The sequence below is a fragment of the Pelophylax lessonae genome (genome assembly GCF_965119305.1).
Source record: "Pelophylax lessonae genome assembly, chromosome: 6".
Taxonomy (NCBI): domain Eukaryota; kingdom Metazoa; phylum Chordata; class Amphibia; order Anura; family Ranidae; genus Pelophylax; species Pelophylax lessonae.
Genome location: NC_138773.1, coordinates 89,026,214 through 89,098,302, shown reverse-complemented (window position 1 = coordinate 89,098,302; position 72,089 = coordinate 89,026,214). Strand labels below are relative to the sequence as shown.

The following is a 72,089-nucleotide window of genomic DNA, read 5'->3' as shown; positions in this document are numbered from 1 at the left end:
CCTCAACTCCTCCTTGTCAGCTCTTCTGGACCTCTGGGTTCAGCTCCACACTTCTGGCTCACCAGGCCGACTGCCTGAGACCATACACCAACCACTGCAGAAGAGGAGGCAGCGCCACCCTCCTTCCAGGACTTTGGTCACCAGCCAAAGACCTTGCAGCACATGTGCTCCTCGCTTTTATACTACACCCCACAATGCACCGAGACTGCAGTCTGTGCAAATCCCTGGGGCTGTATCAAAGCCTGTGTATTTATTGGCCAGGTCTCCTCCACTGTACAATGTGCCTCCCCATTGGACCAGTGGGGACACTCCCTCAGACCACATGAATCACATACTGAGCACATTTAGCAGACCTAACTCACAGATCCTGCCCCCTGTTAAGCATAGAGAAATATAGAATTTACCTGCTGCTCCTCTGATAGGCAGACAGAGGCAAAATCTATACTCACTCTCTAGCACTTACCTAGGAGGGTGCTACAGATGTAATTAGTAAAAAATATGACATTCTGCAGCACAACAGTGCTTAATGGCCATAGTCTGGGCACTGGAGTCCAAAATTCATAATGCTTTCATCTACAATATATACATCAAGAAAATCCTGCATTTAGTTTAAAAAGCCTGAACACTAGACTTCACCAAATGAAACCAACATAAAAATGGAAATACCCCCTTATTAATTACATTTCATAGCAAACTACTCAAATTCATAAATGTGTATGTCTAAAGTAGTTAATATAAATAACACCTAGTGAAAGATAATTGTATTAATTTATTTTTTACTAGGTGGTATTTATATTAACTACTTTAGATGTACACATTTCCCACTTTCATCTACAATGTCTGTACTTGGCCCCCATTACCCCTGAATTCTGTGCTGGAAGAACGAAGCCATCAACTAGTGCAATGGGCCAATTCTGAGGTACGATAGATGTGATCAAGTACTGCAGAAAAACAGAAAGCTACATACTGGCTACAGATTATGCTTACCACATTATTCAGCTGCCAGATTAGTAAATGTATTTCAGGCTAAAAATCTATCAACAATCACTTTCCAGAAAGCCATGGCAGGGCAGTGGCCATACTGCACAGCTGTTACATTGTAATAATGATCTGATGCAACCTTTCACCCTAAAAAAAAAAAATCTTCCCACATTGGTGGCTAGAGGGAAGAATGTCCCCCTTACAGTGGTGCTCAGAATGCCAGCCTTGCAGAAAGGTAAATAGATCATTGGGTTCATGTAGCTTGCTCTGGCAAGTGGTGTGGTCCCCGAAACTTTGCAGGCACCATCAAATGGGAAGTCAATCAGCCACAGCTCAAGGAACCCCTGGAGGAACCTTAGGCTCAATGGAACCCTGGCTGAGAATGGCTGACCTGTGGGCTGAGAAGTTACATTACCTCTACAAGAATACTTGGTATGAATGGTTGCAGTTCTCTGTGATGGAATGTCCTAATAACCCTATATTTCACTGTTAAGATATATCCTGCTCACCACTATTTTCAAGACATGATAATCATTTTACTTTGCTTTTTTTTCCACCTACTGTGAAACCATGAGGGCAAATGCAATGTCCCTCACAATCAATTCTTGTTAAAATCCTTCAATTTCGTATTTTATGTGAGTTGCAATATTTCTGCCACGATCAGCCAAAGTTAGATTTACATTGGCACGATTTCTTAAAACCATATTTCTTAGAACAAGGATCATCAAAATAAGAACAAAGTTGACCAACCTTTGGCCTACTGCTGCTAATAAACTGAAGCCTTCATTTACCAAGACCATCGGGGAGATGGAAAAGGCTAGATATCAGAGGCCAAAAACTCAGTATTATTACCTCAGGCTAACACATTCATGTAGAATGTTGAGGATGCTGAGATGTCAAGATAGAATGCTTATTACACTGCAATGTGATTTATTGAACCAATAGATCAACATTGAAAGAGAGCATACTTGTATGACTTCATCTAGCCACTTCATATATTGGATCATGCTGGGGCTGCGCAGACTGACAAGCACATCTATCTTTTAAGCAACGCACTATTATCATTTTAAATATTCAGCATCTATAAAACTGATATTTCACGTATATCTGGAATTTGGTATATGTCTTCTGTGGACTTCTGCTGGCTGAGTCTCCTATAAGATTCTGTGACTTTGCCTTCACCTCCGTCTTCTTTCCATAGGTGGGAGATTCCATTGAGTGCTGAACTGTCTTTAGTGTAAAATGGATGAATAATACACCAAGAAGCAAAAGGGAGGCTTGACAATTCAGGTGCAATGCAAGCCCCAAGAACCCAAAGTACAATTTACCCAACTGGCATTTAACCAAAAGCAAACTACAGGCATACCCCGTTTTAAGTACACTCACTTTACATACACTCGCGAGTACGGACACAGCCTGGTCAGCTTGGCATGGCACTACTCCCGGTTTTTAACTTTGGTGTCTATGGGAAATCTTGGTCAGTTTGACATGGCACTGCTCCCAAACCATAAGTGACAGGGATACCAAATGTAGGGAGCACCGAGAGGGGACCCAGGACTACAACATATCCTATTTGTGGCCAGCCAGCTTGCCAAGGTAATCTACCATATCATAGTCCAGGATCCCCTTAACATGCTCCCCAAGCTTGGTGTCCTTGTCAGCAGTGCCATGTCAAGCAGACCAAGATTTCCTATGGATCTAGTGTATTTACATGCATTGAGAAATGAAAAAATGTATTGCTTCACTTTAAGTACATTTTCGTTTTACATACATGCCCTGGTCCCATTGTGTACTTAAAAGTGGGGTATGCCTGTATTACATTTGCCTCTACTGGCTGTTCATCTACTTACCCACTGAAAACTATTTTAAATTGGCGGCAGGGCGGATGTAGTATTCTGTTTACTACCTCACATAATGCCTATGATCATACTGTCATTAGACAGTAAATTATAGGTAAAATACATGGAACCAGTCAGAATGGCTCTGTGTCTTGTGATCCCAGTGATAGCCAACAGTACTACTGTTTACATCTGATATTCCCCCCTCCCTCCACTCCTCTCACAATGAAGGATTTGGGATTTAATGAATAGGAGGATTCTAGAGTGGTAGGCAGCAGCAGGTTGGAGTTGGGGGGGGTTTACTAAACTTTATTGTGAGATTTATTTTAACCCTTTCACCCCATGCCTCCTCTATTGTACATCTGCACTATCCTGACTCTGTAGTGACCTGAATATTAGTGCCTTCAACCCCTTATAGTGCACATTAACCCCGTTATTGCCATCTTTTCACTGTAGGTGACCTGTACATTAAACCCTTCATTTCCATCTCCCTCTGTATATGACCTGTATGTGCTGTATCAAGTGCCTCATTATCAAGCTCTATGTTTTACCAACCTCAATACAAGAATGCTTCCTCATTTCCAAAAAAATGTGGCCAAAAATAAGATCACCTTAAAGCAGTTCTACACTGAAAATAAAAAATAAAAGTCAACAGCTACAAAAACGCCCTTCGACTGTCTTTGTGTGAAGCATTGGCATGTTTACTTTGGGAAGCTCGCTGTGACTGTTTACGGCTTCACAGTCGGCTTCCCCCTGCTCTTTGTGAATGGTCCCACAGCATGCTGGGACCTGTGATGTGTCCCAGAAAGCTGTGGGGAGGGGGGAGGATGGCAGGGCGAACTTCCGCTCATATTGCCACAGCGATCTGATCGGAAGTGGGAGCGGGTACCTGTCAAAACCAGGTAGCCCCCCCCCCCCAAAAAAAGAGGTGCCAAATATGGTAGAGGGGGGTTGGAGGAGGCAGACAATCAGGAACTTCCCTTTTGGGTGAAGTCCCACTGTAAGGTGTCTACTTTCTTGAGAAGGATCATTTTGGAGGTGTTTGTATACCAGCCAATATTTTCAGCAATTGCAGCCAATGAGAGCTGAAAATAAGTGACGATGAAAATAAGTAAGACTGAAAATAGCAAATCTTTATGGTTAATAAAACATGCATTGTAGCTTAGTGAAATGAGCAAATAGTCTGGAATACTAATCATTTTCCAGGTTGCTTGTCCAGTATACAGCTTTTCTTTCAAAATTTTTATGAAAAAGATGCTACCTGCAGCAGAATTGGTTTGTAAAAAAAGAACTAGAGAAAGCTTGAGGAATATGGGGCTGTTGTGAATAGATTTCTTGTTCTATATCCCAAAGAATGACACCTGATTAGTTTCTATTAAATTGTCCCACTTTTATCTGATCCATTTTTTAAAATCAGTTCCACTGTCTAACAGGTAAGACACTGCCTTTAGAAACCACTTATTAATATCTATGCACGAAAGCATGACACATCTAATATGTACAAATGTAAAACCATGTCAGAAGTGTAGGCCAGAAGTAGACTAAATTCACTAAGCTATAAAATGTTTGCTATTTGCCATAAAGATTTGTATTTTTAGCCATGTGATTACTATTCTAGGCACTATCTGCGAAAAATTAAACTCCACTTTTTAACTTGTACCTACAGGTAAGCCTATAATAATGCTTACTTGTAGGTACAATGAATAACTCCTAAACTGGCACTGTGTAGGAGATATTCACACAACATGCAGCCTGTGACGTCACCGACGCATGAGCTCTGAAAGAATGGCATTGCGGCCCTGGCCACTCATACAGCCGGAGCCTGCGAACCTGGAAGGAAGACCGGATGAAGAGGGCAGCCCTGGGGAGCCATGACAGCGCTGTGCTGGAGGGCTGTGTGTACAGGTAAGTCTGTCATAATGTGCTAGTATGCCGTGCATACTAGTACATTACGACTTAAACCTGAGGGAGGCCCATTGTTTTTTATTTTTTTGGCAGTTTACTACCGCTTTAAGAGGAAACTATAATGCCTTGTGGTCAATATTATTTTACAAGTTTTTACAGCATCCTGACTGAAGAGGGTAGTACACATTGCTGCAAACTCGATCATTTGCTTTTCTGCTCAGCAAAAATCATAAAGCATGTCTTCTTTGACGCTAACAAAAAAAAAAAAAAAAAAGTGTGCTGTCCCTTTAAGTGAAGACCAATTTACAAACCAGTGCATATAATTAAAGCATTACACATCAGTGCACATGATTAAAAAAATATATGTAAAAATTCAGTGATAACTTTATAAATTCATATATTCATATAGATCACAAATTCATATATATAAAAAAAAAAAAAAGCACCCACGAATCACATATTCAAAAGTCCACATCTAGTAAATTCATAATTCAACATAAAATGTCCATGTGCCTGCAGAGAAAGTGCAGAGAAAGCTCCTCAGAAAGTAGGGCCTCTTACCAGACAGGGGTGATCTCAAATTATAGAGATCATATGCGCTTTATCTCTCCAAGATGGCCGAATCTCTCACCATCAAGCATCTAGGTAGCTCAGTGACTCCATCAGCAAGATACAACAGTGGTGTCTCCACAACAGGAATATACGCCTTGATCTTCACACACAAGTCTCCAGTAACCATATGCGGTACAATAGGCAAAAAACGGAGAAGCCATATATCGAAATATTGCAAAAATATATATATTTTTTTAATAAAAGTTAAATTGTGATTACATGTAACAGGGAAAAACATGTGGTATACAGTAGAGATCGAGTGATTATCGGCAAAGCCGATATATCGAGGGCCGATTTGCACTTTCCCTGATATATCGGAATCAGCCACCAAGGTGACCGATATTGGCGATATTTCGGGAAAGTGCTTTTACCGGAGTGATGCCTGCAGCTAGAGCCATCACCCCGGTACCGGCGTCCACAGCCGATGGTCGGCTGTCTTGTAATGACAGCTGATGCAGCTGAGAAACCGCTCGGCTATCATTACAAGAAGCGGGAGGTGACACCCCCCCCCTTCCCGCCGCCTTCCGCAGCTCGCCCGGGTCTCTCGTCCCACCGGGAGACCCGGGCAACCATCCTGGACAGCCACCGAAGAGAAGACCCAATCAAAGCCACATTCGGCTCTGATCAGGTCTCCATGTAAAAACCCAGAAGTGATATCACTTCCAGGTACTCGGCACCAAATTCAAAAAAATTACAGCATTCAAAACAGCCAAACTTGGCGTTTTGAATGCTTTTAAGTGCAGGAGGGGTTTGGGGTCTTTTAGACCCCCAGATCCCTCCACAAGAATACCTGTAAAAAAAAGGAAAAAAAATATTTTAATGTATGAAAATATCGGGCAATACCGATATGCGATGACCAAAATATCGGTATCGGCAATAAAAAACTATATCAGTCGATCCCTAGTATACAGAAGCACGGACATGGGACCATCTGGTGCGCTCGTGCGTGATGATGTCATATTCTAGCTCCACCCGATGCATTTCTCCATACCAGGCGCCCTCTGGGATTGGAGGCCTTTTGTCTTCTTTGATAGGCAGAACGGACAGCAAGCGCGACCCATTCAAGTGAAAGAGACCTTGCCACTACCGTGAGCCAAATGCTTGGCTCGCAGTTGCAGCACGGCATTTCAATAGCAAATCCCTATTTGGCATTTAGGAAGCGGTAGTATTGCCTCCTGAATATCTGACAGCTACTGCTCTATCACGTTCTAAAAAGTAATCCACCCCAGTTTGCTATTTAGAGGGGCGATAGAAAGTGCCACATGTGAAATTGAAATCCTTCATTTTTTTTAAATGTGTTTAATAAATCTTTATTTTACAAATAAATATCAGTTTCAGGGTTCTTTCGTGACACTGCCTGAAAAGCATGTGGGGCTTTCAAAAAAAAGAAAGCCCAGCAGTGCCTGTATGCTCTCTGTAATTCTGTGTTAATTCATTAGTTAAAACATTGCTTGAGGGATAAAAAGGTTGTCCATATATCACAGCTTGGGCAAGAAGACAAGATGTCACCTCCTGCCCACTGACTGGACAGTGCAGGAGAAGTGCAATGTAAAGGTCATCATTGAACTCACTCTGATCTCACCTTCTGTCAGCACATTGCGCACTGCATCAGAGCCTGATTGGTTCCTAGAGCTGCCCCTTCCTCTCCCAGATTGAATGCTGCTATACAGGTGATTAGAATAGACTGATATAAAGATAAGTATAAGTACACTTGTTGCATTTCAAAAATACATTTAATAAATATTAATGCATTATTGCATTCATTGGTATTTTTACTAATTGAATTTCAAAAGTTCAGCCTAAAATTCAATTTAAATTCCATTCTCCCATAATCACAAGACCTGGTAACATTTTTTTTTTTTTTTTGGTTCTCTATCTACAGCAATAACAGAACTGTTCATTTTTAAGACCACTATCCAAAAATGAATTTTTGTGCAAAGCACTGATGCAGAAAGTTTAAATTCCAAGGAGACTATCTTGCTTGCTCCTGGTATGAAACCATTATTAAATATAACCTGTGTTTACTTTAAAACTACTAAACCCATAGATACAGAAAGAAGAGATTTAGAGGTGTATTAATGTACTGAAATATAAAATCCAGGGCCATCTATAATGTTCAAAAGATTTCCCAGTGTATTTACCAGCCAGCCTGCAAACAACCGAATTGGCCCTGTCTAACAGTTTACGTTGAAAATAGAGGGTTTTATTTGCACGCATTTGCAAATATATGCATAACATATATGTATGCTCTGTGCCTTACGCATATATTTGCAAATGTATGCAAACAAAACTCTCTATTTTTAAAGTAAACTGTTAGACAGGGCAAATTCAGTTGTTTTGAAGCCTGGCTGGTAAGTGTGCTGGGAAATATTCTGTTTGTGATGTGCGTTGCCCTTCTATTTACACCTTGCTGCAAAGGCTAGTTATAGCTTGGGGTCATTTGTTTTTTGTACATCTATAATGTTCATACTGACAAAGTGCTTTATCATGACAATCTCAACCATCTACTAGCTCAGCCTCCGCTCCTCATTATTGGTCAATGACGTTACCCATCATAACTGGGGAAGTAAAGCCAGTATTTGCACAATTGAGGCTCGCAGGTTTGGGGTTTCCTGGGGCAATTAGCATTTGCAGAAGATTGGCAATGGCAGCCCCCATGTCTATCGCCTTTACTGACTTTGGTGTAAAGGACGAAAATTCACGGCCAACTATCGATGCGTGTGTACGAGGCTTAACAAGCCGAAAATCGGCCGATCGGTGGTTGGCCGAAAATTCACGGCCAACTATCGATGCGTGTGTACGAGGCCAACGTCCGATCGGCCGATTTACGGCTTGTTAGTATGATGCTTCCGACAACCGACTCCGACTTTTCGGCCGAACAAAATCTGGTGTGCAGGCTATAAAGTTTTTGTCCGCCGTCAAAACACGGCCGATTTTCGTGCAGTCAGTACAGATTTCGACAGGGAAAAATCTGATGAGCAAGACTGGGCATGCTCAGAGAAGAAAAAACATACGGAAAGTAAACCAGAACATGACATCACTTCTGAAGTTGATTTTTGTTGGCCGAGAAAATTTGTGTGCAGTCTAGAGCACATTTCAACCAACACAACAACACTGGACAAAAGACGGCCGATCGGTCGGCCGATAATCGTTGCGTGTGTACGAGGAATTACTCTCGCATAGCATTACATAGTAATGTATTCAGGATACTGTAATGGGGATGTTTTTGGCAATAATGGTGATCTAACCTTTTAATAAACATTAACCGGTATTTATAAACCTAAATTAAAAATGGAAGATATATACACACTTTATTACAAAAAGTATCAGGACACCTGCACATGAACTTTAATGGCATCCCTGTCTAAAGCCTCGTACACACGCGTCGAAAATCGGCAGGGAATTTTCGTTCGACGACCGATCTGCCAATTTTCGGCTTGTTAGTATGATGCTTCCGACAACCGACTCCAACTTTTCAGCCGAAAAAAATCTGGTGTGCAGGCTATAAAATTTTTGTCCGCCGTCAAAACACGGCCGATTTTCGTGCAGTCAGTACAGATTTCGACAGGGAAAAATCTTATGAGCAAGACTAGGCATGCTCAGAGAAGAAAGAACACAAAGATAGCAAACCAACACATGACATCACTTCTGAAGTAGATTTTTGTTGGGCGAGAAAATTTGTGTGCAGTCTAGGCACATTCCAACCAACAACACACCACTCTGGACAAAAGACGGACGATCGGTCGGCCGATAATCGTTGCGTGTGTACTAGGTAGGCTTTAGTCTGTAGGGTTTCATCTCTTCTGGGAAGGCTGTCTATAAGGTTTAGGAGTGTGTCTTTGGGAATGTTAGACCATTCTTCCAGAAGCGAATTTGTGAGGTTAGGGACTGAGATGGAAAAGAAGACCTGGTTCACAGTCTCCGCTCTAATTCAACCCAAAGGTGTTCTATCGGGTTGAGGTCAGGACAGTCAAGTTCCTCCATCCCAAACTTGCTCATCTGTGTCTTTATGGACCTTGCTTGATACAAATCATTTGGTGAAAGGGGGATTATGGTGTGGGGTTATGTTTCCGGTGTTGGGCTTGGCCCCTTAGTTCCAGTGAAGGGAACTCTTAAGGCGTCAGCATACCAAGACATTTTGGACAATTTCATACACCCAACTTTTTGGGAACAGTTTGGGCATGGCCCCTTCCTGTTCCAACATGACTGCATACCAGTGCACAAAGCAAGGGATAAAGACATGGATGAGCAAGTTTGGGGTGGAGGAACTTGACCAGGGGCAGACTGGCAACTTTCAGCCCAGGGGGCAAATAGAAACCAGAGGCCCATGATGCAGTGACTCGGCCCCACTCTCCCTCTTCCCGTGCTCCTCCTGACCACCATTCCAAGCTGAAGCCCTGCTCCAAGTACTCTCTATTCACTGGCTGAATCCGGGTTCCCAACCTGGCCAGCAGGGGACGGTTGGGGGGAGCTGGGGCAGCTCAGTTGGGGCTGGCTGAGGGAGGAGAGTCTCAGGTGGGGCATGGAACCGGCCTCTGCTCAGACACAGTTTACACCAGTGATGGCGAACCTTGGCACCCCAGATGTTTTGGAACCACATTTCCCATAATGCTAAACTACACTTCAGAGTGCATGAGCATCATGGGAAATGTAGTTCCAAAACATCTGGGGTGCCAAGGTTCGCCATCACTGGTTTACACCATCCATGCTGGGGAGAGAGGTCTGCACTCTTTCCTTGTCTTCATCCCGCACTCAGTAGGTCAGCAGTGGGGAATTTTTACTTCTCTCCACCAGGAATCCTTTAGGAATTTATGTGGCAGAAGCAGTGCAGCCTTTTTACAGGACATCAGAGTGGCCCAGGGGGCATTTGCAACGCCTGCCCCCTGGCCCAGTCCTCCCCTGAACTTGACTGGCCTGCACAAGTCCTGACCTCAATACCTTTGGGATGAATTAGAGCGCAGACTGCGAGCCAGGCCTTCTCCCCAACATCAGTGCCTGACCTTATAAAATGTGCTTCTGGAAAAATGGTCAAACATTCCCATAGACACACTCCTAAACCTTGTGGCTGCAAAGGGTGGGCCAACTCAATATTGAACCCTACATACTAAGACTGGGATGCCATTAAAGTTCATGTGGCTGTAAAGGCAGGCGTCCTAATCATTTTGGCAATATAGTGTATGTGGTATGGGAGGGCGACATTGACGCATTATTATTATTTCATGCATATTTAAACTATCTTGTACCAAGTTTGGAATTTAATAGCATGAGTCAGGATAAGAGGCTGTTTCTAGATACATGTTCAATGATTAAAGATGGTATGATCTTTATACAAAACCTATGGATCGTAACCAGTTATTACATAAGAGGAGTTTTCACCCTCCTGGGGTCTTTACATCGATCCCAAAAAGCCAGTTGGTCAGGAAAAACATCTAAACGAGATGGAGACTAAGCTAGTACAAAGGGGTTATTCCAGGCAATCGATTAGGAAAGAGAGGGTTAATATAACTATAGGGGACGAGGAAGTACAGCGATATCGCTGCAGCCTGCCCATTGCTACCGCTCTGGCCATCCTGACTCTCCACCGGAGCATCCTCTGTGCCTGATTACTTATTACCTTTGTGAGTACCCAACATTAAGTTGTATCCTTTTAAATAAAATTCCAGCTACTGCACTTAGAGTGGCGCCTGTGTTTCTTTTAATATAACTAATAGACAGTGAAAGGTAAGGAAAGAAAAAAAGATTGCCTTTTGTTTCACAATATCATTCTAACTACATCATTACAAAACATTAGTCTATCCTCAGAGAAAATTACCCTCAAATACTAGAATTTAAAAGTTTCCCTTTACCATCATACCGTAAAGGTAGGACTATGTACAGTAGATTGGTGAGATTGGACAAATATCGACAGAATGTTCCTACATTGACTTTTCTAGAACCACGGAACAATGAATCATGTCCCTGTTTTAGCTGCATTCAATGCAGTTCAATGATAGAAGGAAAATACTTTACCAAATCACATCGAGGTATAGATATTGAGATTAAAGTGGTTCTAAAGACAGAAAATTAAATGCATTAAGATAAAAAAACGTCTATGTGAAGCTTCAGAAGACATTGCTTTTTGATGATGAAACGCGTCAAGCTGGAACGCACGTAGCCTCGCTTTGGTATGTGCCCATGGAATGCAGTTGGTTACGAGCATACCCGGAAGCTCCGTGATAGCGGTGGGCTGCAGTTTGTTCCTTACAGTTTGTGCAGGGTGCGTTTCCCCACAGCGGTTCCCATGGCATAATTTTTTCCACTGTACCACCAAAGTTTTATTGTGTATCATTTTAAATAAATTTTGGCTTTTTTTAAATATACTACACAATGAGGAGTATTTTTTTTATACACGCACACAACCGCCACTGGGACCATCCAGGACTACCCGGCCACGGACGGAGGGGACACCTATCTGGATACTATCCTAAAAGCCTTTTTGACTCCCCTTGCAGTACAGTATTGGGGGGTCAACATCTTTTCGGTGAGTGTGCAATTTTACTAGATCTCACGAGCACGGAGGGTGACACCACCATTGTAATCAAAGTGCTTCCCAGAGGATTTGTCCTGAGGAGCCTTTCCTGCACCATACCAGTGGCAATCAAATGCTATTATTCTTTCGACTGAGAGACTTTATCCATTATTATAAGGACACTATATACGCACTTATTTTTTGGCACTTTTTGCACTTATTTATGTATTTATTTTAAGTGTATCGTCATTTATGCTATTTGCAAGCATACTGTATTACGTCTGCACCTTATTGTCACTTCTGCACTTTATTGTTATTTGCAAGGTACCATTAGCAAGACATTTTGTAGAAATGGGTCATACAGTATCACAACTTAGATTTATGGTTATTGATGCAACCTCCCACAATAGACATGGAGGGAATCGTGAACTGAGTTTATAAAAACGGGAAGTTCAATGGATACATGGTTTAGATACTTTACAACCAAGGGGTTTGAACTCTGATTTTGATTTACTGTACATCTTTTTTCTAGTAGTACGGTAGTAGTAGTTTTTTTTTTTTTTCTAAAATTTTTTTGTAGGATTATTTATTGAACTTTGTATAGATGGATAATGTGCAATAGACTTATGAGGGTATTAGGTGTCACTTTTTTCCTTTTTCTGTACATGTGTTTTTACAGCTTGCTTATTACCAATTTATATATCTTTTTTTTTTTGATGATAGATAAATACTGGAATGTCCTCTATGAGATGATGGAGTGTGATTCTGGTTTAGCCTTGACTTAAAGATTTGGATAAACTGATTCAGGAGTTGTATATTTGATTAATTGCATATTGAATTCCTAATTGGTTCTTGGTTTTGAATTTCTATATATTGTGACAAGAAGCCAGGAAAAACTATTGGTTTTGTCCAGGATGGGAGATATATTTGTCCCAGGTTTAACCTCCGTACCAGTATTCCCGAGTGTGGCTCGGGGTTCATTTTCAGTACCAAAAGCTGTAACCCCGAGCCACACTCGGGATTACCCCAGAATCTTACTCACCTTCCCATGCGATCCCCCGCCATCCTCCAGCCATCCTCCCGCTGTCCTCTCACTCTGTGCTCGGCAGATACCGGAACCTGCCTTCCGGTTCCCTTCCCTGCGAACGTTGCGACGCAGGGAGGTGGAACTGGCAGGAAATTTAAAAATGTAAAAACACTAAATTACATGATACAAAGCTGTGATCCTAACGGATTACACGGTATCATGCTATTTCACCACAGGATTGCACCTGGTGGCCTTTCCAGTGCCCTGCCTGTGCTTTTCCAGTTCTTTGTGCCTGGAAAATTAAGAAGGACCATGGCGTCCAAAAAGCATTTTTGTTTGCCCAAAAGCACTTTTAGGCGAACTGCAAAACAGTGACAGCGAAACGGAGTTCCTTGAGGAACTGAGCAATAGCGATTCATGGGAAAATTCGTCATCAGGTACGGAAAGTGACGACAGCGAAGATTCTAATGTCTCTTTCTGGCACATAGCTTGTGGAATTTGGGAAGTATATCAAATGATTCTTCAGAATTCCCAACAGAGCGATGTGCCAGAAAGAGACATCAGAATTGTCACTGTCGTCACTTTCCGTACCTGATGACGAATTTTCCCACGAATCGCTATCGCTCAGTTCTTCAAGTAACTCCAGTTCGATGTCGCTGTTTTCGGGTTCGTCTAAAAGTGCTTTTGCGCAAAAAAAAAAACGCTTTTTGGACGCCATGGTCGTTCTCTATTTTACAGGCACAAAGAACTGGAAAAGCACATGCAGGGCACTGGAAAAATCACCAGATGAAATCCTGTGGTGAAATGGCATGATACAATGTAATCCGTTAGGATCACAACTTTATATCATGTCATTTGGTTTATTTACATTTTTGAAATTGCCGCCGGTTCCACCCCCTGCGTCGTAACGCTCGCAGGGAAGGGAATCGCAAGACAGGTGCCAGCATCGGCCGAGCACACAGCGGGAGGACAGCGGGAGGATGGCGGGGGAGGACGGTGGGGGATCGCAGGGGAAGGTGGGTTTCAAAATATAAAACAACAGATTTCCATGCAAAGCAATGTACCGCTTTTAGCACAGAAATCCTGACATAATCAGACCGCCAGGGAGGTTAAGCAATATAAAAACTGCTTCCTTTTTGTGCTGGGTCGTGAGCTTGCTTGGCTCACTGGGGGTTAACAAGCTCAGATGAAGCAGGTTCAGTACTCTGGCCACTATAAAACTGCCAGGCTACATAGGGAGGATGCTACACCCTGGAGTCCTGGTTCACATTAATGCGATGACAGACATTGCATGTGATTCGCATTGCACTGCTCCGAAAATCCCATACGATGTCTGTGTGATGCGAATTCAGCCGTAACAGTACAGATTGTATGGCTCAATTCACATTGGATTTGGACACAACACGCAAAGGACCCTTTTTTGGGTCTGCAGCAGAATTGGATTGCATGGTGGTTCCCACCTATGTGATCCGATTCATGTCTGAACTAACAGTTCGCACTGCGATATGCAAACTGATCTGGGGGTCTCGTTAACTTTGTATTGACACCCCCAGCGATTCGCATATGGAAGCATGAACTGCCTGCGATTTAAATGCAATGCAGGAACCCGCAGTGGTTTTACAGGGTTCCCGCATCGCATATATGTGAACTGGCACAGAACCAGATCTCTGTGCATGACAGGCTGGGGAGCAGCAACGTCTGTGTGGTGAAATTAAGGTGTTGATTTACTAAAGGGAAAAAAAGACTGTGCACTTTGCAAAGTGCAGTTGCTCCAGAACTTAGTAAATGAGCAGAAACTCTGCTGACTTCCATCATCCAATCATGTGCAAGCAAAAATGCAGTTTTTTTTTTTAATTATTTTCCTTGCATGTGAGTGGGTACTCTTTGCAAAGTGAAGCCCTACCTCATTTACTAAGCTCTGGAACATTTGCACTTGCAGAGGGAAACTGCACTTTTCAAAGTTCACAGTTTATTTGCCTTTAGTAAATCAACCCCTAAGGCTTCATGTACACTTGAACTACTTTGATCGCCAGCTGCAGGAAAACGCAAAACGCTACAAAATCGGGCTGCAACTTTACTGCGATTATGTGGGGTTTAGCGGCCAGCAGTCAAAACGTTCCTATCCTGAATGCTATTCTTCCATGTTCAGGAGAGGGAGGTTGAACCTCCCCTAACCGCAGCAGCTCCTAAACAATCCTAAAAGCATATGGGTCCCTTCACACGGGCTTTCCACCTGACGGACTCCGTTTTGCTCAGTGGGGGATTGATCCACCGATCCCTGCTGAGCAGGCGGATGACACACCTGTCTCGGCTCTCTGTGCTGAAACAGACCTGTCAGATCCCCGCTCTCCTCTATGGGAGTTTGGATGAAAACGGACTGCCTGTCCGTTTTTATTCGATCCAATCCGATCCTCTAGATGGATGGAAAATAGGGTTTCCATCCGTTTGGATTTCACAGACAGGATTGGATCGGATAGCAGTGGGTGTCAGAGGACATGTCACCACTGATATCTGCCGCTCCATAGGTGTGCATGGAGCATCCGATCAGGTCTGCCTGAAAAGCTGACAGGCGGATCTGATCGGAAAGCCCGTGTGAAAGGGGCCTAAATGTACATGAACACAGGCTTTTATGGAGTTGAGTTTAGGAGCTTTGGCAAAAAAAAGTCAAAAGCTCCTAAAGTCAAGTTTAGAAGCTGATAGTGTACATGGAGCCCTAGTCTGTGTGACTAAGAATTCTGTTTTATTCTGTGTGACAGCCAGGTCCCTGGGCTGCATTAGGTTGCTCCGGGACAGGTAGTAAGGTTCCTGTGTTTGTAGTTAGACACCAAATGTGGCAAGAGTTTATTTTCTGTGTTTTTTTTTTTTTATTGTGCCATTTCATAACTGCACCTTGTAAGCACAGACTTTATGAATAAACCACAGTTGTGTTTCACCAATATCCTGCGGTCTTACTGTGTCTTTTTCACCATACTGTGACTCATCCAGGGGGTCATGCACAACCTTCTACTGAGCTTAGCTAATTCCTCAATATACATGTATGTATGAATATATATATATATATATATATATACATATATATATATATACACAGTATCTCACAAAAGTGAATACGCCCCTCACATTTGTGTAACTATTTTATTACATCTTTTCATGTGACAAAACTGAAGAAATGACACTTTGCTACAATGTAAAGTATTGAGTGTACATCTTGTATAACAGTGTAAATTTGCTGTCCCCTTCAAAATAACTCAACACACAGCCAATAATGTCTAAACTGCTGGCAACAAAAGTGAGTACACCCCTAAGTTAAAATGTCCAAATTGGGCCCAAAGTGTCAATATTTTGTGTGGCCTCCCTTATATTCCAGCACTGCCTTAACCCTCTTGGGCATGGAGTTCACCAGAGCTTCACAGATTGCCACTGGAGTCCTCTTCCACTCCTCCATGACGGCATCACAGAGCTGGTGAATGTTAGAGATCCTGCGCTCCTCCACCTTCTGTTTGAGGATGCCCCACAGATTCTCAATAGGGTTTAGGTCTGGAGACATGCTTGGCCAGTCCATCACCTTTACCTTCAGCTTCTTTAGCAAGGCAGTGGTCATCTTGGAGGTGTATTTGGGGTCGTTATCATGTTGGAATACTGCCCTGCAGCCCAGTTTCTGAACGGAGGGGATCATGCTCTGCTTCAGTATGTCACAGTACATGTTCATTCATGGTTCCCTCATTGAATTGTAGCTCCCCGGTGCGGGCAGCACTCATGCAGCCCCAGACCATGACACTCCCACCACCATGCTTGACTGTAGGAAAGACACACTTGTCTTTATACTCCTCACTTGGTTGCTGCCAGCCCGCCACACACGCTTGACACCATCTGAACCAAATAAGTTTATCTTGCTCTCATCAGACCACAGGACATGGTTCCAGTAACCTATCTCCTTAGTTTACTTGTCTTCAGCAAACTGTTTGCGGGCTTTCTTGTGTATCACCTTTAGGGACGATAGCCATGCAGACCAATTTGATGCAGTGTGCAGCGTATGGTCTGAGCACTGTCAGGCTGACCCCCCACCCCTTCAACCTCTGCAGCAATGCTGGCAGCACTCATACATCTATTTCCCAAAGACAACCTCTAGATATGACGCTGAGCACATGTACTCAACTGCTTTTGTCGACCATGGCGAGGCCTGTTCTGAGTGGAACCTGTCCTGTTAAACTGCTGTATGGTCTTGGCCACCATGCTACAGCTCAGTTTCAGGGTCTTGGCAAACTTCTTATAGCCTAGCTCAGTGATTGCGAACCTTGGCACCCCAGATGTTTTGGAACTACATTTTCCATGATGCTCAACTACACTGCAGAGTGCATGAGCATCATGGGAAATGTAGTTCCAAAACATCTGGGGTGCCAAAGTTCGCCATCACTGGCCTAGGCCATCTTTATGTAGAGCAACAATTCTTTTTTTCAGATCCTCAGAGAGTTCTTTGCCATGAGGTAATATGTTGAACTTCCAGTGACCAGTATGAGAGAGTGAGAATTTAACACACCTGCTCCCCATTCACACCTGAGACCTTGTAACACTAATGAGTCACATGACACCGGGGAAGGAAAATGGCTAATTGGGCCAAATTTGGACATTTTCACTTGGGGGGGCTCACTTTTAGACATTATTGGCGGCTCTGTGTTGAGTTGTTTTGAATGGACAGCAAATTTACACTGTTATACAAGCTGTACACTCACTACTTTACATTGTAGCAAAGTGTCATTTCTTTAGTGTTGTCCCATGAAAAGATGTAATAAAATATTTACAAAAATGTGAGGGGTGTACTCACTTTTGTGAGATAGTGTGTGTATGTATGTGTGTGTATGTGTGTGTGTGTATATATATATATATATATATATATATATATATATATATAATAATCATGGCAAAAAAAAAAAACAATTAGTGTTTTTCCATGCTGGTTTTCAAATGCTATTTCTGCTATAATGAAACATTGGTAATTACTCCAGTGCAAAATGTAATTCCCTACCTTGTGTCATTCTGCTGTGGGTTACATTTTGTGGATATTTCAACTATATGAAAAAAAATTCCTTGGCTCTGTAAAATGTATTTGCCATGCACAAGGTTTTCCCAGTGTTGTATTATTCCAGTTTCCAAAGGTGTTCTATAGGTTCTGTTGCATTTGGTAGACACTGTCTTCTTCGTAAAGGATGAATTCTGTTATGGTGTAGCCCCAGTAAAAAAAACATATAGAGAGGAGACAGTGTACAGATGTTGTCAACTCTGGTGTTTTATTTCTACCACAGTCCAATCTGAATTATACTCCAGATGGACCACCACATATGTTATTGAATCTGAAGTAGTGGCATCACTTCCAGAGGGGCAACCCCCATCCAGGGAAATGTATTGGATTGGTAAGTTATTGGTGGTAATGAATGACTGCAAGAATCCTAATGGCTTCATAAACAGCTTTATATATAAAATCAATGGCACAGAGATCAGCAGTTACACAAAAAATTTAAATTTCAAATGCTAGTAAAAAGGTAAATGTTTCAGGAAATAATGAAGTTTGAAGTGATTCTGTATGTATTCTTAACTCATAAAGGCTCTTCTAATGTTCTCAGGCTCCTCCAAAGTCCTTTTTTTTTTCTTTTTTTTGCAGCTGTGATCTGATTTACTGTCACCCTCTCTTGCTCACCCTTGAGATGGACTATGGAATGTTTAGTGTGCATAGAGCAGTGCGCATGACGGCAACTAAAGTGCACTGCTCAATACAAAAACAATGCAAGTAAGGAGAAAAGGAGAGCTCATGGAGGTCATTATAAGGAGGCAGAAAAACACAGTAAGAAACAAATTAATGTAAAATATATTACAGGGTTACAGGGCCTTTAACCGCTTTACGACTGCTCGCCTGAACAAAACAAAAGCGTATACAACCCCTAAACCAAAATGGTATATATGCACCTCGCAGGTTTTAAGATGTGATGGCTTTATTTGTTTTCTTTTTTTGTCTTTATTCTCACCTGGTGATCCTGTTAATAACACACTTACCTGAGTAGCTCACTCCTCCACTGTAAAGTTAGCCATAGATGGGTAGAATTTCAAACAAAAAGTCTTGGGAAAAGAAGGTTCTAAGAAAGTTTGTATGTTTTTCAAATCGTTAATGGGGTCAAATTGACGTTTCTTTTTTTTTTACTACAGTGACAAGAAAATTCAAAGAAGCAGGTTGTAAAATCTTTCTCAAATGCACGCATTTCTAACTGTGTATGTGGTTTTCATTCTGTAAAGTCCATTCATTGCAAAATTAAATGTTAAAAGCCAACAAAAGCTTTCCAACGACAAACTAATGTTCTGAGAATTTACGGACAAATTTTAATTTGAAATTCTATCTGTCTATGGCCAGCTTAAGCTCCTTATGCACTGAGTTCCTGTGTGCTGAGGAAAAGAATCCCCAGCACTTTCTGGTGTCCAGGGAGCATTGTGTGCCATGTACAGATGCCAAAACAAGTGAACGGCTGTATGCCGATGCAGAAGCCACTTTCGCGTTAAGGGAGAAGGTCCTTACAGTATGTGCATGTGTGGGTAAAAGTTGATGCAAAGGCAAACAGGATTTACCCAAGCATGGCTGCATTTACCCATTCACTTGTATTAGTGGTTGTACGTGGCACATGCAGCTCCTTGGGCACCGGAGAGCTTCACAGCAGAAGAAAAAGTAGACTATATATATTTGTGTACAATAAAAACAAAGAAAACACATTTTCCATCACTTCTTATAATTGTTTCCATAACTGAAACCCATTTTGGAGCATTTATTTGCAAGCAATATAATAGAACTTAAGACTGTACATTGGAGTTAGTACTGCAGAATATAAGGTCCCTGAATATGAATATATAAAGTATTCTACTTCCATCTGTGTCCCATTTCCCATAGCTGCAAAAGTGGGATCCAAATTCTTCCAAGAGATTAGTTGGGGAGCCTGCTGTGTTCACTCTGCTGTTTGAAAGTGAACTGGTATCTTGTTCATTGGCCCATTCTTACAAGTTCACTAATACAATAAATTTGAATTATTGTGTGGAGCAAAAAAAAAAAAAAAGAAAACAGGTTCCACTCAATCGAATTGCCATGGTGTTTGTTTCTATTATTTGCTTATTTCTAACGTGTTTAGCTCAGTATGAGCTGCTACAGTCTTCTACCTCCTGTCTGCTGTCAGTTCATGCACAACAGGTTTTCCTAACTTTTAATGATACAGCAACATATATAAAAAAAACAAGCTGGGTCCTTTTACTTAGCTAGAAGGGCCCAAAGAAAAATTGATGGCTTGCAGGAAGTTTTAGGACAGAGGCTTCCACTAATAAATAGTTTGTTTAGAGATTCTTCAGCACCATAAAAAAAATAGTGTTCTGATCCCACAAAATTTTAATTGCTCGACTCTGCAGAATTTACTTGATGTATATTGGTGCATAAAAAAATGCTAATTTTTCAACCTTTGTCCTTTAGGTGATGCAGAACTTATTACAGCCTAACCTCTTAACATGCCTATTCTTATAAAGGTACATAATGTAAAACTGTTACAGAAATAAGGGTTTGTCTTCCCACTTCCAAGATACCATAAATTGTTCAATTATGTATAAAAAAAAAAAACACTATACTTATATTTAATATGAAAATTATTAAAAGAACAGTAAGAGAGTGCAGGATCCAAGTCACCTCTGAAATGTCGTTATAAAAAAAAGTAACTATACTGCTGTAATTACACCACCCCTACTGTCACATGTTAATCACAAACTGTGTTCTAGTTCCATTATAAGAAGTACACCTTATCTCTGTTTTGTAAGCTTTGAGCAGTGTTGCCAACCATCAGTATTTTTATTGGAAGCCAGTAAAAAACGGGCACATTTTTTTTCACCTGCCAGTAAATGCCAGTGACAGGAAAAGGTTGCGAGAAAAAAATATAAATATGACTCTTGGCTCGGAACTGGCCGAGTCCATCTTAATGCGTGCTACAAAGTGATCAGACAATGACGCTGGGGGGGAGGGGGGTCTGGCGGAGGTGGGGGCGGTGCCTGAGCAAGTTGTGTAATGCCATGGTGAAAAGGAGCCAAGCAGCCGGAGCCTCATGTGCAGGTCTACGGGATGGGAGCAAGGCAAGCCGGCAGGGGGACTGTCTGTGCTGTTCGGACTGGACCATCTGGCTCGAAGAGAGACTATCACTGTGACTCAGGAGGGGACGCGTCATGTCGGTGAGGTGTCATCATCATCTGTGCTGCTGCACACTGCTGGCAGTGTCACTGTGAGAGTAAATTTCATGTGTGTGTGGGCCTGCCCATTCTAATTTCGCCCTCCTGAGTCCTGTCCCTGACAACCTTTAGAAGGAACAATGGACAGGGCGAAGAACCACCTTATCTCTGTGAACAACCGAGTAAAGTGAAAGACAGGATAACACCACCAATTCCGACACTCTGCACACAGAATTGATAGCCACCAAAAAGGCCACCTTCTGAGACAGCGTAAGCAGGTGAATCTCCCGAGGATTCTCAAAAGGAGGTTTCTGGAGGACTGAGAGCACCAAATTGAGGTCCCAAGGTGGCAACGGGGACCGCACTGGAGAAGCTAAGTGCTGAACTCCCAGGGAGTGAGTGGCCAAGGGCCATTGAAAGAAGACCGCCAATGCTGACACCTTGCCCTTGTTAGTACTCCAAGCCAGTTTCTGCTCAACCCCTGTTGAAGGAAGGTCAAGATCTGAGCCATCAACAAGGAGCAAGGGTGAACCCCAAGAGATTCACACCACGTGATGTACGTCTTCCATGTACGATGGTAGATCTTCCTAGAAGTAGATTTCCTAGCTTTTAACAGCGTTGGAATCACCGACTCCACCTGACCTGAGCACCTGATGTTCAACAGCCAAGCTGTCAAAGCCAGTGACTGTAAAGCAGGATGGAAGATTGGCCCTTGGGACAGCAGATCCTCCCTAAGAGGAAGCTTCCAAATGAACGCCGGCGACCAGCCCCAACAGATCGGCATACCAAGCCTGGTGAGGCCAGTCAGGGGCCACCAAAATGAACGGAATCCCTTCTGCCTTTATCCTGCGTAGAAGTCTTGGCAGAAGCTTGAGAGAAGGGAAGGCGTAAATAAGATTATACTGACTTCACGGGCCACCAGCGTATCTGTGGTGTCCACCAGAGGATCCCGTGACCGTGCCACAAACCTCTGCACCTTTCTGTTGAGCTGAGACACCAACAGATCTATCTCGGGGGTGCCCCGCCAGAGACACAGCTGATGAAACACTTCTGGATGAAGGGACCACTCCCCTTGGTCCAGCACCTACCGACTGAGGTAATCCGCCTGCCAGGTTTCCACCCCCAAAATGTGCCTGGCGGAAAGGGATGGAACGAACCGTTCTGCCCACCTTAGAATGCCAGCTACCTCCAGAGCCGCCAGGACACTTATTGTGCCCCCCTGGTGATTGACATAGGCCACAGTGTACATATTGCGGGCCACAGCCTCCGCATTCCTGTCCGCCAGGTCCATAAAGGCCGGAGACTCTTCAACCGGAATTATGGTTGCCTTGTTCAATTGGAAACTGGAGGGTCCACCACCGGTGGAACAGTCCACTTTTTAAGAAGGGACTCCTCATAGGGGTACCGCATAGCAAATCACTTAGGGACCTCAAGGGGACATTTTGGTTGTTCCCACTCTTTAGCGACAATTCTGTCAAAATAGGAGGGGAAAGGAAACATCTTAGCCGCTCTTGATGGCTTGTGAGTGCCAAGGAGCACCGACGCCTCCTTCCCAGCTTCAGCTGCATCCAGGGGAGGGCTGGCAGCCTTAGGCCTGGGGGGCAAGTCCAGTCAAGTGGCCCATTGAACCATGGAATCAGCTCACTATCCATGCCAACCTGGTTTTGGCCTGACAACTGTATACAGTGTCTGGCCCCTACATTAATCCAGCCCTGAGTGCAGCCTTTTTACTAGTTTTTACCACTTTTAAGAGTGGCCGGGGGGAAATTGCCACCCTGCCCCCCTTGCCAGTCCTCCCCTGGCTGCATCCTCCATCTTTAAAGTTTCACGCACAGATACAATCAGTGCATCCACCAGTGCCTTTTTGTGTATGGCTACAAGAGTGGAGGAATCATCCTCACTATCGCAGAACTCAGGGCGCGTGGTCGCAGACCCAGTAGAGTCACCCACGTCGGCGGCGGCCGAATCAGATTCAGGATCCGAGGAGACAGATGAGGCAGGGGAAGGCGACGGGATCTTTTTGCTAGCCCGTCGTCCAAAAATCACCTTCACGTGAGACACAAAGGACTCCAGGACCGCGGTCAGTGCATCAATGGGTGGTTTGGACCCGGAGGGCACCGCAGCCTCTGAGAGGGGATCAGGTGGGGAGATGTGTTCCAAGGACTCCATGATTTAATAGGGGGAACCCAGAAAAAAAAGGTGTAAAAACACTGGTAAGGGACACCCCCACCGCTCCGGCAGCACCACCTGGTCCCCAGTAACAGAACACCAATCGATCTTCAGCAAAGAGGGAGAGGACCCCACCAGACTCACAACAGCAGAAACAGGCACCCGCCACCACCAAGATGATTTGCAAGTGAAAAAATCCAGGAGTCCGCACCAGGGGATGAGGAAGAGCTCTGACCGCCGAAATCGCCACCCAGAGGGGCTCCACTGTCATAGCTGCCGCTATTTTCAATGGCAAACCACCACAAAATGCCCACCGGACTACACAAACATGGCTGCTGTGCATAGAGCACAGAGGCTAAAAGAAAATGGCGGCCTCGCGTGGCACCAGGAGGGATCCCTAGTCCTCAGAAAACGGTACAGGCATGAAGGGGAGGTCCTGGCAGGAGCCCTCACCCATCGTCGAATGCCCGGTCGCCGGTAGCGCACCCCTCTGCCCCCATCACCAGCACAGCACCCTGCCCCCACCCCAGGACCAAACCACCCCACTGCCGCAGCATAATGAAGGAGGGGGGCAAGATGGCCCACAGGGACCACCAGACCGATGAGGGGGGTGCCTAACAGGAAGGAGGGGAACCCAGGGGTCCGACAATCCCATGGAGGGGCCACCATCCACCCCAAAACCCTCCAGAGGAGAAAGGGGACAGTTACTTACCAAACCAAGAACCAGGCTGGCACCACTCCAGACAGAACCCCTCTACATCTAAATGGGGGGGGCTGTCGGCCAGGGGGAACACTGCGACTCGGGCTGAGACCTGGTTGTATGCGACCTCGCGAGGCATTTCATTTGCAGGCCAGACCTCGACCGTTGGGGCTATGTAGCGGCTAACCTAGTGCAGAGCTGAGGTCTGCGCACTCTCACTGGCCAGACAGGGTGACCACTAGATATAAATTATCCAACCCATCTCCCAGTCCAGCAGTTAATTGTAGATCTCACAGGAAAAAAAAAAAGGAGAAAAAAAATCAATCTAAAAAGAAAAAATTGCCAGGACCAGAGATCCCAGGAAGGAACTAGGTCCTTACTCCTGACTAGGCAGCAAAAAACTGTATAGAAGAGAGAGGGAGTATAACCCCTGGGACAGCCCATAGGTGTAGCCAGACTTTTTATCTGCCTAGTGTCCTACTCCTGTAAGAGGCAGTATAACCCAATGGTTAAGAAGATCAGGAGCTGTGTCCGTCAATAAACGAAGGAGAAATTGTAATTTTTGGAAATGTCAGTAAAAACTTGGCTGTGCCAGTAAATTTTAGGTGCTGTGTCAGTAAATGTCAAACTGGTAGGTTGGCAACACTGGCTTAGAGCAGGATCCATCAAATGAATCAATGTACCTCTATTGTCTTGATATACTGCTCCTCTGCAACCTTCAAACCACCTGTTTTTCCACCTTTTTGTTTTTTAGGACTATCAAATCTTAAAAAGCTGCTGCTGTGCAGAAAGAGTTGAAATTTGCAGATATGCATGTATGGGGGGTTCCTGAGGTACCATGCAGCCATGGAGGGGACTGAAATTGGGATATAGAGGGCATTTGCTTTCTGGATGGTACAAATAACATATATTAGGCTGGTGACTCTAAGTGGACATATTTCACCATTCAGACATCAAATAGAGCAGCAGTACATGCAGTCAGTGACGCATAGAACACCAACATGTTCAGAGCAGCAATAACTGCATCTGGCAGAGGGAATTTTTTTAGGTCCAACTTCCTTTGCAGTTCTGAGATGTCATGTGATGTGATGAAAATCAGAGATCTGCAAGGGAAGCTGATGCTGGAAGACCAACCATTCACCACAGTGGCGTAGCGTGGGGGGTGCAGGGGGGGCCGGCCGCACCGGGCGCAACATCTGGGGGGGGGCGCATGATCCGCTCGGCGCTCCGCAGTGTCATGTCAGTTCAGTTGTCCCTCACACTGTCTTAGGCTGGCTGCCGCCGCCCGCTCGCACTCGCAGCTCTCTGCCCTGGCTCACTCACTCTCTCACTGCAGTCACAGTGCTGGCTGTGGCTGTGCAGCTCGGTTCCCGAATCCGATCCGAGCCGCCGGGTCGCCCACTGTGGGGGAGGGGGGGGGGGGTGTTTGGAGAGACACTTCCTGCACGCCTGGCCTATCTGGGGGAGGGACTAACCCCTGCAGCGGCCGCCCAGCGCAGCGCTGAGCGCGGGAGAGAACCACCAGGCCAGGCAGGAGCAGAAGAACCTGGCAGCGGTGGCAGATGAGAGGCCAGAGAGAGCCAGTGGAGACGACGGTCAGACGGTACTGCAGGAGGAAATCCTAGGGGGACTCGAGGAGAAAACCTAGCCTGCTGTGATAGGGTCTGGGACAGGTGAAAAAAAAAGGTAGGAGTGTGTGAGAAGAACACTGAAAACTGAAAAGATCTATCCCCCCTTACAGCAGGCCAGGGTGAGGTTAGGTCACTCTGGGGTCCCCCATATAGATCCCCCCCTACAGCAGGCCAGGGTCCGGACCTCACCTTACCCTGGCCTGCTGTAAGGGGGGAGATCTATATGGGGAACCTGCCCTGGCCTGCTCTAATGGGGGATCTATAGGGACCCTGCTCTAAAGGGGATCTATGCCATAGATCCCCCCTTTAGAGCAGGATCCCCATAGATCCCCTTTAGAGGAGGCCAGGGTCCCCATAGATCCCCCTTTAGAGCAGGATCCCCATAGATCCCCTTTAGAGGAGGCCAGGGTCCCCATAGATCCCCTTTAGAGCAGGCCAGGGTCCCCATAGATCCCCCTTTAGAGCAGGGTCCCCATAGATCCCCTTTAGAGGAGGCCAGGGTCCCCATATATCCCCTTTAGAGGAGGCCAGGGTCCCCATAGATCCCCCTTTAGAGCAGGGTCCCCATAGATTCCCCACTTTAGAGAAATGTCCCCATAGATTATATGGAGACCATTCTCTAAAGGGGGATCTATTGGGTCCCTGCTCTAAAAGGTGATCTATGGGGACCCTGCTCTAAAGGGGCATCTATGGGGACCCTGGCCTGCTCTATAGGGGATCTATGGGGGACCCTGCTGTAAAGGGGGATCTATAAGGACCCTGCTCTAAAGGGGATCTATGGGGACCCTGCTCTAAATGGGATCTATGGTATACATTGATAATTGTTTAATTAAAAATGTTTTAATACCGCTTAAATGTTTGTTTACATTTATTTATAAAAGTGTGTGTGTATATATTCATATATATATATATATATATATATATATATATATATATATATATATATATATACATGCACATGTGGTTGAGGTGCACACCCTAATGCCATAGGCTGCGCACGCCTATGCACTCTGTCTGACTCTGACATAACAGTTCGCTCAGTCAGTTTAGCAGCGAGTGAGCAGAGTCAGCAGTCTAGCGCTGTCACAGATTTCGCTCCTCCAAGCCAATCAGGAAGCAGGATCCGCTTCCTCATTGGCTGAGCTGCCGAGCAGGAGGCGGGAGGACTCAAGGAGACGCGGGGAACTGAGGAGAAGCCGCCGCTGCAGGTAAGTCTCTCTGTATTGAAAGGGGGCATGCTGGTCTCTCTGCATTGAAAGGGGGCACACTGGTCATTCTGCAATGAAAGGGGGCACACTAGTCTCTCTGCATTGAAGGGAGCACGCTGGTCATTCTGCATTGAAAGGGGGCACGCTGGTCATTCTGCATTGAAAGGGGGCGCGCTGGTCATTCCTTATTGAAAGGGGGCGCGCTGGTCATTCCTTATTGAAAGGGGGCACGCTGGTCATTACGCATTGAAAGGGGGCACGCTGGTCATTCCGCATTGAAAGGGGGCACGCTGGTCATTCCGCATTGAAAGGGGGCACGCTGGTCATTCAGCATTGAAAGGGGGCACGCTGGTCATTCCGCATTGAAAGGGGGCACGCTGGTCATTCAGCATTGAAAGGGGGCACGCTGGTCATTCAGCATTGAAAGGGGGCACGCTGGTCATTCCACATTGAAAGGGGGCACGCTGGTCATTCTGCATTGAAAGGGGGCACGCTGGACACTTAGCAGGGCAACTAATCTAGTGGAAGAGACTCGAGTGCTAAAATCCACAGGTTAGGGGGCGCAAATTACTTGCCTTGCCCCGGGTGCTCACAACCCACGCTACGCCACTGATTCACCATGTCCACCCACCAATGAGGCACCATGGCACACTTTCTTTAGAATAAAGAAATCTGTTCCAATTGTAAAAAAGCTAATTTGTTGTGTTTGCTCCACAGACTAAATATCCCCAGCCCTCCCCTGAAGCAGCATCCCATCATCACAAGCTGAGAAATAGGGACACCCTGAAAAGAAAAAAACATGCAATGAAAAATATGGGTCCGGCTACATTGTGGTGAATATTGGACAAGGAACATATAGGTTAAGCCTACTTGCAGTACACAATGTACATACATACCTGTAGTTTATGTACCAAAAATATATTTCTCTAAGGGACCTATCATCAACTTAAAATAATTTCAGGTAAAGATGCAGAAAAAACAAGTATTTTAGATGCTTTCTGTGACAGACCCAGCCAGAACAGGGGCTTTTGGAGAGGACTGCAGGGTGGCTTCTTGCCTACTGACTATGGGCCCTGGCTTTTAAGGGAACACTACTCTATGCCTCAAACAAGTAATGATTGTAGATGTTAATGTAATCAGCTCAAACCACTGGGGTCGCCTGCCATAATGTGTTTATTGTAAGTGGGTCTCTCCCATAGTGAGCCTCCTAAATGTCTTTCTCCCATTGTTAATTTGATCCCCTATTGTTTCTGTCCGTCTTCTCATCTACTATGTGTTTTTATACTTGTAATAATGTGTATTGTACAGAACTTTGTATTCAGGTTTGTAGATGTTGAATGGTCTGGTCACTTAGGCTGGTTTAAGCGCCTAGTTAATTAGCTCATGTTAATTATATCACTGTCAGCTATTAGTTGCTAGATGTGGATTAGCATTTAATATATATGGTGGTTGTTTTCTAGGTATTTTAATTTTATTCATGTATACAGTTTCCTGTATACAATAATGTGACCATGCTTTTATCTGATTTTGTGTGGTATATAAATTCTCTGAGTTTTCAATAAACAGTTTTATGTTTTTCACCACCCTACACTGTGTCCTGAATAGTGTCTGGGTGGGCTGCGGGATCTTGTATCGTTCTGTTACCGAGCAAGGGAAGCCTATACAATGGACATACTCCTCTTGAGTACTAGGGTCCCTCACACTTTCTTACAGAACAGACTGCACTCCTGTGATCCATATGGAAAGCCAACAAAAACTTTAGCCATTCTTCTCCTTTAAGAGTTTCACAATGCCAAAACACAGATTAAGCCTACCTTAAAATTAAAATAGTCAGAGACTACTTAGCATTTTGCCATATACAATACAATACACAGAGTGCAGTGGTCAGCAGTATGTGTCATAGTGCTCTTTATATCGTTAGTCAGCAAGGGGAAAAAATGTCCAGCATCTATGGTCAGAAGGAGGAAAGAATGCCTGGTAGTCAGTGTAAAGAAAAATGCTCGATGTCAGCAGTCAGCAGTCAGCAGAAAGAAACATTCCCAGTGTCTGTGCCCAGAGGGAGGAAAAGATTATTGGCATCAATGGTCATCAGAAGGAAATGAATAGCCAGCATCAGTTGCTAGTTTTCAGCAGGAAAAATTATGCATATTCTGTTATGGTTGTTTTTTTCTTGCTAAATCATGGCTTGTGGCCATCATGGCCTTCTTGTAAGGTTTAAAACCCAATAAATACTTTATGGGGTTAAAAATTGCCTATTGCTAGTGCTCAGTGGGAGGAAAATTTCCTGCTGTCCTTGGTCACCAGGCACAATTGCCTGGCTTTAGTGGTCAGCAGGAGGAGAAAATAAATGGGGGTGCTTGGTGCTCAGTAGAGGGAGAGGGGGGCCATTAATGTTCTGTGAGTAGAGAGGGGGGGGGAATGTGTCCTAAGTAGGGAGGGGTCCATTGTGTTGAAATCCTGGCACACTCCTACAAAATCTGGAACTGTTGGAATGTATTGATGAAGCAGTATTTTGAGATAATGAAGGTACATACAGGCACCTGGTGTTGCATGCTTTCAGGCTTTGAGCTCTTGTTTATACCTAGGATGGGTATACTTTAAGGTCATTTTCATGTTGAGCCCCAGATCCACATACTCCAGCTTCATACTCTCGAGCCTTTGCCCGAAGAATTGCAATGCTGCTTGAAACTGAAGCCTTTCTGACATCTTCTGTTTTTGAACGTTCTTTTGACTGGCTTGAAAGGTCCACAGCTTTACTTTGGGAATTGATCCCAGCTTCTAATAGGATATCCTCTGATCTTCCACTGCCTGCACAGTCTGGCCTATTCTTGGTGGATACGCACTGGTAATCCTGCATTTTTATCTGCCGTTTCATCTTTGCTCTGCGGTTTTGAAACCAAACCTGCAACAACAACAAAAAAATGTCCTTGGTTTATCAAAAGGGATTTAAAAACATACTACCAATCAGTGATTTATAATGCTATTCAGATAAAACTTGGTACAGGCATGTTTAGCCACAGTGTATTTTAAGCCTGCCATAGACTTTAACAGGCAGTAGGCAGCGGAGCTGGAAGCTGTACCTGTGTGCCACCCAGGTGCACTATAGCGTTAGGATTGAACACACAGGAGTTAGATGCACTTGTACCTTAGCTACCCTTTTTTCTATTAAATTGGGTCTTTTCTCTTGTGTTTAGGTTAAATATTCTGACTTGGAGTGAAAAGAACACATAAGGGCATCTGAGCAGGAGTTATGTATTTTTTTATTTTTTTTTTGCAGCACCTCACTGGATCCTTTGACAGAAAAACTGTTGATACCACTGCACCAAAAACACCAGAAACAGTCATCCCAGCTTACTGCACCCCCCTACCGCATCCCCATATGCCCAATTTTTAACAAAATATCAGAGATTTAGCCTTGAGTTATGTTTTGGTAGAAATTAGCCAGTTATTGGACAGGACATATAAGTAATCAGACAGAAAGGGCTGAAACATGAAAACACAAACACAAAAAAAATAAAGAGCTGTCACATTGGTGGCCATGGGCCAGTAAAAGCAGGTGGCTGGTGGATGAGTCACAGTTTTATTGCCCCCTTCTAACTGCCCACCAAAATTCACCTTCCAGCAGGACAACAACACTAAACATACAGCCAGAGCTACAATGTATTGGTTTAGATCAAAGCATATTCATGTGTTAGTATGGCCCAGTCAAAGGCCAGACCTAAATCTAATTGAGAATCTGTGGCTAGACTTGAAAATTGCTGTTCACAGACGCTCTCCATCCAATCTGACAGAACTTGAGCTATTTTGTGAAGAAGAATAAGCAAAAATGTCATTCTCTAGTTGTGCAAAGCTGGTAGAGACATACCTTAAAAGACTTGCAGCTGTAATTGCAGTGAAAGGTGGTTCTACAAAGTATTGACTCAGGGGCTCTGAATACAAATGCACGCCACACTCAGATATTTGTAAAACATTGTGAAAACCGTTTATCATTTTTCTTCCACTTCACAATTATGTGCCACTTTGTGTTGGTCTATCACATAAAATTCCAATAACATACATTTACATTTTTGGTTGCAGCATGATAAAATGTGGAAAAATTCAAGGGGTATGAATATTTTTTTCAAGACACTGTATGCTAGAAAGGACCTCCAAGATATAACCAAATATACATGCCAGGAACTTTCCACTAAAGGTGGAGGGGATTGCAATGAATTTTTTTTCTTCTGATTACTTAAAAAGCTTTGAGATAGACTTTCTGCAACAGTTGTTTGTCAGGTATGATTTTGCTGCTGTACAGTATCTCTTCTGCGCTCAAGTGGTATGCGGGAAGGTGAGTGGTCTTATGTGATCTTTGTTATCACAACCTAAGGACTTTCTGCCCCCTCAGGACCAAGGGGAATCCAAATATACTGCAAATCAACAAGAGAAGGGCACACCGACCTAGTGCATTACTACTAAAAAAGTTTATTTAGAATAAAAAAACAGAATACATTGGACTCACAAAAGCATGATAATTGCACGCATGTAAAAGAAGTGGAACCAATCGCCTCCAGGACTACTGGGATGCACCAATGGTGCTAGGAGACGTGATGGCGTCCGTGTATGCCTGGCTGATGCGATCTGTACCACCATCAGTGCCAATCTGTACCAGCCTCAATGATCAGCCCCGCCCCACATGGCTATATATTACTTTGTAAATTCATGCTGGGCCAGTAGTTCTTTTGGCTCAGAGGAAAAGGGTTCTTCCTCGAAATGTGTCAGCCAGGCATACACAATGCCATCATGTCTCCTAGCACCATTGGTGCATCCCAGAAGTACTGGAGGCGAATGGTTCCACTAAAAGATTACATGCGTGCAATTATCATGCTTTTGTGAGTACAATGTATGCTGTTTTTTTTATTTCAAATAAACTTTTTTAGTGGTAATGCACTAGGTCAATGCGCCCTTCTCTTGTTGTTTTTTGGCAGCCAATGGATTTCCCCCTGGAGCTGTGCCTTTGGTATCCTGACAATAATAAAAAAAAGAAAGAATATGCCGGAAAAGTGCTTCTGCTGTGTGCTGCCTGACCAGCACATCAATACCAAATAATAAAGAAAAAAAAGTTCCAGCCTTTTAAAAAATGTTTTTTTTTTTTTAAAAAGTCAGCAGCTACAAATAATGTAGATGTTGACTTTTTTTATAAGGACACTTACCTGTCCAGGGATCCCACAATGTCGACCCCCCGAAGCCGATTCTATTGGTTCAGGCACAGGCACCGCCATTGCAACTAAGGGAATTTGGCAGTGAAGTTTATAGGCTTCACAGCCAGTTTCCTACTGCGTATGCGCGAGTCGGCTATGCTTTCTAAATGGCCCCGTCGTCTTATGGGACACACACAGGTCCAAGAAGGCAGCGAGGGGGAGGGTGATCCAGATGGGGATATGACGTACCTTGCCACGGTGACGTTAGGACAGAAGTACACATTTGTACACTTTAAAAGGTACAAAACAAATATAAAAAAATATCCAAAAACGAGGAGGGGTGGGGTGGTCTTTTGTTTAAGACCTAGTTGTATTTTTGGCTGAAACTCTGCTTTAATATAACAGAGATAAATACATATGATAAAAGTAAGAAATAAATAGCAGCTGGGAATCTGCCACTCTGGGGCCACCCACCTCTGCTGGATTATATGGAAGTGTTGCAGCACAAAGAGCTTGGACAAAGTGATATTCATAATGCCAGACATGGGAGTAGTTTCAAATGGAGCTTTGTGTTGCAGCTCCCAATGCCAGCTGATGCCTGCTGTCCACTGTGATATGCCCTTGCTTAATCGTGCAGTACATCAATGCTCTTCCACTTCTGCCTCTCCTTGAGGAATATTCTGCTCTCCTCTCCTTGGCACTCAAGTGTTATCTGACACATCATCATGCTGCAGTTCACAGAAGCCAAGCTCACAGAACATAGCAGTCACTGACCTTTTGAAGAAAAGGTACTGCTACATGGCTGCTGTCCTCGGACTGATTTAGGAGCAATGACAGCCTATTACCCATCCTCTCCTGCCCCCGCTCTCTTAATCACTTTGTCGCTGTCAGTCAACTTCCTGAGTACAAAAAGGGAGAGCTATCAATGAATAAATTGATAAATCAATTTATCTATTATAAAAAGGCAAAAAAACAGTGCTCAGATGATTTTTTCTGCTCCAGCCGTGGACAGATAGAAGTGGGCTGATTCAACATATATATGGGAGTGGTCCAAGTGGATTAATAGTTAGGATCAGCAGATATTTAAGCTGAAGTTTAGGTATCACAAAAGTTACATTGTTAACCCTGGTCCAGCTTGGACCAAGCTAAGTATGTGCCATACTTGTGGGATCCCCGTGGAAGTTGGAAATCACTGTAGTTTGCATCGAAGCTACAGGGATCTCCACTAGCTTTCTAGTCCTGTGCCAACTGACTGCCCTGCTGCATGGTGAATACGGGATATTGCAGGCTTGACACATGCACCATTCAGAAACACTTTTGCATTTTCTTAATGAATGCAAAATGTTCTCTAATTGGAGGAGGTGGAGAGGCGGGGCAGTGATAATCTCCACCTCATTCACTGAAAAACTATAAATGGTGCCTGTGCAAAACAAAGAACCTTCGGTGTTCAGTAAGCAGCAGGGCAGCCACTTGGCACAGGACTGGAAGCTATTGGCAATCACTGTGGTAGCTCCAGGTTCTACAGGGATCCCACAGCTATGGCACATAATATTGAAGCAGACTAGTGGACCAATGTATCTGTGTAAAAATTGCTGTACCCAAATTCAGCTTTAAACTGGACGGAAAGTCGAAAGCTAACTAAGCTTAAATCTTCTCCCGCCCCCATTCTAAGCCTAATCTTTCTACCCCGTAAACAGAAAGCTGTCTATACTTACCTAATCTGAAGTCACTCTGGTCCAGTCATATGACTGGCTTCCAGCACCGGGTTCAGTGCAGAGAAGGGACAACCGACAAGGAATGCTCTATAGTAGGCCTATGAGTGATGTTATTACACAGTCTCTGCAGCCGTTGTTGGCGATTTCTCCTCTTGACTGAAGCTGGTGCTGGAGAGATCATGTGACTGGGCTCGATCGACTTCAGAATAAGTAGGTATAGACATCTTTCCTTTTACGGGGTGCTTAGAATGTTGGTGGGAGTATATTTAGGCTTAGTTAGGTTTTTCCTTGCCTTTCACTTGAAGGACAGATAGCCAGTTACGTTTAGAAGAATAGATAACAGACAGATGCATAAAGGGAGAAATCAAGGAGATATAAAGACCCAAATGAGAGCTGCGCATTGCTATAATCTCTGTGGCCTCTGCTTGCAGCTACTCCCAGAAAACGCTAGATGCAAAGTGCATAAACAATTCAAACAATTGTGTTTGTTGCCAGTTTCAAGAGTTCTGGTGTTGGTGTGGGAAATGGATGCATCACCAATACCAGCTTTTTTGGTGGCTAATACTTCTGCTGGTTCCGAAACATCATATATAGCTTTAAGACATCCCCCTACCTTGTTGTTTAAAAGATTTGTGTATTTTCCACCTCCCACTGTACTTCAGTTTTCCTAAACTTCGAGCAGGATTTACCAAGCTTCCCACGGATTCAGACCAGGAGTATTCTCATCCCTACTGGAGAATATGATGGTGCTTTAAAAATAAAATATAACAAGAATAATTTCATCTTTTCCTGTGATCCAAATGTTCAGAATCGGGATGCAGTCAGCCAGTTGAATCACCAATTGTAAAGAGCCTGATCTCAGGAAATTGACACATCAATTATTTCTTGTGTAGATGTCTGTCTCTATTTCTTTCCAAAGACAAATCTGGTCTTCAACTATCTTACCTGCACTCTTGTTTCTAACAAGTCCAGCCTTAGCGCTAAGGCTTCCCTCATGAAGATGTCAGGGTATTGATTGGCCTGGAACACCTTTTCTAGTTCTTGAAGCTGCCAGGTGGAGTAATTAGCTCGAGATCTGCGCTGCTTCAAGCGATGGCTTTGGTCTAAAGGAAAAAAAAGCAAAATTTGACAGTAGATTTTACATTATTACCAAGTTAAAGCCTACTTCCATGATCCAGGCTCCCACCCAATGTTTCCCCCTTGAGGTCCATGAAGCTGTTTTTTTTTATCCTTTTTATACTTATATTTTCCAGATATCTCCAGGCTGTTCACATGATGGGTAGGGTCCTCTACCTCTTTGGTCTTCTCCTGGCTGTGCCCCATTATTCCAGAGAGGGGCTCTGATGTAATGACACTTTGAGCACAATGTGCCATGTTGACAGTTCATGATATTATGCACTCACAGTATGTTCTCAGACTTCCAAATTGAATGATGCCGGGCCCTATTTATACTAGATGTGGGTTTTGAGACCCATTCCAGTCTTGTAGACATGAACACTGCTCACTTCTATCTAGCTGTTAATCAATACACAATGAATAGGTATTTTTACTTTACCAAAAGTGGAATGGAGGGCACAACATTGGTCTTGCCCTTGGTGACTCTGACCACCAATGGTAGGGTAGGGTGCACTTTATTATTTTGGGGATCCATTTAACTTTATTACCTTATTTGACAATGCTTTTTACCCACAGATAGAATACACTAGTGGATAATTGCACCCATAGGATGCTACCTAATTTTGAACTACCACTATGGACTGATGTTTCAATACTTTTCTCCTAGTCTTCCTCGCTGGCTTTCAGTTGCAAAACAGATGCCATTTTGCCTTCAGCCAGGAAACGATTTATGATTATGTAGAGAAAAACATCTGAAACATACTTTACCCTTTCCCTGCCAGTTAGCTGCTCTTTCTGTGATCATAAAATATAGCATATTATAGCATCAGCTTTGGAGAGAAAAAAAGGTTGAATGGAAACATAAATAATTACAATCTACAAACATCTTCCATAATCCACCAACCAGTCATTATCAATATCACAACATCTATTATGTATGATACAATGTTTCTCTTCCACAAACACTCATAGATTACGTACTAGAGACATAACATCCCCTGTAATGTTGAACAATCTTGGTGATCAATATTTAATGGCAATGATATTGTCTGCACACGGCTGAGCACTGGAAAGTCACATGAAGATTGAAAAACCTGATTTATTGAGGTTTTTCTAGAAAAATGTTTATAGCGCAGTGAGAACCTGACTACAGGGAAAAGTATTGTTGTTTGGCCTGGAGGAATATTTGTATTACGCGTGGGAGAATTAGGTGTTTTACACTGCAAAATCACGTAGTTTGTAAAATCTAATTTAGCAAGTTTAGTAGGCTTTACCTATAGCTTCTGGATGTCACTGCAATATTAGTCCCTTGGTTTCATCCTGTACAAACCTCCAATGTATGTGAGTGAAGCTACAGTGGGCTAAGAGGGAGGATGGTGCTTAAACGGAACACAATACCCTGGTAGTTAAAAGATGAACTGCAAGAAGCAATACTATGTATAAATACATTTTTTTGACTTCCTAGAGATTTGTAGATATAGAGTTTATAATCCAGACACTCCTGCCAGACAACACAGTCAGATTTTTTATGTCCATTGCAGTAGCAGCACAGCCTGGTCCAGAACACACTTCCAGCCTGCTAATAGGACAATGCAGGAGAAGCAGCACTTTGTTTGGTCGCTCATATGAACAACCCCTGAGGGTGGTAAAATTAGACTGTTGAGCTGCAGTTTTACTGCCCCCACCCCTAGGGGTGGGGGCAGTAAAACTGCAGTTCAACAGTCTAATTTTACCACCCTCTGGTCGCTCATATGAACTAGCCCTAACAGAATGCTGCTTCTCCTGAATTGTCCTATTAGCAGGGTGGAAGTGTGTTCTTGACCAGGCTGTGCTGCTACTGCAGTGGACAGGGCTGTAGACATGCCACAGCTGAAATGCCTTACTTCGCGGCTGCTGCAAAAAATAAATGCCATGTTGCATTTGGTGGGTGGTGCTGCTTCCGAACGCAACCCTTTTATGTAATTGTGGCAACACCACAACTGCATGAAATGGAAACGATTGAGGTGGGTGGGTCATTATTTTCTGAGACAGAAAAGGTGGTTAGGAGGTGACATATTGCCTCCCCACCTCCTGTCAAATGCATTCGAAAGGCAAATCCACTGCCCCCTGAAAGTAGTCACTCCTATGATTTTTGTCAGCACATGTGCACTACAGCAGTGCCTTACTGGCTCAGAGTGCTGACTCCTCCTCTTCCAAGTCTGAGTGCTGCTCATCAGGTGTATATAGGAGGCTAATATCAAAACAGAGTCAAATAATTACACTTGCTGCATTAAAACAAATAAATTGGGTTGAAGTGGATTGAATGGGATTTTAACTACCGGGAAATTGACTGGAGTAATGGCACTGCAGGCCTAGTTAAAGGGAAAAAATGTATAAACCTATTACAAGACAATTTTATGGTCTAGTTCATAGAGGCCCGACTAGGGATGATGCTCTGCTGGACCTGGTAATCTCAAACCATGCAGAACTTATTACCAATGTTCATACAAAAAGAACATCTGTGTAGCAGTGATCATAATGCGATTTCATTTGTTAGCTGTAAACAACAAATACATACTGGAAAGATAAAAACACTTAATGAAGAGCAAATTTTCCAAGGATGAGGGCTGCTTTTCAAGACTGGAAGGGAATATTGGCATCAAAGAACACAGAACAGAAATGGGAATTCTTCAAAAAGGCTGTATGTGAACAGACTGCGAAATACAGTATATTCCCATGGGCAATACGTTTAAAAGGCTAAAAATAACTTGTCGACGTCTAACTACCTTGGAAAAATATTGCTCAGATTATTGGGCCCTACCTCATGTCCATTTGAAAAAACATACAATATACTGATCCCCTTTCCGGAAGACCATTGTCTGCCCTTTATAATGAAATGGGAAACTGATCTAGACCGTACTTTTACACCAGATCAACAGAATAAAATTATACGATTCTCCCTTAAATCCTCAACTTGTGCGAGGATCCAGGAAACCAATTTTAAACTTCTGACGCACTGGAATCACACACCGTCCGTATTACAGAAACTCTTCCCAAACACTACAGACCGATTTTGGCGGTGCCAGGTGGGGCAGAAAACGCTGCTTCGCGTCTCTTGGTCCTGCCTCAAACCCGAACATTTCTGGAAGGAGGTTCGGAGGATTGTTCAAAAAATCAATTACTAGGTTCCCTGATAATCCAGCCTTTTTTCTTTTACATGTCTCGGCTATTCCAGCAAAAATGTATTTTGGAAATGTCCACAGCCAGTGACCATTGGTCTCTGGCTTACTAAAACGGAAGAAATAGACAAGATGGATGACTTAGTCCTCACATCACAGCATCAACATGAAAAGTACTCTAAAACATGGACATTATGGAATTGAAGAGGGAAAAAGCTCTTTTTGAACCATAATTTGCTGATCAGAAGTTGCTCCTGAGTTCCACCTTCAGGCTACCTTCCAACAACCCCCCCCCCTTTTTTTTTTCTATGCAATGCCAAGCTGTGGTTTCCAAAACAAGCAAAATCCTTTCTTGTATTAAGAGAGAGATATAATTGTGCCCCTGTACAAATCATTAGTAAGACCTCATATGGAATATGCAGTTCAGTTTTGGGTATCAGTTAACAAAAAGGATTTTGGGGAAATGGAGAAAGTGCAAAGAAGGGAAACCAAACTGATAAGAGGCATGGAGGAGCTCAGCTATGAGGATAGATTAGAGGAACTGAATGTATTCTCTCTTCAGAAGAGGAGATTAAAGGGGTATATGATCACCATGTATAAATACATAAGTGGTCCATATAGTGAACTAGGTATTGGGTTATTCACTTTAACGTCATCACAAAAGACAAGGGGACACTCTTTATGTCTAGATAGAAGAAAAGAAATGTAATCTCCAAATACAGAAAGATTTCTTCACAATAAGAACTGTGAAGATGTGGAAATGACTCCTTCAAGATCTGGTTCTGTCCAGCTCAGTAGATTGCTTTAAAAAAAGGCCTGGATTCTTTCGTAAATGTACACAACATAACTGGATACTAACATATATATAAAGTTGATCCATGGAATATCCAATTGCCTATTGGGGAATCAAGAAGGAATATTTTTCCCCTGCTGGAGCATCATGCTTTGCTGTGGGTTTTTTTCCCTTCCTATTGATCAACTGTGGGTATAGGATTGTAACATCTTTTTTATGGATTGAACTAGATGGACCTGTGTCTTTTTAAAACCAGAATAACGATGAATGGAAACCTTTAAAGGATATCTAATTCCAAGAAAAAGAAGTAATATATGTCAGCTTAGTGTTCTTAGATGAGGTGATTATATTGGTTGTCAAGAACATTTTCAGCAAGTAAAGAAAAAAAAATGTTGATCTTGCCAGAAATGTAGTGTCTGTCACATTCAGAAGTAGGGACATTTTGTTAGTCCATATCAGGACAGCAATCCAGGAAGACAACTATGGTTGCCTCCATAGATACAGTGGAGGGATGACGTAGCCACCTGGGGAAAGAAGGTGTGTTATTTTCAGCATTGTGAAGAAAAGCCTGTCTAACATTTTGTAGTAATTTATAAACCTTTTTAATTGGAAAAAAACAAGGTAAAGGCTACCTTTTGTACTAATCTACTTTACTGATCATTATTTGCTATTGAGCGAAAGGGCACTTTGGCACTTGCTACCCTTTTGTTTTATTACAATGGATGCTTCATTTTTTATTACTTCCTGTAGCAGGTTTTCCAGGCCTGTGGCCTGATGTGGGTCTGCCATCGGTACCGGTTACCCCTCCAGCCCTTGTGAGCTGCGACCCTGGGTGTGAGCACTGAGACATGGACAACTCCAGCATCTTTGTTTTGTTGTTTTATTGTATTTAAGGGGATGGGATTAGGAAATGAGTGGGATACTCCTTTAGGCTCAACTAAATACAATTGTGGGGACTCTTCTGGCAAAAATGCTTGTTAGTGCTGTCTTGACGCCAGCCGACGCTAGCCAACGCTTCCTGGCGCTTGAACACTGTGTATCACTGAAAACTGTGCTGGATCCTCGACTTTAGTCCAGAAGATCCAGGACTGTAGAACTGCTTGACTTGTAACACTGCTATAGCTCAAAGTCACTGAATAGCTCCCTCCAGCACTGCACTTGCCGAGAAACTCCTTGTAAGTTCCTGTACTGCTGCAACTCTCAATTGGCACACTTCACACTGTGCACTAACACTTCAGGGCCCAAACCACAGGTGCCCCCTTTACACTTTAATCTCTTCAGCGTCCACTGACTATGTACCCCCTCTGTCACTTCAGGGTCCTCAACCTAGGTACCCCCTTTAACCACTAACTGGCGCTGGATCCCCGAACCTCTTCCAGGGTGGTCCCCTCTAACTTCAGGCAGACCCCCAGGGGCAATCCTCAGTACTCACGACCTGTGTAGGCTTTCCTGGGACTGGACCCCTCTGACTCTCCGCAGGTTCTCGGCACACCGGATCCCCTCAGCTTAGCTCAGCACTCTCTGGATCTTCAGGCAGCACCCCGAGATCCTTCTCCTCAGACAGGAGGAGAGACAGCTGCACTCTCCATCCTGGGACTCTGCTCCCGCCAAAGACATTGTGTCACGTGCCACCCCCAAACTTACACTCACTCCCAGAATCCTTTGCAGCACAATCTGCCTTCTGGGGTAGTTACAAGCCTGGGTTTCTTCCACCGCCCTATGAGAAGCCTCTCACAGGAGCCAGTGGGGAGACTCCCCCTTCAGCGGGCACACCTGGAAACCATGACACCCTGACTAATAAATCACAGCCCTGCTGTTAGGCAGACATGGCCCACTATACCTTTACCTAGCACCTACCTGTAGGGTGCTAAATTTCCCATTAAAAGCAAGAGAGCACCTTTATTACCCCCAAAAACCAAGTTAATTTGCATGGTCTTACAAATAGCATGTTCCTGTTTTGTCTCTTTAAATCTATAAAGAAATTCTGTTACCTCTTTGAACTGTATGATTTAAAGTGTATGAATAGTCAAACCCTTTTTTTCTTTAGTTTTAAATAGAGTTGGGAAGAGTTAGAAACCATGTCAGGGTTTGTGTCCCTGCTAGGGGGATTAATCCTGATTGTTGGTCCTCTCCTTGCAACCACTGTCACTAGAACTGGAAGTTAAAGGAAAGCCAGATATTGGAGTTATCACCAAAACAGAAATCGAAAAGTAATCCAAAAGGGAAACTTGTTGCCATAACAAACGTGTAAGGTTCAGTTCACACTAGGTATTGCACAGGAACAAGTTCATTCCTGTGTGATTCACATGCTGTTCAGTGCAGTGCGATTTAAGCCCACTAATTTTGAATGGGCTAAAATCGCACTACTTTTGGAAACTCACTGCATGGGAGTACCATGCAATCCAATGCAGGAAAACGCACTGCCTTTGTGACCTGCATTTGAGATGTCGTTAACCTAACATTGACACCTGCTGCAGATTGCAACTGCAGTGTGTTTTGAATGCAATGCGTGAAACAAGGAACGCAGGTTTCCCACACCGTTATCTTTGTGTGAACTGGACCTAAAGGAGGATTTCACTTTGGAGATATTTCTTCACACTTCCTGTTGTGTCTACTGGATATGAAGCCATTGTTTGACAAAGACAACAAGCAATGGATTGACAGGAGCTTAAACCCCTTCTAAGGCTCCTTTCACACGGTCCGCTGTCCGATGCGGTCCGTTCTCTGCTCAGCAGGTGACAGCTCCCTCTCCGCTCTGTGTGTGGAGAGGGAGGTGTCAGAGCCCCGCTGCTCTCTATGGGGGAATTGGATGAGAACGGACCGCCTGTCCGCTCTCATCCAATCCCATCCGATCCAATCCCCTGGACTGATGGAAAATAGGGTTTCTATCTGTCCGGATTTCACGGACAGGATCGGAATCGGATAGCAGCGGGTGTCAGTGGACATGTCTCCGCTGACATCCGTTGCCCATAGGGATGCATGGAGGATCTGATCAGATCCGCCTAAAAAACTGACAGGTGGATCTGATCGGATCGTTCATGTGAAAGGGGCCTTACTCTATCCAAAAGAATCTCAGAATCATAGGAATAGTGAGTGCTCTTCTACAGTGAAGCACAAAAAGGACGGCTTGCTAGATGCTGCTGACATTAGAAACAAAATGGTGGTGCTCAGCAGCAGTCTGACCATTTTTTTTCAAGCAGTGCTAAGGTGAAGACTTTGGAGGGACTAGATACAATAAAACAAAGGTACAGCATTACCAATGCACATAAACAAACTAGAAACAGGATCTATTTAAAGGCAAATATATCTGTTAAAAGTCCTTTATACACATGAAATAGATCAGCTTGATGTACATAATGTGTTAAAGCAGTAGTAAAACGTGGCATTTTAAAAAAAAAAAAAATCCCCTGCAAAGCAATGGCGTAATGTGCAGGGGGGTATGCATCACATACTAGCATACTATGCTAGTATGCATACTATGCATACTTTCATACATACTATGAAATACTTACCTTAGAATGAAGCCCTCCAGTGGTGCGCTGTCACCACTGACAGGGCTTCCATATTCACCCGGTCTTCCTTGCAGGTTCGCGGGCACCGGCATCTTAGCGCTCCTAAGGAATGGCATGGGTATGCTGTTTCTTCAGAGCGCATGTGCCCATGACGTCACTGGCTGCCAAAAGAGCGTATGTCTTCTAAACAGTGCATGTTTAGGAGATATTAATTTTACCTACAGGTAACCTTTATTATAGGCTTAAATGTAATGAAAAAGCACAAAGCAGACTTTACTACCACTTTAAATGAACATTTGTGCTTTACTGCTGTCACAGTGCAATTCTAAGTGTTAATCGAGTGATGGAAAACAATGCACTCACTGCGTGGCTGATAGCTGTTAAAATTACCCTTTATTTTGCAAAGTAAGGGGTCACATAATTTTCTCCCTAGCAACATATTTTTACTTTTTCTTTCTCCAGCTTTACTTTGTTTGCCCTACAGGAATGCAATATCCCAGTGGCGTAGCGTGGGGGGTGCAGGGGGGGCCGGCCGCACCGGGCGCAACATCTGGGGGGGGCGCATGATCCGCTCGGCGCTCCGCAGTGTCATGTCAGTTCAGTTGTCCCTCACACTGTCTTAGGCTGGCTGCCGCCGCCCGCTCGCACTCGCAGCTCTCTGCCCTGGCTCACTCACTCTCTCACTGCAGTCACAGTGCTGGCTGTGGCTGTGCAGCTCGGTTCCCGAATCCGATCCGAGCCGCCGGGTCGCCCACTGTGGGGGAGGGGGGGGGGTGTTTGGAGAGACACTTCCTGCACGCCTGGCCTATCTGGGGGAGGGACTAACCCCTGCAGCGGCCGCCCAGCGCAGCGCTGAGCGCGGGAGAGAACCACCAGGCCAGGCAGGAGCAGAAGAACCTGGCAGCGGTGGCAGATGAGAGGCCAGAGAGAGCCAGTGGAGACGACGGTCAGACGGTACTGCAGGAGGAAATCCTAGGGGGACTCGAGGAGAAAACCTAGCCTGCTGTGATAGGGTCTGGGACAGGTGAAAAAAAAAGGTAGGAGTGTGTGAGAAGAACACTGAAAACTGAAAAGAAAAGATCTATCCCCCCTTACAGCAGGCCAGGGTGAGGTTAGGTCACTCTGGGGTCCCCCATATAGATCCCCCCCTACAGCAGGCCAGGGTCCGGACCTCACCTTACCCTGGCCTGCTGTAAGAGGGGAGATCTATATGGGGAACCTGCCCTGGCCTGCTCTAATGGGGGATCTATAGGGACCCTGCTCTAAAGGGCATCTATGCCATAGATCCCCCCTTTAGAGCAGGATCCCCATAGATCCCCTTTAGAGGAGGCCAGGGTCCCCATAGATCCCCCTTTAGAGCAGGATCCCCATAGATCCCCTTTAGAGGAGGCCAGGGTCCCCATAGATCCCCTTTAGAGCAGGCCAAGGTCCCCATAGATCCCCTTTAGAGCAGGGTCCCCATAGATCCCCTTTAGAGGAGGCCAGGGTCCCCATAGATCCCCTTTAGAGGAGGCCAGGGTCCCCATAGATCCCCCTTTAGAGCAGGGTCCCCATAGATTCCCCACTTTAGAGAAATGTCCCCATAGATTATATGGAGACCATTCTCTAAAGGGGGATCTATGGGGTCCCTGCTCTAAAAGGTGATCTATGGGGACCCTGCTCTAAAGGGGCATCTATGGGGACCCTGGCCTGCTCTATAGGGGATCTATGGGGGACCCTGCTGTAAAGGGGGATCTATAAGGACCCTGCTCTAAAGGGGATCTATGGGGACCCTGCTCTAAATGGGATCTATGGTATACATTGATAATTGTTTAATTAAAAATGTTTTAATACCGCTTAAATGTTTGTTTACATTTATTTATAAAAGTGTGTGTGTATATATTCATATATATATATATATATATATACACATGCACATGTGGTTGAGGTGCACACCCTAATGCCATAGGCTGCGCACGCCTATGCACTCTGTCTGACTCTGACATAACAGTTCGCTCAGTCAGTTTAGCAGCGAGTGAGCAGAGTCAGCAGTCTGGCGCTGTCACAGATTTCGCTCCTCCAAGCCAATCAGGAAGCAGGATCCGCTTCCTCATTGGCCGAGCTGCCGAGCAGGAGGCGGGAGGACTCGAGGAGACGCGGGGAACTGAGGAGAAGCCGCCGCTGCAGGTAAGTCTCTCTGTATTGAAAGGGGGCATGCTGGTCTCTCTGCATTGAAAGGGGGCACACTGGTCATTCTGCAATGAAAGGGGGCACACTAGTCTCTCTGCATTGAAGGGAGCACGCTGGTCATTCTGCTTTGAAAGGGGGCACGCTGGTCATTCTGCATTGAAAGGGGGCGCGCTGGTCATTCCTTATTGAAAGGGGGTGCGCTGGTCATTCCTTATTGAAAGGGGGCACGCTGGTCATTCCGCATTGAAAGGGGGCACGCTGGTCATTCCGCATTGAAAGGGGGCACGCTGGTCATTCCGCATTGAAAGGGGGCACGCTGGTCATTCCGCATTGAAAGGGGGCACGCTGGTCATTCCGCATTGAAAGGGGGCACGCTGGTCATTCAGCATTGAAAGGGGGCACGCTGGTCATTCCGCATTGAAAGGGGGCACGCTGGTCATTCAGCATTGAAAGGGGGCACGCTGGTCATTCCACATTGAAAGGGGGCACGCTGGTCATTCTGCATTGAAAGGGGGCACGCTGGACACTTAGCAGGGCAACTAATCTAGTGGAAGAGACTCGAGTGCTAAAATCCACAGGTTAGGGGGCGCAAATTACTTGCCTTGCCCCGGGTGCTCACAACCCACGCTACGCCACTGCAATATCCAAATGACTTGTCCAAGCCTACACCTGCCTATAGATTCACTCCCGTGTGACAGTGCTGGACCAATCATAAAGCTTCAGAGTAAGTCACATACTCTCCAATACCATACATCACTCCTATCAGCTGAACAAAGTGGGGGAGTGAGTAGATTCTGCTAAGGGGCTGCATGGACAAAAGTAATGGTAGCTTTAAGCTATGAAACTAATAAGTCAAATACAGAGCTCCCTCTAGTGGTTGATTGACAGAAGACTATATTTCGCAATATCAAAAATGGAAGAGCGAGCTTTTAAAAATATGAATACCACATCAAAAAATACTTTATGTAAACTTCGCAAAAGAACTCAACATAGGAGACCACTGAAAATACACTATGATTTTCTTTTAATAATACACTCCTGATATAGTTACCTGACAGATGACACTGTTTGCTCTGGTGGGGGTGTAACATAGCATCTTTCTGGGCCTTGGAGTGACTGCAGGGCTGATAGAGCTGAAATCCCAACAAAGGTGACGGAAAGAAGATGCTGGAGAAGGTGGTGGGCAAAATGTGGCTGTAAATGTGCGTAAACATCGGACGAGGAGGCATTTGGTAGACTGCACTAAACATGGTAAAAACCTAGGAAGAAGATAATTTATATTAAAAAAGCATATTGTCACATGACTACAGACACATTTAGGGTTATTTAATAAGGCAATGGAAATAGTTTACCATACCATCAAAATATCAACTTTTAGTACAACTCCAGCCAAAACTTAGTGGTGTATTTATAAAAAAATGTGCAGAGCTTTTTGTCCTTTGAAACCGTATGTACTGTATATTTCTTCTGTGTAAATGAGGCAAAATTGAATGTTAAAAGGCTACTTTATTTCCAGGTAAAATGTTATTCATTAATACAGATAAATTAATTATTAAAATACTGCAATATAGCCACTAGATGTCGCTGTACTGTATGAAAATAAATACTTGTTTACTGTGATTGTCAGCGCCATCTAGTGGCCATCATGTGGTATTTTCCTAATTTACTCTATCTGTGTGAATGAATAATTTTTGACCTGTAGGGAAAAAAGTCTAACATTTGACTTTGCCCCCATTTGAACAGAATGCATGTGAGTGAAGTTTTACAGGGCAAACAGGTCTGCAATTTTTTTCTATAAATAAGCTCTGTTATATTTGAATGCACTGGAATGTGTTACAACTATTTATACAGTGCCTTGCGAAAGTATTCGGCCCCCTTGAACTTTTTGACCTTTTGCCACATTTCAGGCTTCAAACATAAAGATATAAAACTGGAGTGCGCATGCGCGCGGGCACGGGAGAGGACATGTCCTAGCTGCGCTCCGCACACCACCGGCTACAACCCAGCAATAATTAGCGGCGGGAGCCGGCGAACTCACCCCACTAGGCTACAGTGGGTTTGCAATGAGGCGGGGGAGCACGGGTCCACCCAGGAAGAGGCAATATAAGCAGAGCAATAAGCGGGACACTCCACGGCCCGCTCCGGCCAGCAAGTCTCCTTCTCCCAAGATGGCGCCGAGCAAACAGTCCGCGCGGAGCGGCCAGGCTGCAGCCCAGGAGAAGCCTCCGGATCCGGCATCTCCACGCCGGACAACCTCTTCTCCCTTCCGGGAGGATTTGGGGGACCCCTTCTCCTCGCAGCAATCGGGACAGTCGGGGCTGAGCCCGGGCATGGCAGCGGGGTATCAGGCATCATCTCCTGCAGCCTCCTTTGGCAACCCTGCGCCATCATGTTCCCCGAGCTCCTCTTTGGATAGGAACATGGCCGAGCTGGCAGACTCCCTTTTCAGCCAACCTAGCCCCCCGAATGTGGATCCAACGCCACCCCAGGCCCCCTACTCGGGGGATGCAGTTTTGCTGGCTCGTTTCTCCACATTGTTACAACAGGAATTGTCCAAGGCTTGTGCTATAATTACAACAGACATCAAGCAGGACCTGCATAGCTTTGGTACGCGGCTGGATACTATCGAACAAAAGATGGATGGCTCTCTACAAAGGGTTAATCAGAACACTAAGATGGTAACTCAGTTACATGACAGACTGGAGGAAGCCTATTCAAAGATTGAAGATCTAGAGAACAGATCGCGCCGTTATAATGTGCGCATAAGGGGTCTTCCAGAGAAACATCAGGACCTGGAAGGAGCGGTACAGGACCTCATGAGAGACTTGATCCCCGATATTACTCCTCATCAGCTTGAGGTGGACCGGGTCCACAGGGCCCTAACTGCGCCTCGGCAGGATGGTCTTCCTCGTGATATAATCTTGAAACCGCATTACTATAAGATTAAGGAGAAGATGATGTCAGCGGCTAGAAATCGTCAGGATCTCTCCCTGTTCGGCTCTCCAATACAGCTCTTCACGGACCTGGCCCCTTCCACGGTGCAGAAGCGTCGGACCCTCAAGCCATTGTTGCAACAACTGATGAACCACCAAATCAAATATCGCTGGTCCTTTCCTTTCAGACTTTCCTTTTCCTATGGCGGCAAGAATCATTCCTTTGCTAACTTCCACGATGGGGAGTCCTTGCTGTTGGAATTGGGCCTCCTGTCTAGAGAGCCTCGCTCTCCGCCTTCGGCTGCCGGACCTGGGCGCCCCATGTCTCCGGTGTGGTCCTGTCAGGATTCTCAGGCGTCTCGGAAGAACAACCGCAAGACATGAAGAGACCTCGGGAACTGGTCCTACTTGCTCCCTTTTTGCCACTTAATATTTTTTTTTGTTTTGTTCAGTTTTTCAGTTTTAGTAAGTGCTTCCCAACCCTGTCAATCCCGGCCAATGCCGAAATTGCGGCGGCGGCTGGGTTAGGGGGGGGAAACCAGCTGTACACGGCTGTTTACAGCTTGTGGGGTGTTATATCCCCCCTTTTTGTTTTGTTTTGTTGTTTTCCCCTCTTTTTTTTTTTTTTGCTTTCTTTTTTGCACCAGCAGGACTGAACTTGGTGAAATCATTTAGTTTTGGATGTTCACAATTTTAATTTTTTCGTCCTATCTGATGTTTTCATTAACCATTGATGTCATGAGTCTCACCTCTCTGGGGGTGGCTCGGAAGTTGGTTGCCGGGTGGCCTGGCAGGGATCCTGTGGCCCCCACTTTGGGGCGTGGGGTAGGCGGGGTCGCCCGGCACCTTGGCTGTCTCCGGAATGGGGGTGTCCTCGGGAAGCGGGGTCTCCCTGCTCCTCAGCTGATCCTCCCTCCTATATGTTCTTTTTTTGGGTTGTGGCCTGGGTGTTCCCGCATGTCACTTTGGTGAACTTGCCCTTATCCCTGTGCAGTCTGCCAGACTACCATGCCACCCTTGGGCTCATCTAAATTCTCAATAATTACTCATAATGTGCAGGGATTCAATTCCCCGGTGAAGCGCACCAAGGCTTTTCTGGAATACAAACGCCAAAAAGCCGATATATTACTACTACAGGAAACGCACTTTTCCAAGACCTCAGCTCCGCGTTACCTCTCGTCCCACTTCCCACAGTTTTATCTGTCCTCGGGTCAGGAGAAGAAGAGGGGAGTAGCTATTTGTTTCTCACGTAGGGTTCTGTTCTCTCCGGTTACTGTGGTCAGGGACAGGGAGGGTAGATATCTTATGGTTGTTGGGCTGATTGATGACCAATTGGTCTCCCTTATCTCCTATTATACTCCTAATTCGGGTCAGTTGGCTTTTTTCCATGATATGCTGCGTACTTTACTCCCCAAGACTCAGGGTAGAGTAATCTTGGGGGGGGGATAGTAATCTCCCCCTGGAGCACACCTTGGACAAGTCTGTCCCGGGTAGGCCTAGATATAAGCATTTGCCCAAAAATGGACACAAACTGGCTCGCCTCCTCCACGACTGGGACCTGCTGGATCTCTGGAGGGAATATAACCCGTCCCAGAGAGACTACACATATTTTTCTCATGTACACGGTACCTACTCCAGGATAGACCATGTGTTTGCCAGTTCTGCTCTGGCTCCGCATATGTGCATGGCCAAAATTTTGTCTACTCCTTGGTCGGATCATTCGCCGGTGCTGGTGCAGCTCGAGGCCCTGTGGTCCTGGCCGGGGTCCCTCCCCGTGGCGGCTGAACGCGTCTTTGCTGACTGACCCCGGGGTCGTGGAGGAGGTGGGGCAAGATATTAAATTGTTTTTTCAGGAAAATAATACGGGGGAGACTTCCTCGATAATAACTTGGGCTGCCCATAAGGCCACAATACGCGGTAAACTGATCCAAATTGCGGCGCGTTTAAAACGTAACCGGGAGAGCACCGTCAAAACACAGGAACAGGCCCTTGCCGCTTTGCTCCAGGAGCAGAAGACGCATCCCCAGCTGGACCTCAGGGACAAGATTGATGCGGCTAGACTGGCTCTGAATCTGAGCCTCACGACACAAGCTGAGAAGTGTCTTCGATGGTCCCGCCACAGATTTTATACCATGGGTGACAAACCAACCACGCTGTTGGCGCGTAAATTGGCTCCCCGCCCTTTTATGTCGGCTCTTCCTAGGCTTCGCTTGCGGACGGGGGCGCTTTCTCGTAATCTGGACCTGCTGTCGTCCGAGTTTGCAAGGTTTTATACCAAGCTTTATCGTGAACCGGCAGCTTACGATCGGGGCCAGGCAGACGTTTTTTTCGCGGATCTCGCTATGCCTATGCTATCCCAATCCCATGCAGCATTGATGGACGGTGCGATCACGGAAGCGGAGGTGATCCAGGCTATTAAGGGCCTGCACCCCTCCAGGGCCCCTGGGCCAGACGGTTTTTCGGGAGTATATTATCGTAAATTTCAGGACTCTCTGACCCCTCACCTTTGTGCTCTCTTTAATGCTCTCCGGTCCGGCGAATCGCTTCCGCCTCAGGAAAATGTGGCATATATTCATGTCCTCCCTAAGCCGGGAAAGGATCATAGCATTTGTGATAATTATCGTCCGATATCATTGATCAACTCGGATCTGAAAATTTTAGCAAAGGTTCTGGCAGCTAGACTGGGTTCCTTTTTGGCCACATATATTCACCCTGACCAGGCCGGGTTTGTCCCGGGTCGTCAGACCTCGGACCAGACCAGGCGGGTCCTGGACATTATCTCTGCGATTCAATCGGACTGGGATGGGGGGGGAGTTCGTAAGGGTATGCTTCTTTCATTGGATATACACAAAGCCTTTGATTCCCTTTCGTGGGATTACTTGTTTGATGTTTTAGCTCGCTTTGGCTTTGGCTCCCCCTTTCTTACTTTACTACGGACCCTGTACAGCACGCCTAAGGCGATCCTAAGGTTGAAGGGCTACTGCTCGGGACCTATCCCGATACGAAGGGGCACCCGTCAGGGTTGCCCCCTCTCACCCCTCCTCTTCGTTCTAGCGCTGGAACCTCTTGCGCTAAAAATCCGGGCCTCACAGGATGTTAGGGGGTTGGTTTGTGGGGGTTCCGAACATAAGTGCGTCCTATTTGCGGACGACTTGTTGGCGGTGGTCTCCTCTCCTCTCACGACCTTGCCTAACCTGTTTGCCCTGCTGGACTCTTTCTCACTAGTGTCGGGACTGCGTGTTAACCAGGCTAAGTCGGAGGCTATGAATCTTTCTCTGGACCCTGGGACGGTGGTAACGCTACAGCACTCCTTTAAATTTTCGTGGCACTCAGATTCCCTCCCTTATTTAGGCATTAATTTGACTCCATCCCTGCACACTTTGTATGCTTAAAACTATCCACCTCTGTTTGCCCGGTTGAGGGAGGACATGGGTAGGTGGTCACTGCATCCCCCCTCATGGTTTGGCAGACTGCATTCGATTAAAATGAACGTCCTCCCGAGGGTGCTATATCTGTTTCGCACACTGCCAGTGGCTCTGCACCGGACAGATGTGCTCAAGTTTCAGGGCCAGGTCCTTTCGTTTATCTGGGGGAACAAGAGACCTAGGGTGAACAAAAAAACGCTCTATACCCCTAAATCCAGGGGAGGTCTGGGGGTGCCAGATTTGATGAAATATTTTTATGCGGCCCAGTTGGCCCAACTGATTCAATTTCACTCTCATCGGTCCCCTACGGCGTGGATGACCTTGGAGGCCAGCTCAGTACCGGGTAGTGAGGTCTCCCAAATTATGTGGTTATTGCCAAAAGACCGCCCTCCAATTCTATGCCCGACATTGTCCCACTCTCTAGCAGTCTGGGATCGGTTGTCCAGGACACATGCTTTCCGGTCTCCTCACACCCCCATGGCCCCCTTTTTGAATAATAGTGGGTTCCCCCCGGGTCTCTCCCCCAGATCATTTCTATGGTGGACGAACAAGGGCCTGATCCGCATAGCGGACCTCTGTGATCATAGGGGCTTTCTTAAGAGACAGCAGATGGTTGACAAATATGATTTACCTCAATCTGAATATTTTCGGTACACTCAAATTGATCATTATGTACGAGCTCTATCTCGCCTCTCTGACCTGACGACAATGACGCCCATAGAATATCTGTGTCGCAAATATGATAACCTACGTAGTTTTATCTCCGTGATCTATAATGTGTTATCTGACTCGCCGGTGAAACTTCCTTACATGGTCCGTTGGGAAGCCGATATCCAGGACACCTTGGAGTTAGTTGACTGGCATGTCATGGCTCAGGAGGCCTCCAGGTCTTTGATCAATACTTCCATTATAGAGGCCAACTATAAAGTTCTGCTACGCTGGTATATGGTGCCAGCTAGAATTGCCACCTTCGTACCAGGAGCATCTCCTCTGTGTTTTCGGGGCTGCGGCCAGGAGGGCTCTATGTTCCACGTCTGGTGGCTGTGCCCTAGGGTGAGACGTTTCTGGATCAGGGTGTACAATTTTGTGTACTCCCTGACACAGGTGAACCTAGTTAAATCTCCGCAACAGGCCCTCCTGGGTCAGAAAGTGGAGGCGGCCACGAGGGCACAGAGGAGGCTTATTACCTTTATTTTTACAGCAGCAAAAATTACTATTGCCAGGTCCTGGAGGTCTCCTGTGGTCCCGTTCGAGCAGCTGAGGCATAAATTGTCCTGGATCATGGTGAATGAGCTACTGTCGGCTCAGCTGGACGACAGGATGCGTAACTTCGACAGGGTTTGGGAGCCATGGCTCAGCTATCTGACGGGGCCGGCTTGAGAGAGGCCTTTGGGGTGGGGGGGGGGGCGGGGCGCGGAGCTGGGTCCACTCTTTTTCCCTTTTTCCTACTTCTTCTTTTCTCTCTTCTCTTACCTTTTTCCTTTGTCTTTTTTGTATTTTTTCTACTTATCACTGGGGGCTCCCGTACGAGGGCCTATGACTGCAAATATGTGCTCTTTTACCTGCTCAGGGAGTTACGCTTGTGTAGCATATCTTCTGTGTCTTAGTTTGTAGGTTGAGTGTGTAACCACTGTTTTCTTTTTGTTTGCCCTGGGTACTGTTACAGCTTGTTGCAGTGATGGCCTTGCCCCTACGTGGCACTCTTTGTTATTGTTCTAATGTTAATGCATAAAACTCTCAATAAAAAATTATTGAAAAAGAAAAGAAGATATAAAACTGTATTTTTTTGTGAAGAATCAACAAGTGGGACACAATCATAAAGTGGAACGAAATTTATTGGATATTTCAAACTTTTTCAACAAATAAAAAACTGAAAAATTGGGCATGCAAAATTATTCAGCCCCCTTAAGTTAATACTTTGTAGCGCCACCTTTTGCAGCGATTACAGCTGTAAGTCGCTTGGGGTATGTTTCTATCAGTTTTGCACATCGAGAGACTGAAAATTTTGCCCATTCCTCCTTGCAAAACAGTTCGAGCTCAGTGAGGTTGGATGGAGAGCGTTTGTGAACAGCAGTTTTCAGTTCTTTCCACAGATTCTCGATTGGATTCAGGTCTGGACTTTGACTTGGCCATTCTAACACCTGGATATGTTTATTTGTGAACCATTCCATTGTAGATTTTGCTTTATGTTTTGGATCATTGTCTTGTTGGAAGACAAATCTCCGTCCCAGTCTGAGGACTTTTGCAGACTCCATCAGGTTTTCTTCCAGAATGGTCCTGTATTTGGCTCCATCCATTTTCCCATCAATTTTAATCACCTTCCCTGTCCCTGCTGAAGAAAAGCAGGCCCAAACCATGATGCTGCCACCACCATGTTTGACAGTGGGGATGGTGTGTTCAGGTTGATGAGCTGTGTTGCTTTTACGCCAAACATAACGTTTTGCATTGTTGCCAAAACGTTTGATTTTTGTTTCATCTGACCAGAGCACCTTCTTCCACATGTTTGGTGTGTCTCCCAGGTGGCCTGTGGCAAACTTTAAACAACACTTTTTATGGATATCTTTAAGAAATGGCTTTCTTCTTGCCACTCTTCCATAAAGGCCAGATTTGTACAGCATACAACTGATTGTTGTCCTATGGACAGAGTCTCCCACCTCAGCTGTAGATCTCTGCAGTTCATCCTGAGTGATCATGGGCCTCTTGGCTGCATCTCTGATCAGTCTTCTCCTTGTATGAGCTGAAAGTTTAGAGGGACGGCCAGGTCTTCGTAGATTTGCAGTGGTCTGATACTCCTTCCATTTCAATATTATCGCTTGCACAGTGCTCCTTGGGATGTTTAAAGCTTGGGAAATCTTTTTGTATCCAAATCCGGCTTTAAACTCCTCCACAACAGTATCTCGGACCTGCCTGGTGTGTTCCTTGTTCTTCATGATGCTCTCTGCGCTTTAAACGGACCTCTGAGACTATCACAGTGCAGGTGCATTTATACGGAGACTTGATTACACACAGGTGGATTCTATTTATCATCATTAGTCATTTAGGTCAACATTGGATCATTCAGAAATCCTCACTGAACTTCTGGAGAGAGTTTGCTGCACTGAAAGTAAAGGGGCTGAATAATTTTGCACGCCCAATTTTTCAGTTTTTTATTTGTTAACAAAGTTTGAAATATCCAATACATTTTGTTCCACTTCATGATCGTGTCCTACTTGTTGTTGATTCTTCACAAAAAATTACAGTTTTATATCTTTATGTTTGAAGCCTAAATTGTGGAAAAAGGACGAAAAGTTCAAGGGGGGCGAATACTGTCGCAAGGGACTGTATATTTTTATTGCTACTTGTTCCTGTTGAGGAGCTCGCCGATCACTTTCTCTGGAATTGACAAGACAGGAAGTCTCCTTTACTTCATGTATGACCACCAAGACAGGAATTGGGGACACAGACAGCAATAAAAACCTAAAAGAGGTTCTAACCATTCTCTATGCTGTCTAAATTATAAAAAAAAAAAATAATAATAATAATTGTCGATAGTTGGGCTGTAATTACAGCTCCTACTAGAGACTGGTTGTTGTGGGTGACTGCATTAGGTGCTGTTATATGAGCTAAGCCAAATAATGATCATGTCTATAGTGAAAATAACCCTATAAAGAGCTATAATGACAAACAGCATGGATTATGCTGAAAAAACTGTGCATAGAGAAAAAAATGGGTACAACACACCACTTTTAAATGTCAAAACAATGTAAATTGAAAAATTCAGTCCATTGATCTATGTTGATGGTAAAGAGATAACAGTGTATGTATATCCTGTCATCAGTCCCTGTATTATATGATGAGTGATGAAGGGGGCTGTGTGTTTGCTTGTCTGTGCGAGTGAATACTTTTCACTAAAATTCTGGACCTCTTCCATTAAACAAAATGAATTGTTGTAACCTTTCTGTACTTCGTTTTGTAGTGAAATCAATACATACTGCTTCTCACAAAAGTGAGTACACCCCTCACATTTTTGTAAATATTTTATTAGATCTTTTCATGTGACAACACTGAAGAAATTACACTTTGCTACAATGTAAAGTAGTGAGTGTACAGCTTGTATAACCGTGTAAATTTGCTGTCCCCTCAAAATAACTCAACACACAGCCATTAATGTCTAAACCGCTGGCAACAAAAGTGAGTACACCCCTAAGTGAAAATGTCCAAATTGGGCCCAATTAGCCATTTTCCTTCCACTGTGTCATGTGACTCGTTAGTGTTACAAGGTCTCAGGTGTGAATGGGGAGTAGATGTGTTAAATTTGGCGTTATCGCTCTCTCTCTCCCCCATTCTGGTCACTGGAAGTTCAACTTGGGTTCTCATGGCAAAGAACTCTCTGAGGATCTGGAAAAAAGAATTGTTACTCTACATAAAGATGGCTTAGGCTATAAGAAGATTGCCAAGACCCTGAAATTGAGCTGCAGCACAGTGGCCAAGACCATACAGCGGTTTAACAGGACAGGTTCCACTCAGAACAGGCCTCGCCATGGTCAACCAAAGAAGTTGAGTGCAGGTGCTCAGCGTCATATCCAGAGGTTGTCTTTGGGAAATAGACATATGAGTGCTGCCAGCATTGCTGCAGAGGTTGAAGGGGTGGGGGGGTCAGCCTGCCAGTGCTTAGACCATACACCGCACTCTGCATAAAATTGGTCTGCATGGCTGTTGTCCCAGAAGGAAGCCTCTTCTAAAGATGATGCACAAGATGATGAACCAATCAATGGTCATAAAGTTATGTCTGATTGGTGTACACTGAACTGGACCCCGGGATATGCAGGCATATCTCTGACCAGAGTGAGATTTTTTTTTTAATATATGTGGGTATGAATATTTTTATTATTAATGTATGAATACATACTTTTCTTTGTTATTTTTTTTTATTTTAGAGATGCACCTGTGTATTGGCTGCAAAACAGGGTGATCTGCGTTGTGCCACAGGAAAAAGGTTGCCATTAATGGCTGTTGAAAAACATGCAATTTTCATTTGTCATGTGACTCAAAAACCGCAACATGGGTGCGTTTTTGCCATGTTTTTAATGCATTTTAATGGCGAGGTGTATCACACCGTAACAAACGTGCGACAGACCACTATGAAGTCATACTGTACATATAATTTAAAGGGATTTCCTCACAAAAGCACTTCAAACTATTTATTAAAAAATCGAATATAATACAAAAATAGATATATATTTTTTAAAACTGTCCATTTTGGTTTTCGGCCAAGTTCATCTTGAATTTTCGGTTTTGGTTCAGAATTTTCATTTGGGTGCACTATTTACCACTTCAGCCCCGGAAGATTTTACCCCCTTCCTGACCAGGCCCTATTTTGTGATTCGGCACTGCGTTACTTTAATGGACAATTGCGCAGTCGTGCGACGCTGTACTCAAACAACATTTACGTTGTTTTTTTCACACAAATAGAGCTTTCTTTTGGTGGTATTTGATCACCTGTGCAATTTTTATTTTTTGCACTATAAACAAAAAAAGACAATTTTGAAAAAAAAAACAATATTTTTCACATTATGCTATATGACATAACAAAAAAAATTTAAAAATCTAAATTTCTTAACATTTTAGGCCAATTTGTTTTCTGCTACATATTTTTGGTAAAAAAAAAAAAATTGCAGGAACAATGTCATTTTTATTTATTTTTTTTTTACTAGTAATGGTGGCGATCTGTGATTTTTTTGGTGGGACTGCAGACAAATCGGACCCCTAACTGACATTTTCGACACTTTTGGGGGTACCAGTGACATTACTAAAAATATGCACTGTTACTGTAATAATACCATTGGCAGGGAAGGGGTTAACCCTGTGGGTGATCAAGGGGTTAAATGTGACCCTAGGGGAGTGATTGTAACTGTGGGGGGGGGGGGGGGCATGGTTTCTGAGATGACCATAGAGTTATGTGATCCTATATAGAAGGATCACATGGGCTTTGTGATTATCCGAGGAAGAAGGACGGTCGGGACTGTTTTCTTAAAACCGCTCCTGCTGACTGTACGACCAGGACTGCCCGCACCCGAAACCTATGCATTCCACTCCCACCCGCACCCGCAATGTTTGTGTCCACTCCCACCCGCTCCGCAGACTTTATCTCAGAGCTTGTGAAAAATGCACACAAATACTCAGACTAAATATTCGTTCAAGTTAACATCCAGAATAACAGACTTTAAGCATGATTGCGTTTAAATAAGATGAAAGAACCAATGCTAAACCAAAGCACCACACATCACAAATGGGTATTTTTTTTATTAGCGTTATAAAACATTAACCGTCAAAACAAAACCGAAACTAGCGGCACCTAGTATCTAGCCTATTTTCGAAGTTCTCTGGGTTTATTTATTTAATGGTAAAGTTATTTCCTAGTTAATCGTTTGGTGCGTGTGTATGCAGTAGGCCTAGAGCCTGCGTTTAACTGGGCCTTGCTTTGCTTACTCCATATTACTATGAAGGAAAAGTATATTGCTGATTGACTGCGGTCCCAGACTGGTGCGTCTTTCTTCCAAGATCCACCCACACACACTGAATGCCCTCTCTGACAGCGCACTAGATGCGGGAATGCTCAAAATAAAACGAGCAAAATTTTGAGAGGACAGGAAAGCACTCTTTGTTGAACTTCTACCACTGAAGCACATTGTCTGGATCTGGTTTGTCCGCAAGTCGGCTGCCAAGATATTCTGCTATTTCAGCGTCGATGGGCTTTGGTGCTGAAAGGCAGGACATGTCTTCCCAGTTTGTGAATCGATCAGCATAGCTTTGCTATTTGGCTGGTGGTGGTTCATCCTGTGCTGTGGCAAGGGGGACCTGGTCAAACTTTATCTTTTGGATAATTTCTTTTGCACCTTTAAATTAGATTGTAAAAAAAAGGCATTAATTCGTAGGCTATTAAAATGAGTTTGTTAAATTGAAATTAAATAACATAATATTCAAAACAATATAGTCTATTTTAACTATTCATTCATATTACACACCTCTGATCACTTTATCTCTTGCATCTGGGCACAACATCCGTAGCAATTGCATTTTGGGAGTCAGGAACTTTGCAATTCTGTAGATCATGTGGAGGGGATTTGCTGATGTGTCACTAGTGCCCATTAGTTCTTCCAGACGTGAGGCACACACACTGGCAACTTCAGAGAGCACAGGCTCGAGGGATGCTGCTTGGCAGTGTTCAAGGAGTCTGACGTACCACGGCAGCGCAAGTGATGCGTGGGAGAGGAGTTTTTCGGACTCAAGGTCGTTAGTAGCCTCTTTAAATAACTTGAGAAACGCAACTACTTTTTTCAAACTGTTTTCATTTATCTGTGCAAAAATTTGTCATACTGGTTATTGGCCATCAACAATGTGGAGATCTTCCCATGCTGTTGCATTATTGAATCTAGCATATCGTGATTTGAATTCCACCTGGTCTCGATGGATTGTTTGAGGGATGTCTTCAAGCTGCAGTCCTGAATGTTTGAAATATTTTACCAGTTTTTTTGCAGTGGTCAACAGTTCAGACAGCTCGGGTGTCTTGGCCAACACGTCTGGGGCAAATGCGCTGGACAGGATGACGTTCAGGATATGTGCATTGCAGTTCAGCCTGGTGTACACACGCAGAGCAGCAACTATGTTGGCTCCGCGATCAGTCACGAAAGCATCACGGCCAACAAGCAGTGACTTTTCTATTCCAAATGCACCGAGTTTCTGGAACAGCAAGTTTCTATAGTTCTCTCCTGTTTTTGACATGCCGTTTTTGAATGGAGCCGCAAACAATACTCTGGAAACAAGAACAAAATCATTGTTTGTGTAGTGAATGGTGCTGGATATGAATGAAGTTTTATGGTAATCCTCAGTCCATATATCCATTGTAATGGCACACCCATACGTCTCAATGATGGGCTTTATCTCCATTGCCACAGACGACTGCAGGGCCTGTGCTTTTCCCTCAATATGTGTAGCCACATTGGTTGGATGTGGCAGAGCATCTCTCACATCAAATGTACCATATTTAGCGGCTACGTTAACAAAGTGTTGAACTATGTCAACAAAGCCTTTCCCGGTAACTAAGTCATACGGTCTAATGTCTTTGCAGCAAAGTGCGACACATTTTTCTGTAGCTTCTTTCTTAACGTGAGCATGAAATGTTTTATGGGGGAACGAGAGCTTGCTTTGACCACAGAGAACCGTGCAGGTATGTCGCCTCAGGGCAGATTTATGTCCGTTGTAAACGAACACTTTTGTACATATATCGCAACTTACGAAGTTTAACTCATGCCAATTTTTTTCAGTGACAATTGAGAATTGTTTCCAGATGTCTGACTTGCCTTGCTTTGATTTGTCAAGTAAACAGCCGCTTTAATTTTCTTGTCAACTTCTTGTGTTGACTCCATTTCTACTACACCATCCCCCGCGGGTCTCCCGCTAAATTTTCTGACCGCCCGCAGCAAAGGAAAAACCGACCACTCCTGCGAGATTTGCGCGGGTCCCACGGGAGCCCAAACCCAATGCAGCCCTGTAGTCGGCTGTGTTTACAACAGCTGACCGTCCTCACTCAGCAGGGAACGATCGTGGGTGTCAAGAGGCAATCAGAGCCGCCTGACACACGCATCGGCTTCCCCGATGAAGAGCGGGGGCAGGAGCGCGCCGCCGGCGGCGGGCGTTCGCCCCTGTGACTCCCAAGAGCGAGCGCCATTCATGTATATCAATTAATAATAAATGTGTATATTAACCCTGATGAAGGGGACATAGATTCAGAAAACACGTTGGTTCTCCTGGACCCTTTAATAAACATACCAAACTGTATTGACGTGGTATAAAATATATTTTTGGAGACAGGCACTGCGTCTCCTAAAGGAGTGGAGAGGAGAACTCTTATTCCTATTGTTTCACCAAAAGTTTTTTAAATTGTCTGTGTCCCTCTGTGGGGAGTTCCACCTTCCCATTTGGACTGGTGACCATTGTTTCCAGTATAGAAAATGATGGGAAATACTGAATAGTATGTCACAAAAACAGGAGGTGAAGAGAAATCCTCCAATGGGGACACCTATCACGGTGACAACTGTATAAGAGGGGAAATCCTATACTTTGGAGAAAATTCCTCTTACTCCTTGTTATGTCATTAAAGAGGTTGTAAACCCTCTCTTATAACTTGTACCTATAGGTAAGCCTTTAATAAGGCGTACCTATAGCTTCTGTAAATATCTCCTAAACTTGCACCATTTAGGAGATATTTACTTTTAATGCAGCTGATGACGTCATCGGCGCATGCGCTCTGAAGGAATGGCCACCCGTGCTGTTCCTTCAGAGCCCTGTGCCGTGAATGTCGTCGTGCCTCCGGCCAATCAGATGGCCGGGGGATGCGAACCAGGAGGCAGGAAGGCCGAACAGGCCGAACTGCGGGGGCTTTGTTCCAAGGTAAGCATTTCATAATGAGCTAGTATATGATGCATACTAGCTCATTATGCCTTTGTCTTACAGGGTTTTTTCACTTTTTTTTGGGGGGGGGGGGTTTACTTCTCCTTTAATACAGAAGACAAAAAGTCCTCCTGCACACAGGCATATAGATCTATGCTCCAAATATGCTGCCAGAAGTTGGCTTAAAAAAAAACGCCTCTAATCTTGTGTGAGTGTAAACTCTTTCAATAGGCTAGAATATTTATATATGCTAACCACTGGAAAAAAATTACATGCATACACCTGCATGTGCATAGCCTCATTAAAAAAACATGCAGCGAAATTCATGGGCATTATAAAAAAAAACACCACAGATCCCCTAACGGTGGCAGTTTACCTGCCCATGTGCAGGTTGGGAAATGTTCTTCTGCTTCATGCTACTAATGTAATCCAGTGGGGAGGTGTACATAAGCTTCTTCTCCAGTCTGCACTGAGCAGTGTATACAGTATGCAGTGCTGTATTCTGGCCTAGGCCAACAAGGCCCAGGCCTAGGGCGGCACTTTGCAGGGGGGCAGCAAAAAAATATTTTATTATTTGTATAATGACTATGGACTTCCTATTTATTATACAAATAAGTGAAATAATCCTATAATTACAATCAGCGACAGGAAACACAAAAAGAGTAATCTTACTAGTCCCGTGACATAAAGCTGTACTAATGGGCACTGATAGGCTGCACTGGTGGCCACTGATGAGGCCACACTGATATGCTTCACTGATGGGCAGTAAAGAGGCAGCACTAATAAGGCTGCACTGATGAGGCTGAACTTATGGGAACTGATGAAGCTATCCTGATGGGCACTGATAGACTGTAGTTATGGTCTGTGGTATACAGATGACAGAGTGGGTCATAAACAGGAAGGGGTGGGTCATATTTAAATTAGGGGGTGCACAAGTTTAGTCAGGCCTAGGGCAGCACAAAACCTAAATACACCACTGACAGTATGTACATGTCACAGAGTAGAATTTGGATCACACAAGATCAGCCACGGCTGGTCAGGGAGAGAAGCAATAGGACACAATAAATTAATATACAGGTGCATCTCAAAAAATTAGAATATCATCAAAAAGTTCATTTATTTCAGAAATTCAATTCAAAAAGTCAAACTCATATATTTTATATAGATGCTTTACACAGTGATATATTTCAAGCATTTCTTTTAATTTTGATGATTAAGACTTACAGCTAGTGAAGACCCAAAATTCTGTATCTCAGAAAATTCTAATATTACATAAGACCAATAAAAAAAAAAAAAAAAAAAAATAGATTTTTAATAAAGAGATGTTGGCTTACTAAAAAGTATGTCCATGTACAGTATAGTATGCACTCAATACTTGGTCAGGGCTCTTTATGCATGAATTACTGCATCAATGTGGCGTGGTGATCAACCTGTGGCACTGCTGAAGTGTTATGGAAGCCCATGTTTATTTAATAGCAGCTTTCAGCTCATCTGCATTGTTGGGTCTGGTGTCTCATCTTCCTCTTGACAATATCCTCACAGATTCTTTAAGTGGTTTAGGTCAGGTGAGTTTGCTGGCCAATCAAGCACAGTGATACCATGATCATTAACCACTTCTGGACCAGAAGGATTTCCCCCCTAATGACCAGGCCATTTTTTGCGATTTGGTACTGCGTTATTTTATCGGACAATTGCGCGGTCGTGCAATGCTGTACCTAAATAAAATTGGTGTCTTTTTTTCCCCACAAATAGAGCTTTCTTTTGGTGGTATTTGATCACTTGTGCGATTTCTATTTTTTGTGTTATAAAAAAAAAAAAGAGCAACAGTTCTGAAAAAAAAAAAAAAAAAAACAATATTTTTCACTTTCTGCTATAAAACATTCTACAAAAAAAATTAAAAATCTTTTTTTTTTATCCTTTTAGGCCAATTTCTATTCTGTATATTTTTGATAAAAATAATCCCAATAAGCGTATTTTGATTGGTTTGCGCAAAAGTTATTGCGTCTACAAACTAGGGAAAAGATTTATGTCATTTTTATTTTTTTTTACTAGTAAAGGCGGAGATCTGCAATTTTTAGCGGGACTGCGACATTGCGGCAGACAGATCGAACACCTGACATTTTTGACACTTTTGGGGGGACCAGTGACATTACTACAGTAATCAGTGCTAAAAATATGCACTGTTACTGTAATAATGACACTGGCAGGGAAGGGGTTAACTTAGGGCTGATCAAAGGGTTAAGTGTGGGCCTAGGAGAGTGTTTTTTAACTATATGGGGGTGGGACTTGTGAAATTAACACAGAGACCTGTGATCCTAAATAGGAGGATCACAGGCGCTCTGTGATCATTTCAGAGAGAACGGTCTGCTGTGTTTACAACAGCAGACCATCGTTCTCTCTCAGCGGGGAGCGATCACGTGTGCCCGGCGGCAATCAGTGCCGCCGATCCCATGGATCGGCATCCCCGCTGCCTAATGGGGGCCGGTGCGCTCAACCCCCAGGACAGCTCCTGTGAACCGCCGTACAGGTACGCCGATTTGCACAGCTGAGCCAGCCTGCAGCAGAATATATGCAGCGGGAGGGGGGTGGGTGGCACTCGGTTAAACCGGGTATTGGTACGTTTGGCAGTGTGGGCAGATGCCAAATCCTGTTGGGAAATGAAATCAGCATCTTCATAAAGCTGGTGAGCAGAGGGAAGCACGAAGTGCTCTAGAATTTCCTGGTAGAGGGCTGCGCTGACTTTGGACTGGATAAAACAGTGGACCAACACCAGCAGATGACATGGCTCCCCAAATCATCACTGCCTATGGAAACTTCACACTGGACCTCATGAAATTTGGATTCTGTGCCTCTCCACTCTTCCTCCAGATTCTGGGACCTTGATTTCCAAATGAAATGCTACATTTTCCACAGTCCGTGATGATTTGGGGAGCCATGTCATCTGCTGGGGTTGGTCCACTGTTTTATCAAGTCCAAAGTCAATGCAGCCCTCTAGCAGGAAGTTCTAGAGCACTTCTGCTGACAAGCTTTTATGGGCATGCTGATTTAATTTCCAAGTAGGACTTGTCATGGTATCACTGTGCTTGATTGGCCAGCAAACTCGCCTGACCAAAACCCCATAAAGAATCTGTGGGGTATTGTCAAGAGAAAGCTGAGAGACACCAGACCCAACAATGCAGATGAGCTGAAAGCTACTATCAAAGCAACCCGGGCTTCCATAACACCTCAGCGGTGCCAACGGTTGATCGCCTCCATACTACGCCGCATTGATGCAGTAATTCATGCAAAAGGAGCCCTGACCAAGTATTGAGTGCCCACTATACTGTACATGGACATACTATTCAGTAAGCTAACATTTCTGTATTAAAAATCCTTTGTTTTTATTGGTCATATGTAATATTAAAATTTTCTGAGAAACTGAATTTTGGGTTTTCAGTAGCTGTAAGCCATAATTATCAAAATTAAAAGAAAGAAATGCTTGAAATATATCACTCTGTGTGTAAAGCATCTATATAAAATATGATTTTCACTTTTTGAATTGAATTACTGAAATAAATTAACTTTTTGATGGTATTCTAATTTTATGAGATGTACCTGTATAATAATATGAATATTTTTCTTTTCTCCTGAAAAAAAAAAAACTGTTCCAGAGGCTTCTACAGTGCCCTTCTACCCTCTTTCTCCAAAGGGAAAATAAGAATGATTACACAAGGTGATGATTCATGTTTAGGACATTATCCTTATCACATTGGTTAAGCTAAAGCAATTTGATTTTTGATTATAGATTTATACTAGATTCACAGTCACCTTAAAAAAGCCAATGTTTCAGATCTTTCTCAAAGTCATTTTAGCTTTAGTGGAATTTTTCAATCGCTTTGGCGGTAAAAAGAAGCCTGAAAAGCGCACGAAAAATGCTTCCCATTAAAATCAATGAATGATTTCACACTGAAGCTGAGTGCTGGCAGTGTGTTGAAAAAAAAAAAAATCCAGCATGCAGCATCTTTGAAGCATGTTTGGAGAGCTTAAAAAAGTGCCTCAAAAATGCCTCTCTCCATTGAAATGAATGGGAAGCGCCTAAAAATGTTTTTTGAGTCACATGTCCCTTAAAAAGCGCACCGCAAATGCCTCAAAAGCTTCTGAAAAGTGCACCAAAAGCGCTCAGTGTTTTATGGGCAGTTTAGAAAGACCTCAGTGTAAAAGGGCTCTAAGAATGGACCGTGAACAGTCCAAAAATAAATTTGGCTGAATGCCATTTTTTAAATTGCAGTGAAAAGAGTTATAACCTCTAACTGAGCCTCGTTGGAGAAATTTTAGGATTGAGGTCCTATTTAAAATAATGCAAAAATAAAGCAAAAGATAAGATTTATTTGAACTTACGGTCTAAAAACAGTGGTGGTCAACTTCATACAGGGGGATTCCAGTGCAGTCTCTGACATCACCAAAGGGCCGTATTTAATATTCAGTAAATGCAATGCTGAAGAATGTTGTCAAACACTGCACACTTGCAACAGAAGATGGTCAAAGATCAAAGGCATGCTAACAAGAAATGGTCATAGACTACAGGCATGCTGCAAGAGATGGTAAGACACTACAGAAATGCTACAGGGGATGGTGAAAGAACTGATATGAGTTGTTGGAGATTGGGGACATGCTTCAGGTACAGTCATAGATTCGCCAAGTTATGATGAATTGCATTTTGCGTGAAACACGTTAACAACTGCTGTTTCCTGTTATCTTGGTACCTGGAACTGTGATGTTTTTGTAACATGGTATATGTGCAATAAAATTTGGATTCTCCGACCATTGGAGTGCGGTCAACCTTCCTTCTTTGCATTCTTACAGTCATAGGCTGCAAACACATTACATAAGACTGCTAGTGATCGCTCCCTTTAAATCCCCTTTAAATTAAAGCTTCAACATTTGTGCTTTCTATAGACCACATGTGTCAAGCACAAGGCCCGTGGGTCGAATCCTGCCCTCCAGGCCATTCCATGTGGCCATCTCACCCAGGGGTTGGGGTGGAAGTGAGATGCAACATAAGATTCCTGCACACTGTGCATAGCAAACTCCTAAACCCTGTACTATGTATGTAGCGCACCTCGGAACTCTGCACTTTGTACGTAGCGCACCTCTAAACTTTGCAATCTGTACATAGCACATCCCTGAACTTTGCACTCTATAAATAGCACACCCCTGAACCCTGCACTCAGTACGTAGCACACCCCTGAATCCTGCACTCTGTGTGTAGCGCACCCCTAAACTCCACACAATGCAGTCCTGGTATTTATTGCCCCATTAGGATTCTCCCACTGCTTGCAATTTGGCAACACCCATCGTTCAATGCGGTTCGGTGGAGTGCGTGGTTGAGTTCCTGCACCCATTCTCTGAGAAAAAAAGCCCTGCATAAATTTATATAGTCTTACAGATAAAACTGGCCCTTTGAGGACAACCATAATGCTGATGTGGCCCACAATGAAATTGAGATGGACACTCCTGCTTTAGACCTTTAAAATTACTTGTACCACATTTGTTATTCCTCTCATATTCATTATAAAAGCCCAGAGGAAAAAAAAGCATAAAAAGGGGAAATGAATGAATAACCAAAAAAAGTAAGATAATGTGAGAGAAATAAACCAAACCATTTAATCACTGGAAGACAATCTATAGAATATTTTCTCTTTACCGGCCTAAGTAGGCACTTAGAGCCACAGGCTGAGCACTGAAGGTCTAAAGGACATTAAACATTTCAGTTTGCTTAAAGTGTAATACACCAAGGGATGTGTTGGAAGTGAAATATTAATTTATTAATAACACAACATCCTTGGCATAGAATATTAAAGTCTGACCTTCCTCAACGAAAAGAATGATGCACTATGAACAGCAGCCTCTCTCATACAGTTTACCACGAAACCATTAAAATAATTCAAGAGTCTTACGGAACCCCTGCTAAAAATTAGTTATGCCTGTATTGTGGGTGATTTGAACTTTCAAAAATGGAAATTTCAGAGGAGTATATTGTGTGCCCGTTTATCTGTGATGTTGAATTGAATCCAGCCTGGAGAAAGGGCACCACTTAAGGGGTTGGAGTGACTGTTTTGCTGCAGTTTTACCACAGAGGAACCCTTTAAATATTATGAGTCTCAGAGCATACCTGTTAAAAATTATTTTTACAAATGATGGTACATTAACATGATCAATAAGTTGGATATATAATAACAAGGAATAAAGAATGTGGCATTCGTAGCATCTATGATACTCAGATTGGATCAATTTTTTTTTTACACTCCCTCTCCACTGCACAACTTTACTTTTGGAAATATGAATCATGAAATTAAACAAATATTAATGGCAAGACAAGAAACATAGGAAAAACTGTAGTGGCCTTTTACATTGGCGGTCATTGGAAAAATGCCTCCCTATTTGGTCACTGGCATGCCACTTTACATGGGTGGCCAACATAAAAATGCTCTGTTACCTTTTTGGTCAATGGAAAAGTGCCCTCTTACATTATGAACCCGAGGAAAAGTTTCCATTGATATTGGTGGTCAGTAGGATAACTATATTTCATTGGTGGAATATGGCAGTGGAAGGATTGCCCCTTACATGGGTTATGATCTGCAGAATAACCATGTTACATTGGTGGCCAGTAGAAATATGCTCTATTACCTGATTATGTGACCAATGGAAAAGTGCCCTCTTACATTAGTAATCTCAGAAAAAGTTTCCCTTGATATTGAAGGGCAGAAGAAGGAATGCCCCCTTACAAGGGTAGTTTGTAGAATAACCAAATTACATTTGTGGACAATAGGATAACCATATTACATTGGTGGTAAGTTAAAGGAATGCCCTGTATATGAGTGATCTAAAGATAACCAAGTTACATTGGTGTTTAGGGGAAGAAATGCCGCCCTTACAAGGGTAATTTGTAGAATAACCTAGTTACATTGTGGACAGTAGGATAACCATATTACATTGGTGGTAAGTGGAAGGAATGCCCTTTACATTGATGATCAGTAGGATAACAAAGTTATATTAGTGGTAAATGGAACTAATACCCCCAACATACATGATCTGTAGGATAACCAATGTATATTGATGGTAAGTGGAAGTCATATCCCTAACATGGATGATCAATAGGATAACCAAGTTACATTGGTGGTCCGTGGAAGGAATGCCTCTTACATTAGTGGTCAGAAAAAGTGAAGCTTGATACTTTATTTACTGTTCAAGGAGACCCTAGAAGTATCCTGCTTGAGAAAGGCGAATTTAGACTAATTGAATTATACTCCAAACAGTTGTTTGTATTGATAACATTTTGTAAGAATGACTATCTGTAGAGAATGATTTCCCAGCACATCAGAAACCACTTCAGTCAGTAACTCCATCGTCCTATCAATCTTCAGCTATCAGTTTTGTATCTTGAACTTTGCTTGTGTTCATCACATTTTTTTATCAAATCTGTAAACTTAGTCAGTATGAACTACTTCTGCATACACACAGCTAGACAAAGTTATCAGACACATCCCTGTGAAATAATCAGCATGAGTGATTTTTAAGCATTAACAAGACAAAGACTTTGACAAAACCCTCTATATTTTGGGCAAACCTTCACTTACCTGTCTGCAGTCTTGTTCTGATCCTGCTTTAGGGCACTAGCCTAGAATATGTCATCCAATCAGGTTTCAGTTTATGAGATCCTGGTTATCTGGAGATGTAAAGCTACAAATCCCTGTACAACAAAATAATCTGAAGGGATTTAGATACAATATTTTAAAAGACACCCACAGCCCACGGAGGTGTGAGCTGAGACTGCTTCTCTTCTCCACCTGAATTCTCTTTCCAAGGTACAATTTCTCTTCTCAATCATTCACTAGCAAGCTGAAAACTATTTTTCAAAAACTTCAAAGGCGCTCTTCAGTCAATTAGAGGGAAGTGTGATTGAGCACCAAGATTAAATTACTGAGTAAATATTCATCTTTAATGCATCCATAGCGTTGACCCAGAAAAGAGCTGTCACTGGGTGGATTTGCTCAGTAAATGTACTGAAGACCTTCATGATTGTAAGATACATTTTAACATTTGTAAATCTAGGTATACTCCAACCAGATGAAAATGTTGCATTTAAATCCATGTGAAACAGCCTACTTGCTTCTAATATTCACCATGACCTTTATTTTCTAAAGCTGGTTGTCCTGCTCACAAAATCCCTATTCTGTAGCTGTCAGATCAGATTCTTATTTTGAGAATTGCTGTTAAGGTGAGCTAATTAAAATTTGAGATGTGTGTTCCAAGCCCCACCAATCACAGCATAGAATCATGTGATAAGAGCTTGCATTCTACCAAGAAACAAAGCAAAGGGCCTGTAATATACAAAGCAATTGACATGTCCCCGCACATGGCCCAAAGTAAAAGGGAGCAGTAGGAATTGCCAGCAGGGTGGCATGTCTTAACACATAGATAAGAACATATGTCATCAGCACACCATGAATTGGTAATCAATGGCCCAAATGTTTTATTGAGATAGAAGTTATATTGTTGGAAAGAAAGGTGCCCACATCCCTAATCTAATGCATATAGGCACAACCCTCTAAGTGGGAGTACACAATTGTATAAAAGAATATCAACAACTTTGTAAGTACATGTTAAAATTGTATGAAAGTTAAAAAGGAAGCAATGATGTGGTCATAATGAAGGTTAAGTACATTACACCAGGAAACCACACAACTCTGTCGGCTATAACATCATGCTTACAGAAATACCCAACGCATTTCAAACTTTATGCTTTACAATCTTCTTCAGGGGTAGGTGGTTGTCAAATATATCCTTCCCAGTGGGTATGGTACAAGGCATGGATGACCACATCAATTAAAATCACCAAGGAACCGTTTGATGTTGCCTACTGTCAGAAGTCCACCCAAGAGAGGGAGAAGGGGAAGTGCTTCTTTTCCACTGGGGACCCCCAGTAAGGTCAAGGTCCCCTCTAAACCTATAGTTTAGAACAAGAATATCTTCTCAGAGGTGATGTGGCTAGCCAGTTAGGCCAAAAAGATGATTAAAGTTAGAGTGTCTCAAAAGGGTGAATGAGGTAATAGGCTATACACCAAAGAACCTGAAGTCTAGTGGGATTGTGGCAGTCCCCAAATTGGACTGGGTACACTGCTGCTTACAGTGGTGTCCATAAAAATGGTTGATTATGGGGGGCGTGGCCTGGAGCGGAATGCAGTAGGAAGCAAGTGAACAGAGCTCCGCCGCCTGATCATCCTTTACCCTTAAAATCCTGCACCCCAAGCTCCGGTTTCGGGTCCACCACATCATACCTGTGACCCTGCACCCCTTGTGACATGTCGCCGCTGAAGAAACCGACCGATACACTGGCAAAACTTGACAAATACCGCCGGCAGGACAAAGACAACTCCTCCCAAGATGGCGCTGAGGGCGGAGGGGAGGGCAGCGGGAGCTGACACTGTCCATGTGTTGGATGCGATCTCCCTTTGCCAGGCATTTCTGATGGCCGAAATAGAGGAGGTCAAGGTGGACATCTCCCTGAATCACCAGGACCAACAGAAGTTGTGGGACTGGGTCGCAGAGACCGAACATAGGATCAGTGGTGTGGAGGATTCCCTGCCCCCCCTGCAGCATACCTCTGACCATCTCCAGCTCTAGGTGAGCCAGCTATTGCTTAAACAAGATGACATGGAAAATAGACTGAGGCGCTGCAATGTCCGGCTGATAGGCCTGCCGGAGGGGGCAGAGGGAAGGGATCCTGCAGATTTTCTGGAGCGCCTCCTGATCGACACCTATGGGCGTGAGGCCTTCTCCCCCACATTCACAGTGGAACGTGCCCACCATCTATCGGGCAGACACCCACCTCAGGGAGCACCCCCCCGCACCTTCATCGCCAAGTTACTCAATTATAGAGATAGAGACACCATCCTTAGGCTGGACAGAGAGAAGGGCAATATTCCTTTTGGGAATGGCAGGATTGCGATCTTCCATGACTTCTCTGCTGAAGTGCAAAAGAAGCACAAAACCTTTCTTGAAGCCAAACGCAGGCTCCGCATCAAGCATATTAAATACGCTATGTTATTTCCTGCTCGCCTGCGGGTTGAGGGTGAGGACAGAGTCCATTTCTTCGATGACCCTAAAGCTGCTATTTCGTGGATGGAATGCCTAGAAACTCGGAGCTGAACTCTCTATATGCTTCTTTTCTACTACCTGCGGTTTGCTGCACTGTCTTGAATACATCTTGCTTGGCCACTCTCTACTGGGCGCATACATACTGTGCCCCTGATCGGATGACCCATGTGACTGCCCGCATACTGGATTGGACTTCCTGCCTTGCATCCTGCACGGTTTGCCTGCCTCCTTTTCTTCTTGCCTGGTCTGGAAGAGAACCTTGCCCTTCTCCCGCCTTTTTTTGGTTTCTTCCCTCTTATTTTCCTTACTTCTCCTTTTTCCTCCCCCTTTCCCTTGCTTTTTCCTCACTCTTATCCAAATTCTCTACTCTCTCCTTTGTGGATCTGAATGGGATGCTGGATGCTAATACCCCCTTTATGGCTGGTAGGCTCTGGCCCTCTCTTCTTCTCCTTTTTTTCTCTTTCTTCTCTGGGCGATGGGATTAAAAGGTCAGCGGTATTCACCCTCCTTAGGGGTCTTCGGGCAGATGTGGTGGTGTGGTGGAGGCCCATCTTGAGGGCAGGCTCCAACTAGCACTTTGTCGCCCGTGGATTGGCTGGACGTTCCATTCCGTGTACACTTCCCATTCCCGGGGAGTGGCCATACTGGTGGCTAAGTCTGTGCACTTTGAGCTTCGGGGATCCCTAGTAGACCCCCAGGGTAGATTTGTATTTCTTTCTGTGATGTTGTATGGGGAGCCCTTCCTGCTTATGGCATTTTATGTACCCCCCCCCCCTTTTCGTCCACCATCCTTATGGAGGGCCTGGATTTCATGATTTCGAATCCCCGAATTCCATCTGGTTGGGTGATTTCAACAATACCATGAACCCCAGCTTAGACAGACTGCACACGGTACCCCCATCCTCCCCTTTACCTACCTCGACCAGATTTGCTAGACTGTTGGCAGAATTTAACCTGTTAGACACCTGGAGGGCCAGATACCCTGACAAGAGAGCCTATTCCTGTTACTCTTCTGCTCGTCAATCCATGTCTCGTATAGACTTTATTTTAATCTCCCCCTCCCTTCTCCCACGTTTGCTGGATGCTGGATTCTCGGCTCGTGGCCTATTGGACCATTGTCCTTATTGGGTGCGGATCGGGTTTGGCCAGGGCTGTCCCCTCCGCATGGAGGCTCAACTCACATTGGCTTGCGCTTCTTCCTGAGGAAACGGACTTGGTATCAGTCTGGCGGCAATTTTTCTCTGATAACGGCCACTCCACCTCCCCGCTGGCAGTGTGGGAGACATTCAAACTCCATGTTAGAGCGCAATTAACATCTGCTATAAATAAAATCAAAACTGACTCTGCTTGCTTACAACCGAGCCTTGCAAAATCTGAACACGGCGGAACAGGCCTTTCAGGCGACTCCGACGCCAGAGGGTGCTGCACAACTTAAACTCGTCACCAGAGTGGTGGCACAGTTGGAATATGACAGGGCCAGGCGGAAGCTATTTTTCCAGAAACAGAAATTATTTGAAAATGGGGAACGGGCGGGCAAGCTACTAGCATACTTGGTACACAGTGAAGATAGACCCCCTGTAGTGATCAGTCTGTGCCCGGCCCAGGGAGCTCCCCTAACTGACCCCAAACTAGTGGACGATTCGTTTCGGGTTTTTTTCCAGGACCTCTATACCTCCACTGCCCCGGCGGATGATTCTCTGATGAATGCTTT

General features: G+C 44.2%; 1 protein-coding gene across 1 annotated transcript; it reads right to left on the bottom strand.

The window, feature by feature from the left end:
- Positions 1–29,392: 29,392 nt before the first annotated feature.
- On the bottom strand, positions 29,393–67,939 carry LOC309558631 (uncharacterized protein; the record flags this gene model as incomplete). The annotated part of the gene is made up of 4 exons (XM_082261697.1): positions 67,858–67,939; positions 45,506–45,713; positions 34,652–34,809; positions 29,393–29,713 (listed from the first exon to the last, which is right to left on the bottom strand). The coding sequence occupies exons 2-4, from the start codon at positions 45,702–45,704 to the stop codon at positions 29,393–29,395; spliced, it is 678 nt and encodes a 225-aa protein (XP_082117823.1). The 5' UTR covers positions 45,705–45,713; positions 67,858–67,939.
- Between the last annotated feature and the right edge of the window lie 4,150 nt (positions 67,940–72,089).